The sequence below is a fragment of the Schistocerca americana genome, chromosome 6 (genome assembly GCF_021461395.2).
Source record: "Schistocerca americana isolate TAMUIC-IGC-003095 chromosome 6, iqSchAmer2.1, whole genome shotgun sequence".
NCBI classification, from domain to species: Eukaryota; Metazoa; Arthropoda; class Insecta; order Orthoptera; family Acrididae; genus Schistocerca; species Schistocerca americana.
The window spans coordinates 335,872,660-335,944,748 of record NC_060124.1 but is presented as its reverse complement, the minus strand read 5'-3'; the positions used below and the strand labels follow the sequence as shown (position 1 = coordinate 335,944,748).

General features: G+C 41.2%; 1 protein-coding gene across 1 annotated transcript; it reads left to right on the top strand.

The window, feature by feature from the left end:
* Window positions 1-35,460: 35,460 nt before the first annotated feature.
* On the top strand, window positions 35,461-70,089 carry LOC124619200 (odorant receptor Or2-like). Its single transcript, XM_047145418.1, has 6 exons — window positions 35,461-35,516; window positions 38,239-38,717; window positions 49,770-49,869; window positions 52,192-52,296; window positions 53,824-53,985; window positions 69,960-70,089. Exons 1-6 carry the CDS (start codon window positions 35,511-35,513, stop codon window positions 70,014-70,016), a joined length of 909 nt encoding a protein of 302 aa, XP_047001374.1. The 5' UTR covers window positions 35,461-35,510; the 3' UTR covers window positions 70,017-70,089.
* The last annotated feature ends 2,000 nt before the right edge of the window (window positions 70,090-72,089 follow it).

Below are 72,089 nucleotides of genomic sequence, written 5' to 3'. Positions count from 1 at the left end.
TTCTATAGCCAGTAATGATTTTCCTCTTGAAATATGGGCCACGTACAATGGCAAATGCATGACAAAATGATACACTACAAACGTCTGCAATACTTGTAATTTTCTTTTTAAATGGGCCATGCGTGTCGATGCATAAAAATACCCCATATTAACGACCACTAGTAGATATCACCATACTTTTTCTCGGAGAGTTATGCACAATGGAAGTCATAGCGCAGCATCAGAGTCTAAAATAAAACAGAAGGAAGTCCGCACGTATGCACTAGCCAAGTATCAGGAGGCATACACTCTGTCTGCACATGGATCGAATAAACGTTATGAGCACATTACATGAAAATTACTCTACAATATAACAGAGAGATGCCACTAAATATCTAAACTTTTATAGAGGAATAACGAAACATTCTAGCAATGTTACAATATATTAAGCGGTTGCAAAAAAATACCGACAAGGTTTAGGGGCAGGTTCCTCATACCAGACCAAGAAAAGAAATGTCTAGTGCACATGAGTTGTAGGAGGTACAACCATTTGTTCATCTTTTACACTACGAAACAAATCTCTTCTTCTGCGAGGACTTTGCTTTCCATTTTTACGAGGAGATAGTATGGATTCAACCAAGAAAGAAAGTTCAGCAAACATGAGGTCTAAAATTCTAACTTCAAGTTCTATGAGTACTTTTTCATCTCCACTAGTATGAAACACATCTCTTCTATTGAGCAAGTGCTCATACGTCTTAAGGTAAGCATTTTGGAGCCCATGTTTACTTGACACGTTTTTCTTGTCATGGTATATGGAACCCATTCCCGAAGCTTATCTGTGTTTCTTGGAACATCCAGTACATTGCGGAGATCGGTTATAGATCAAGAAGGTATGTGGTCATTGTCGCTCTTATGTTGCTGCTATGCAGGGAATTCTTCCTTATTTTGCGATGATGAAAATGTGTGGCGGTTTAGACAGCAGAACCATGTTAAGGATAGTAAGTCAGCGTCACGGAATACTAATAACTCATTCATGAAATTATCCCCGATTACTAAGAGATCGCAGCTGTCCAATTCTGAATGAGAGCATTTTTAAGTGTAAAATGGCGAAGTCTTTGTAGCACATGTGAAAGCTCTATCTCAGATCCCTGGTGGGGTCAGGGTCTGTTGACAACAGGATGGGGTCCATGGGGTCAGAGCACTGCAGCACAGTGCAGAGCTGTGTCTTGGCTACCAGCTGCACAGCGTCTGTCAACGATGACCCTGTAACTGCTACCAGGCTCAGCACAAGAGGTGCATGTGTCCACATAATTGGAAATAGGATGCAAGGGTGGGAGCCATTATGAGCAACTTGTTGGATTAATGATCAGCTGCCAACATCTGTGCTACTAGAATCACTTCACTTCAGACCTCCGAGTCAGGCGGAAGCGGTGAATGGCCCATGTTTCCTCTAATTGCACAGCGCACTTGAAGTGTTGTTGAGTAGCTAAGCTTATACTGATGGTATTGAAAGCTACACAAAGTGGTCTGTAGGCGCTTGGCAAGTAAAGTGATATTGATTAAGAGTAGTATTCGATTAAATAAATAAACTTTTCTGTCCCATTCTATCCTACAATACAGTAGTAAATGGACTGAAATTTATGATAATCTGCATGTGTCTTTGGATGACAGTTTTCAAAAATTAGTCTTCGTAATGTTGTTTGATGCTAGGGCACAAGCTCGAAACGCCTGCTGTATGTATATAGGAAAACTGCTGTTTCATTATTAACAGCAGTAAAATGTTATAATGCACTAAAACATGTCAGTAATTATTTTAACAATCAAGTCACCTAGAAGTTTCTGTGTTATGTCCAATCTGACGTCATAGTTTTGGAAATATATTGGGCACTCATGTTTGACTATGACAGCCATATCGAGTTGTTCCTTCACTGTGGCACAATAGTGGTAGATTTATATTGGACACACATATTTGACTGTAGCAGCCGTATAGAGGCATGAACTACATTAATATAGAGCTTCACCCAAAGACAGCCATAATTGGGTAATACATTATTGCAAAAGGATTAGCACGTTTGTTAATAAATGCAGTTATGAAGGATGAATTCAGGCACAGGTGAGCATAGGACGATGCATCAATTCTGGTGATATGAAAACACTGTAAGTAATAAGCTGCAGCATAACAAGAAGAGGATGGGTACCTTCTTCTCACTGGTAAAATGGGGGGTTATCAGGTTACATATCTCGTATTTAGTTACAAACATGGTCTAATTATTTTGAAGGCCACACCTACCCCATAGCTCCATCCCCACCCCCAGAGAACCACTCATAACTGATCAAGGTCACACGGGAGAAATGTATGTGGCGACATAGGCAATTATGTAATTTATATTCAAGTCACTAGTCTTTATGTGATGTAAAGGACATGGGTAACACCTCCTATTTCTCTACCCCTCTCAGCCATTGTGATCACAATAAAATGACAAAAGCACAGTGGGCCTATAAGATTCCAGATCCATCTCCCTTTTATCATCATTTATAACTTCTCAGCTGTAAAGGTTTCTGCAGGTTAATGTATCACACGGAGAAGTGCAGGTTTGTTGCAAACATTAATTCTATAATGATGGGTTTGCAATAATTAACGTTATGGTTCATTGTTAACAATTTCTTTTTTGATATAAAGTTTTTATCCTTTAAAACTTCTATCTCTCTAACGTTTTACAATCTTTGCATCTATTTATGTAATTTTTAAGACACAATGTGTGCAGTCACATACATGATATACCGGTAAAGTAATTGTATACGTAATGTGCAATCAGGCTTCATCACAACAAGCAGTTCACCCACCTGATCCACACACAATTGCTCAGCTGTTTACAAGTAAATACTCAGCCACACCCTCAATCGCTCCACTGAATAGTGTGAGTATATTACGGTGTCGATCTCATCCCCACAGATGAAACATTTGTTCTGATGATGTAACAGTCCTACTTTCAGCTGCAATGCAGTATGTACCGCATGGTCTCTCGATCGAAAGCTTACCATACACACCACTTCTGGAACAGCTCCAACGATCTCGAGCAGGCAACTGTTGCCGTGTTTCATCGTAAGAGTCTCTGAGGCAGCATGATCCACACCTTTAGCCCGCCTCTGGGGGGCTCCTGCACCTATTAAGCATGAGTACATTTTCAAACTGATTCCCATAAACTCCACAATCCATAATCCATTTGTCTCGCCTTCCATCACAGTGTTAAACTTTCTGTTTTGAGGTGTTATTCCAATAAGATTATTGGTCACATATCGAGAGATGTTGAATGTCTCAGAATTGTACCTAATTTCTTTCTATAGATCACAGCCTTTCACACAGTAGATGAAGTCCACATAAAGTAATGTGTGATTAGTGAAATTTACTTTCCAAACTGATAGTGAAACTTGTGCACACTATGTTTGGAAAGGTCTTGAACACGTATGCCGGTATAGACAGGCTTTTATAAACTGCACTTAAACATCAGCCACTCCACAGAAAATAATTTTTCATTGAAGATAGTAACCTTGAAACTCCGTCGGGCAATATAATCTCTTGCGCCAAAACGCCCATCCTGCCGATAAACTACGCGAATTTTGAGGAACTCTGTTATGTTTTCCATAGTTTTTCCGAATACTCAACTGTACATTAATTTGTAAATATCTTTTTCAGTGTCACACGTCTCGAGAACCGTGTGGTCATTGTTTACCTTAATCTACTCTTTTAAGCAGCGTTGCCGCTAATACTAATATGTTACACCGTAAAGTAAGATATTGCTGGAGATTTCTGGTTTGCAGAATATATCGGTGCCCGTTACCAAGCACTGTCAATAGCTTGGGGTGCAACCTTTTCACGTGACTGGGCGCTCTGGCAAAGTGATAAGTCGCAGTGCTCGTCACGTGAATGGGTGAGATATGCCAGTTCTATATCCAGAAAAAATACCTTTCTAGAATCCGTAGCCACATCTCAGACTGTTTGTTTCTCAGTCTAGCTATTTCCTCTTTGGACACCAATTGGAGCCATGCAAATGGTGAACTTCGTTGTGTGGCATACCTGTGGAGATAGTTTATAGCCAAGTAAAGGATGTAGCTTAAATAGTCAGATGGCCTGTACTCGTCACTCAGTTGTGGATTACTCGCCTTGGTGTACTTGTGCATGCACTGGGAAGTCCGCGAAAAATCCCATGTTTCATGAAGTGCCACGTGTCAACGTCCATCAGAATTCTGATGCTGACTCCCTATTCTCTGAGGGTACCGAGCAACACTACTTGTTGAACCAAAGTATGCCCCTGCGTACTTTCTGTCCAACTGAACACAAAATGTGCAACGTATCTTTACAGCAGATACCTGAGCTCTTTGAGCATGTGTGAGTTTCTAGACAGGCACCTGTTTGACTGCTTGAGCCAGGTACCTGTATGCCTGGAAGTACTTACCGAGGATAAAACGTCCTTGAAGTGTAAGAAAGCCCACCACCAGCACCGATGTTAATTTCTCATTTACGTTGACTTTGAGTGCCTTATAGTTCCTGGGAACGCTGCGAAGATGAGCTCTCTCCCTCGCACACTACCTTCACAGAATGGATTTACCATATATAGTATTATATCAAGTTTGATACCCATGTGACTCCATTCGAATAAATTCCATTTTTGTATCAACGATAAAATGAAATTGGCGTTTGGCATTGTTGGCCAGGAGGCCCCATCCGAGGAAGTTCGGCCTCCGAGTGCAAGTCTTATTTCAGTCGACGCCACATTTGGCAACTCGCACGCCGGTGATGAGGATGAAATGATGATGAGGACAACACAACACCCATACCACGAGAAGGTGAAAATTTACAACACGGCCGGGACTCGAAAACGGGCCTGCTTCGTAGGAAGCATGCACGTAACTACTCAGCTAAGCAGGCGCGCTATATTAACGATAATCCGCTGAGATGGTAGTTCAGTGATCCCAAAAAACTAGCGTAGAAAATTTCTGTAATTTACAGTAACAATGTTGCAATATCCGATTCGGAGGAGAATGACGCCATATACGAGCAGATAATGGTCATTTGTGGCTTGCCGTTGGATAGGGAAGTGAAAACTCCAAGATGACCGTTGTCATTTAAGAGGTAAGTTCCGCGGTGCAGCTCACAACGCATGCAGCTTGAAATATGAACTGTCATAGCATACACACATCTTCTTTCACTATTTTAGTGTGTGTGATGCTCATTTTTAATTCAAGACTTACATGATTTCGGTTTGAAAGAGTGTCGAGGTCTCATGGCAGACAAGTACATTTCTTTTTCCAAGATAACAACAGAAAGGCTAATGTTGCAATTCCTGCAGTCCCTTCGGAAACTTACTGAAATGATCCATCAGCACGACAGGCTGCAATGTATCGTGCAAAATAAGTGAAATTTTGAATGTTAGCAGTCTGAGAGGTGGGACACACCACTTTGCTGGCAGCAGGTACGGTACAAGAACAACTCAGAGTATTAACTTCATCTTAATTATTAAAATAAACTTCCAGCCACGTTGAGTACAAATGATTAACGGAATTCTCCTATTTGCTGAAAGTCAGGTGCTGAAGTCTTCATTAGAGAGTAGAGCAGCTTAGTGATATAGAATCATGATTACAGTAAATTGCCATGAAGTAATTGATTTTCATGGCAAAAGCAATAATAATGCAAACTAATAATAAATCTAACCTCGTCAGCGGAAAATTAGCCAGCAGGTTCAACCGTTGGAACGTCCAAGTGTACATTTAACAGTGCGCTGGTGTTGAGCGATTGTCAGTTCATCAAACAATCCACTGCCTAAGGTTTTATTAGCTGAACCATTCTAATGCAATTTTCAAATATTATTAGAAAAATGCATGAAAGATTTTTCCAAAATGAAAAAATGTTGGAGTTCATATGCTTACTATTAAGACTCGATTTCAAAAGACAAACTCATACAACACTCTTCACTCTGACGGCCAGGAACCGAAATATCCAGAAGTGCCTCAAGCTGGCGATGAAGAGAGTGGTATCTCATTCGATCAACATTGTTGGTCGAAGGAGTACACTGATATAAACACTGAACTGAGAACTCTCGCCAAGTGTGATTAAAAAAAAAAATTTTTACAGAATAAATGAACAGTTCAGTTTTCGTAAAACACAAACATTTTAGAGATTACCAAAAAATTAAGTTTACTGGTGAGCGGTCCGTTATGGTAAGATGGCTAAGGTGTCAGAGCAGTTCTGTCTTTTTGTATCGATATGTATGTTCTGGACCCCACCAAACTGCACATGTGCTGCTTCCACTATGATTTTGTGAAGCTGAACGTCGTCAACCCTATGTTTCTTTAAATACATACATATAGTCTCATCTTGTAAGTGACAGGTTGTGATCTGTATGAGCGGATTACGTACAATCCCGAAACATTCGACACGAGTGGACATGCGGTCGATAATCCTTTTGATTAACAATCAAAACAAAGTCATCAGCCTGATGAATGATGAGGCGAACGAGTCGCAGATTGTGGAGTTTGTAAGGATCAGACAGATAAAGCAGATGTACTGGAAGGATACAGGTGTCATCCAGAGGCGTGCTAATTATGTGTATAGTGCTGTAACAAAGTCTCTCGCAATTTAAAATTACTGGAGGTGCCTACTGGAGGGTGTTAGCACTGTCCACATGTGATGCGGCATGTAATCTTTTGATCGAGAGGGCACAATTTGCATACTACACCTTAGGTGACCCCCCCATGAACCATGGACCTTGCCGTCGGTGCGGAGCCTTGCGTGCCTCAACGACACAGATAGCCGTACCGTAGGTGCAACCACAACGGAGGGGTATCTGTTGAGAGGCCAGACAAACGTGTGGTTCCTGAAGGGGGCAGCTGCCTTTTCAGGAGTTGCAGGGGCAACAGTCCGGATGATTGACTGATCTGGCCCTGTAACACTAACCAAAACGGCCTTAATGTTGTGGTACAGCGAACGGCTGAAAGCGAGGGGAAACTACAGCCGTAATTTTTCCCGAGGGCATGCAGCTTTACTGTATGATGATGGCGTCCTCTTGGGTAAAATTTTCCGGAGGCAAAATAGTCCCCCATTCGGATCTCCGGACGGGGACTACTCAGGAGGACGTCGTTATCAGGAGAAAGAAAACTGGCGTTATACGGATCGGAGCGTGGAATGTCAGATCGCTTAATCGGGCAGGTAGGTTAGAAAATTTAAAAAGGGAAATGGATAGGTTCAAGTTAGATATAGTGGGAATTAGGGAAGTTCGGTTGCAGGAGGAACAAGACTTTTGGTTAGGTGAATACAGGGTTATAAATACAAATTGAAATAGGGGTAATGCAGGAGGAAGTTTAATAATGAATAAAAAAAAATAGGAGTGCGGGTAAGCTACTACAAACAGCATAGTGAACGCATTATTGTGGCCAAGATAGACACAAAGCCAACGCCTACTACATTAGTAGAAGTTTATATGCCAACTCTCTCTGCAGATGATGAAGAAATTGATGAAATGTATGATGACATAAAAGAAATTATTCAGGTAGTGAAGGGAGACGAAAATTTAATAGTCATGGGTGACTGGAATTCGACAGTAGGAAAAGGAAAAGAAGGAAACGTAGTAGGTGAATATGGATTGGGGCTAAGAAATGAAAGAGGAAGATACCTGGTAGAATTTTTCACAGAGCATAAATTAATCATAGTTAAAACTTGGTTCAAGAATCATGAGAGAAGATTGTATACATGGAAGAAGCCTGGAGATACTGACAGGTTTCAGATAGATTATATAATGGTAAGACAGAGATTTAGGAACCAGGTTTTAAATTGTAAGACATTTCCAGGTGCAGATGTGGACTCTGACCACAATCTATTGGTTATCAACTGTAGATTAAAACTGAAGAAACAGCAAAACGGTGGGAATTTAAGGAGATGGGACCTGGATAAAATGAGAGAAACAGAGGTTTTACAGAGTTTCAGGGAGAGCATTAGGGAACAATTGACAGGAATTGGGGAAAGAAATACAGTACAAGAAGATTGGGTAGCTTTGAGGAATGAAATAGTGAAGGCAGCAGAGGATCAAGTAAGTACAAAGACGAGGGCTAGTAGAAATCCTTGGGTAATGGAAGAGATACTGAATTTAATTGATGAAAGGAGAAAATACAAAAATGCAGTAAATGAAGCAGGCAAAAAGGAATACAAACGTCTCAGAAGATCGGCAGGAAGTGCAAAATGGCTAAGCAGGGATGGCTAGAGGACAAATGTAAGGATGTAGAGGCTTATCTCACGAGGAGTAAGATAGATACTGCCTACAGGAAAATTAATGATACCTTTGGAGAAAAGAGAACGACTTGCATGAATATCAAGAGCTCAGATGGAAACCCAGATCTAAGCAAACAAGAGAAAGCAGAAATTTTGAAGGAGTAAATAGAGGGTCTATAGAGGGGCGATGTTCTTGAGGACATTATTATGGAAATGGAAGAGGATGTGGATGAAGATGAATTGGGAGAATTGATACTGCGTGAAGAGTTTGACAGAGCAATGAAAGATCTAAGTCGAAACAAGGTCCCGGGAGTAGACAACATTCCATTAGAACTACTGACAGCCTTGGGAGAGCCAGTCCTGACAAAGCTCCACCATCTGGTGACCAAGATGTATGAGACAGGCGAAATTCCCTCACACTTCAAGAAGAATATAATGATTACAACCCCAAAGAAATCAGTTGTTAACAGATGTGAAAATAACCGAACTATCAGTTTAATAAGTCACAGCTGCAAAATAGTAACGCGAAATCTTTACAGACGAATGGAAAAACTGGTGGAAGCCGACCTTGGGGAAGATCAGTTTCGATTCCGTAGAAATGTTGGAACACGTGAGGCAATACTGACCCTACCACTTATCTTAGAAGAAAGGTTAAGGAAAGGCAAACCTACGTTTCTAGCATCTGTAGACTTAGAGAGAGCTTTTGACAATGTTGACTGGAATACTCTCTTTCAAATTCTGAAGATGGCAGGCATAAAATACTTGGCACGAGACGCTATTTACAATTTGTACAGAAACCAGATGGCAGTTATAAGAGTCGAGGGACATGAAAAGGAAGCACTGGTTGTGCAGGGAGCGAGACGAGGTTTTAGCCTCTCCCCGATGCTATTCAATCTGTATATTGAGCAAGCAGTAAAGTGAACGAAAGAAAAGTTCGGAGTAGGTATTAAAATCCATGGAGAAGAAATAAATACTTTGAGGTTCGCCGATGACATTGTAATTCTGTCAGAGACAGCAAAGGACTTGAACGGAATGGACAGTGTCTTGAAGGGAGGACGTAAGATGAACATCAACAAAAGCAAAACGAGGATAATGGAATGTAGTCCAATTAAGTCGGGTGATGCTGAGGGGAATGGATTAGGAAATGAGACACTTAATGTAGTAAAGGAGTTTTGCTAATTGGGAAGCAAAATAACTGTTGATGGTCGAAGTAGACGCGATAAAAATGTAGACTGTCAATAGCAAGGAAAGCGTTTCTGAAGAAGAGAAATTTGTGAACATCGGGTATTGATTTAAGTGTCAGGAAGTCGTTTCTCAAAGTATTTGTATGGAGTGTAGGCATGTATGCAAGTGAAACATGGACGACAACAAGAGAATAGAAGCTTTTGAAATGTGGTGCTACAGAAGGATGCTGAAGATTAGATGGGTAGATAGCATAACTAATGAGGAAGTATAGAATAGGATTTGGGAGAAGAGAAGTTCGTGGCACAACTTGACCAGAAGAAGGGACGGTTAGTAGGACATGTTCTGAGGCATCAAAGGATCACCAATTTAGTAGTGGAGGGCAACGTGGAGTGTAAAAATCGTAGAGGGAGATCAAGAGATGAATACACTAAGCAGATTCAGAAGGATGTAGGCTGCAGTAGGTACTGGGAGATGAAGAAGCTTGCACAGGATAAAGTAACATGGAGAGCTGCATCAAACCAGTCTCAGGACTGAAGACCACAACAACAACAACCACCTTAGGTGAAAGTTGTCGCATCCTGATGACAAACAGTGAATCAATGGGGAAGGGATTCGCACCCTCCCTTTCAAACACTATTAATTGGAATGATGAAGTGTGTGGCGGTATATTTATTTGGAGTAACAACAAAATGAGGAATAGGAGAGAATGCTGCTCACTACAAAGATGACTCACTGAGTTTCAGACAAGCACAATGAAAAGACACTTGCAGCTATCGGCCATCCTCATTAAAGAAAACGTACACTGAAAACCTGTGTTTTCTGTTTGGTAATTTTACTTAAGTTGTTATTAAGGAAAGCCTGGCAGTTTTCTATGTGGCAATATTACTTAACTGAAGTTGTTATTACAGAAGGCCTGCTAGTGTTCGATTTTGGTAATTTTACTTAAATGAAGCTTGTATGAAAGAAGGCCTATTTTCCATTTTGCTGACTTTACTTAAGTGAAACTGTTGTTGAAGAAGAACTACCAATGTTCTGTTTTGGTAATTGTACTTAATCTGAATAAAAATTGCCTGAGCACTATGGTACTTAACTTCTGAGGTCATCAATCCCCTAGAACTTAGAACTCCTAAATCCCAACATCACACACATCCATGATCGAGACAGGATTCGAACCTACGACCGCAGCGGTCGCGTGGTTCCAGACTCTAGCGCCTAGAACCGCTCGGCCGCAATGGCCGGCTTACTTATGTGAACCTGTTTTCATTAAAGGTCTGCTTTTTTTCTGTTTGGTAATCTTACTTAACTGAATGTGTTATTATTGAAGGCCTGCCAATTTTCTGTTTGGTAATTTTTCGTAACTAAAGCTGCTATTAAAGAGGACCTGCGTGTTTTCTATTTTCGTAATTTTACTTAATTGAAGCTGTTATTACTGAAGGCTTTCCTGTTATATGTTTTGTAATCTTACTTAACTGAAGCAGTTGTCATTGAAGGTCTGCCTTTTTGTCTATTTGATAATTTTACTTAACTGAAGCTGTTTAGTATTGAAGGTCTGCCTGTTCCCTGATATCTCACTCAATCTTAAATTATGATAGCCAGAGGCCTGCCTATTTGTTTCCGAAGTATTTATCTCAATAATGTAGTAACAGGAAATGACTGATGGACGGAACATGGGCCCCTAACCCCTCGCCTTTCGTCACTTTATCCATAATTGTAGGTTTTATGTCGAATATTCAATGGCTCTACTACTTATACAAACATCAAAAAATTCAGAATATACAAACCTTACATAAATGATAATCACTAAATGACAAATAGTTACTGGTTGTCGGCTTTGAGCTACGACCCCCAGCACGCCTGCAAACCACGATAACCACTACGACATACTGCACCATTACTTACGGTGAATTCTCTATCAGTAACTTCTGATAGTGAACGTCTTTGATCTTATCTTGGCGCTAGTGTTTGTGATGTGCCTTGAAATTAACAGGCTGTGCATGTGACAATATATCAGCGGTTGGTAAGGACGTTACCAAGTTGCATTCTCGTATGTTATTTGAATATTTTAACAGCGGACAGAAACTCAAGTTTCACATGCCTAGCTGCGGTTTTAGGTAAGTTTTAAGAGCAATACGAAATATTTTCTGACGAATGATATGTTTAACTCGAGTCTCACTTTTGTAGCTGCGGTTTCCAGTAAGTTGTAAGGAGCAATGCAGAGTATTTCCTAACGTATATTGCGTGTACTTCTGCCGAGTTACGTATCTTCTTAAGAGGGGACAGCAGTTTCCGGCGCTGTTATTTCGTTGCTAATTGATCTAGCTCTGAGTGTTTTGTATCGTTAAACACCTCTCCAACAGCTTTTTCTACTGATACAGGAAAAGATATATAGTATCATTAAAAAAGTACTGATTTAATAACTGATAGTTATAAGCTTTAAAGTTAGCAGCTGGTTGTTGTGCGGCAGTGTGTACAGTGGTGGCAGAGGATGAACTGCAGTCTCAATTCTGTGCTGCTCGTGCGTCCCTATTAACCAAAAGGAAATACACCTTCATTACATACTGTTTAAATGAAATGTAACACACGCAAAGAAAGTTGAACATAAAGAATCACAGCCGAAGTTGATGTATCGTAACCTCTAAAAGGGTTTATAGAAGAAAACGTGGTCCGCTCTAGGCTGTACTATAAGGCTCTTTATTTAAATCATACGATTAGCTAATTTCAACGATAAGTCATTCTGAAGCACAGATGTGGTGTTACATATTGTAATTATTAGACCCTTTTCTTTACAGATACAAAGCCTACGTCATAGTCCATAATTTCTTTATGACTGAATCCACATTAAGAACGTTACATATCACATATTGCTAACTGTACTTTAAGAGCACAAGTATACGACATATGATATTAGGCCGTTTTTGGTGTGGCTTGAGTCCTAATGTAATTATGGATTATGACGTCCGGCTTTGTAATACGTAAAGTAGGTGAATCTGATAGTTGCAATATGTAATATGTAACATCATGCATGTGCTTGATAGTGATTTATGGTCGAAAGTAGGTGATCATCTGATTTAAATAACAAGCATTTACACTACAGCCTACTAGGGGTCACCTGTTATTTTATAAAGAATGCAGAGGCCACGTATCATCACGGAAACTAAACTGTAAAAGGGTTATTAGAATTAATAAATAATATAGGCACACAATATAAATTACATTTTACTCCTACATAATTTCAGTGGAAGATACAGAATGGACAAAAATGCTCATGAGGACGGTTGACCACCTCCTTCTGCCTGATATTTCAATTGCAATGGCCACGAGCCAGCCATCCATGAGATCTGGGTTATGTGTGTACAAGCTGTGGCAGGACCTCACAGCGGTAATTTTTGCGCCACAGAGCACGTGGCTGGCGGTTTCTACGTAGCCGTGGCGAGCGGTTAGCGTTTACGCGGCCTTGGAAAAACCCGAGCGGACGCTTGGCAGGGTCACATACAGCCGTGTTTGCGCGCTTGGAGAAATTTATATGCCAGAGAAAAATTGATAAAAACAGAACTAAGAGTGACACGGAGGTGCGAGTTGGCACTCATGGACAGAAAAATATGTAAAGCTAAATTATCTAGACGCACAACATAAATATAAAATAGTTTGAAAGTTATTGTCGTCTTGAAAATTCTAAATTTATGAACAAAAGCTAAAATCTCAGCAATGCTTTGGTCGAATAATATAAACAAAGTGTCTACGGTTGCGGCTAGTAGAGCTGCATCGAGAAATCATAGCTGATTTAGCAGAATGTGTAGCATTTTCGAATGAGAGGTCGGAATATGGGATACGACTGAGAGAAATTTTGTTTTTGGTGATAAATAAATTAAAGAAACGAAACTAGCGGCAGGTTCTAAAGTTTAAAAAGGTAGATTAGTAATTAAGTATGTATCTTTATTTATTTACTTTTAGTAACAAAAATTCTGGAAAAGCAATATCACACCACAAGAACATCATTTGTGAAAGAACGGCTTCTGAGACAGATAATTGGAGCTTAAATTGTTATTGCTCCGTCAAACGTTGTTCTGAGTTAGGCCGTTGTTTCGAGGGTGGATAGGGCGGCCATCTTTGATGCCAGGAAGTTAGGTTTGAGCTACGCTCAGAGCCGGACGTACCGCACATCTGGGAGTAGTTGAGGGTTGGTAGCCACATATGGGAAGAAGTATGTACGTAGCGACGTTAGAAAACGACCAAGCTGAGCGCACCATAGTGGTTTAGGACAGCAGAGAAGAATGTCTTTTGTGAAATGTGAACAGACTGTCGAGTGCCGTGATGGTGACAAATTAATTTTATAGTGAACTGTTATTGCATCAGTTATTAACGGCCGCCATTACGTAAAAGCGCCTCAGACTGCATTTTAGGTGTTAATATATTGAAGACTTTCGTGGAAAAATAGGACTAAACTACTTGTTCAAATAATAAATCATCCTCAGTGACTCAATATTACTTAAATTTCACCGCAATACCTGCCTGCATTGTGTTTTATATTTCAACTTGAAAACTGAGTTTACGACAGGTGTGAGCTGGGACCCTATGACGAAGAACGTAGCTATACATTGAGACCAGCCACATCCCTGGGCCGCTTAATTACGCTGAGTGCTGAGTATAACAAATATATTTATTTTCGTGCCGTACTACATGGGGGCTCGAGCCAAACTATTCAGTTACAGTAGGTAGTGCCCAAAACCGTCGTAGGATGAAAGAAAAAGTACCTTTCCCAGTCGTTCGCAATTTGTTGGCTAGTCGGAAACACTGTGCTCTACCATTCGGTTTTACATTACTCTTCTTGCTACATCTCGCTCGATGAAGGATATGGACACACAGCAGTGCCACCTCAAATTCTGCATCATAGTCGTAAAATCGCCCAGTGTCATGGTAGCATCGATATCTCCTCCTACAGCTATGCAACAAGCCACCAAACTTTCGCCTCATGCGACGAAATCACCTGCTACACAGCCGGCGCGCTGGAAAGGACTGAGGGAATACTTCCCCGAAGACTTCTTATGTCCCTACTGTCCTGAACTCTGTAGATCGACAGAGGTAGAATGCTGACACCCCTGTAGATCTCATGAATCAGGAGCCTCTGCGTCTTGTACTGTGAGTCTTCCAAGGTTTGCACTTGGTAGCCACTGGGGCGACACACTTCCATTTTTCCCTACTCCTCTTTCTTTGCCATGACTCTTATCCAATGAAACATTCGCTATCCGGAGGAGGAATTACACCTGCTCTTCTAATCAGAGCATCCACATATTCTTTGCCTTCAGTAAACAAAATAGCATCCTGATGACCGCTTTGAGCTCTCACATTTCTTTCCAGTCTGCTTTGACCTTGCCCCTGAGGATGGAGGTCCATCTCATGGGGGAATCATGCTGCTCATCTGGAATGACATCCTTGGTCAAATCATCTCCCTGACGACCCAGCTTCAAGCTGTTGCGGTCTGCGTTTTCTTCCTCACTTTACCAATTCCTTTTGTACCGTTTAGGACCCTCCGTCATTCGGTATCACCAGGGCAGGCTGCTGCCAAGTTATTTCTGCTGCTCCGTGGCTTTAATGCGCGCCATCCCCTTTGGGGCTCTCCCAGAACGTGCCAGAGAGGTGCACACAACACCGCATTGTGTTACCGTGGTTGACGCAGTAATGTATTGTAAAAGAAACTTCGCTTGAAATTAAATTTACTAATTGAAGCACAACAATAATAGCATAGCATGGAATGAATTGAAGATTGTTAAAAATACGAAAAATAATAGAATGTTTGAGGTGTGCTGCTAGGGAAGGATGTTGAAAACTATGTGAACTGATAAGAAATTAGGAGGTCGGGCACAGAGTAGTTGAGGAATGGAATATTTGGAAGATATTCGCGAGGAGAATGGGCAGGATGATATCGGGGAGTAACTTCTACCGCACCCACGGGTGTAGTACCCGGTAAAAACTGTAGCTGGAGACATGGACGGTAATAAATCTAACAAATAATTGGGGACTCTCGCAAGAAGGAGTTGGGACAGGAGAGGAACTCTACGCTGCCCGAATGAAACCAATCGGAAAACGTATATTTAAAAAAAATTAAAATGATGAGTGATGATGAGTTCACCCAAAAGAAATTAAATGTTATTGCACAAATTGCACAAATGTTTAAAGCAACTGTAAAGTATTTTGAGTATAATTTACAAATTGTATCCAGCTAAAGTATTCGCACATACCTGCATGTAACTAAAAGCAATTTCGAATTGCAAAATTAAGAGGGAATACGCTAAAAAGGGGAAAAATAGTTTCAAAGACAATGCATGTCTCTATGAACTTAAAAGTAAACAAATTTACTTCGCTTTTACAAGCATCAGTTCACATTTACAGCCTCTCGTTCACGATGGAAGAAAACTCATATGATTCATAGTGTATGAAGTAAACGCCAACAGAATTCTCAGATTTCTGAATTATAGTATCGTCGAAATGGAAAGTACACCCACTGCCTTTTTAAGAGTAATAAGGGACATTTCATGCTGCGTTAAGAATATATGTCACCTATCGGTTTACAGCAGTTTCGTAATTGTTAATTTAAATATATTGTGCATATCCATAAGCACTTTAAGACGGGTTGCAGTTCTTCACTTCATAGAAAGAAATGCAAAAACTGAATACAGACTGATCTTTTATAAGAAATAAAATTGGATTTTTCACTTTTTCACCTTTCTAATACACTTTATCGAGTGTGGGGAATTCCTTTTGCCTTCCTATGCTGGGGATACCTTTTATTGGCTATACGCAAACAACATGACATTTATTGTGCAAGTAGGAAGGAAACACCCTCCTCTTTTTCCTGGTTTCAGTCTCGTACCCCTCAAAAGGTCGGCATGTTACTTTTAGGATAGGGCAGTGCTGTAGTGTTAATGATAGAGGGCGGCCAGGTGTCCTACGCTCTTTATAACGCAAGGCCGTCCGCCTCTCCCCTTCGACTCTTTCACGCGCCAGCTCCTCTCCCAGAAGAATTTTGTCCAGCCCAGCTGTCTGCGTACCCCACGTGAGAGTGTGGGAACTGCGTTCTAAATGTTTGCCTAGCGCGTAACTGCCTAGGTACCAACCCTGTATTCAAATACTGGGATGTGGGAAAGCGCCTGAAAACCACATCCTGGCTGGCCGTGGGTGGCACACCAGCTGTCGTCGTTAATCGGACGGGCGGATTTGATCCGGGGCCGAGGAGCCTCCCCGCATCCCGAAAGCGGCGTTCCAGCGGGTGACTCTATCCGTTCTGGTCACAAGTAGGAAGAACGAGTGGCAAAAAACATGTTGGCGGACTGCAGCAGTAAGCACACCAACAAAATTATTACTCTGTGGTAGAAACTTTACACCTAACATGCAAAAGTGCGTGTCAGTGAGGATACTCTTTTGAAGCACTCTTTTCTCCGACGTCTGAGAAGATAAGGCTAAATCAAAGTAATGGACAGCTAGGAAAAAGTTTTGCGGGAAATAACTTCATTGACTGCTGCTGGAGCCACCGAATGAAATATTTACTGAACAGATCCTTCCCTCATTAACGGTTGCAAGAGAAAAAGCGACAACTCTGAAATTATTACGGAGAGGCTAATTGCAAGTCATACAATGCCGAAGTAGTCACTATAAATTAGAGTCGGAGAAGCACTCCTCATTATTCAGACACTATCATAAAAACGCCCTCTAAAAGTAAGAATAACGCTTCACTTGATGATCAGCTGATTAAAATGTAATTTAGCTTTAAGAACGGAAATTCAGTCTGTCGCTGGATCTCTTAAATAGTGGAACGTCACAGGGAGAGGCGCTGTGCAACGACTGTCTCCTCAGGGAACTGCTCGTGTGTCTGTGTAGCAGCGGTTGCAGCAGCTGCGCTCAGGTAAATCTGTTTAGTAATTTAGACGTGTTTGGCAGCTGCAGCTGTAAATATCATAGTAGGGTAAAGGCTGTATTCAGGCAGCGAATGGCAATGTAGCAATCTTGCAACAAAATACTTTTGTTTTTTTACAAAGTGATAATTTCTAGTTTAGGGTGGCAGCAAAAAAAAAAAAAAAAAAAAAAAAAAAAAAAAAAAAAAAAAAAAAAAAACGCAGAAATAGTTACAGGAGTCGAGGAGACGGTAGCGAAAGATTTTCATGGAAATTCCTGCTAATGAAAATAGAGTATCAGCTGTTAAAAGTTGGATATTTCGCTGCGAAGGGATATTTGGCACTTAAACATGACTTTGTGGCACAGTGATTATCGTGTTGCAGATGTGTTCGACAAAGATCTGGATTTAAAAGTAATAGAACAATACACCACCTCCATCAAATTTTACTCTCACGACATCACACACAGTAACATCGTTTCCCGGACGTTTGCCTGGTCCACGTACTCCTGTCTCCATTCCACGCAGAGTATTATGACTGAAAAATTTTGCGGTTTTCACTATCGTCCGTGTATTGTTATGGTCATGAATTCCGAAAAGCAGCGTGACTGTCAAAAACGGTCACTAATGCGTCCACACGGATGGTAATAGTGTTCGGAATTAGTTCTAGCGACGTAGGCCATCCTATCAAGCTCTTTCGTTTCCTTTTTTGGCCGTAACGATGCAGCCATACCTGGCGCCTTCGTAGTGTCACTACTAACGCTCACGTCCTCCTACACATTAAATCACATTAGCAGAATTATAGAAGCATGGAGAAAAAAACTGGTGTATTCATGAAAACCGTAGTGACAGTGACCTAAGGAAACTGAAGAGACCATAAACCTGGATTAAGAGATATGGTTTTCAACTGCTATCCTTAGTTTTGCACACACACCAAGAGTGTGTACAACACAGTTCAGTTATTTCAGTCTCAGATATGACTCTGTTTAATGCTGCCCTAATATTTGCATTCCATTACGACGAAAGGACGTAGCCACAAATCATATACGTTAAATGTTCTTCAAGAGTTACCAGAGCCTGTCACGCCATCACCGTTTCTTCTGGTCGGAACACATCTGTCACATTGACATATTGTGTAAACATTTACGTTATCCGTTTGATAATGATTTACCCTTCAGCTTGTTGCTTCTGTTTCGGTCCCAACGCATGAGAAAGACTGGTGTGTTGTACCTCACTGGAATTGTGAAAAAGTATACATTTATTTTATACATGACTAATTCCTTTTAGTTAAAAAGGGGACAACATACTTGGTAATATTGAAGAGAAAGCATGCTCTTTCGGTTATTTATTTGCCTGTGTGTACACCGAAGAGTCACAAATTATGATAACACTTTCCTTTACACACTTTAAAGATACAAGCACTTCCACTTGTAGCCCGATGTCCGCTGTTGTAAAAATGGCGGATGTAGATTGCTGCAGTTCATCTACTGGCATTACACGCGAACAAGACGAAAACTCCGAATGCCAGGTCTGCTTTTTACCTTTAAGAGCTGCTATGTGGTTATACACATAAAACTACAAAGTGCGGTAAAGTCAAGTGTTTATTTGCGTTGTTGTGCTACGAGTTCTATGTTGTCGTGCTTTTGAACAGTATTTGAATTTCGTTGTTCTTTGTTGCACTGTTTACGTCGGAGCTTCCCGCCAGACAGGAAACTGTCCTGCTGCCTTTTGTTGTGTATTTGTATCAGACAGTTCTCGTCACGTGGTTAGCTGTCTTGTGTGCAACAATGCATTATTTACGTAGTGGTAAAAAATCCGTAGCGATCAACGCATGTGCTAACTTTGAGGGCGAAACATAACAGTACAGGAGCAGTTCCGTATCACAGCCAGGAAAGATTCTCCTGGTATTAGTGAAAGTACAGTGAATCGTCTTTCGAGAGAATATAGAGAGCGGCGGCAAGGTGGTAGTTATCGGCTCTCATTTGTGTTCTGCAGCTCTGCAGCGAGGCAAGTGATGATTTTAGCGTTGGCTGAGCGCGGTGTTTTGCGTTGCACAAGCAGCCATTTGGGACCGTAGGGATTCGTATATTTAATATGGAACAACAAACGTATCAGTCCAAAGTGCCGATGAACATTCAGTCGGAGTGCGGTTCAGAATCGAAGCAGACAAAATTGACGATAGGTTCAGGGTTCTCCGTCTCTTCTACCTCCCGTGCTGTTTGACCACCTGTTCCTTTACACCTCTACTGAATCCTAATCTCACAGACTCCCAGACTTCTCGTCCTCTCAACGTAATCATTGGCTGGCCAAACCTGCAACGACCCCAGTGACTGATGACTGTTTCGTGACCACGCCTCCCAGTGCACGGTGGAAATTTCACATTGTGTATGGGCTGGCTGTGACTCAGGAACCAGTGTTTTTCTCAGATGCTTTCCGGCAAACCCGTTTCCAGCGCTGTTGGCAATCAGTCCAGTACGTTTTCCCTTCGCATTCCTTAGTCAGCGTGAAAGCTCCCACACAACACTTTTTATAACCGATGTTGCTGCATGAAATCTGCACAACCTTACACGGGCGCTTTGTCTAGCATCTGCTCGTGATTCATTAGCATCCTTCTCACTGTCTAGCAAACCTTATTATCAGGGCGTTCTCCTTCAAAAATTCCAAAGTTTCACCCATATTTCTGTGTGCATTCTCGGAGCTTTTCTGTCTGCACTTGGTCTCTGTGCCAGCAGGGATATACAAACTATCAGCATGTTCCTCATTGTCTAAGGCAATCCGAATTGTTCTGCAGGAAACCAAGTTTCACATCACGTATCTGCGTTATGGGCAGAGGTTTATGACAGCGGTGTTTTCCTCCATACTTGGGTCCAGGGCATGCGAAGCCTCCCTTGCAGAGAGTGCATAACGCCTCCATGTCCGCGTCTCCTAGCACTCGACGCTGATAGCGATCCAAGACACTCTCATCGTCCTGAGCTGCTAGTGCTGGGAGGTGGCGAAAGTGGCCAGCCCGAAGGGACTTCATACGAACTAAACACTACTGGACTCATTTGAGCGTTTGTCGAGAACACAGAAGCAGAGAAGAACAAGAATTTCAAGATAAATTATATTTTACAGGTGTATAACTCCACTCTAGAAAATGTTCCCCATTGTATCTGGACGAATTCAGTATGTCATTAGCATAAACGTCAAAACATATATGGACTAATAGCTGTCGGCATTGACATAGGAAAATAACCATTGCTGATCAAGTAAACCGCTGCAACGGCAGTTACGAAAACACATCCTGGAATGAAAGTGATAAGATAAATTTTATTTCATTTTTCATTCTCTTATACAAAATTTATACAAGGCAATCAATATTTTTATTTTACTGTAAAAATTTACAGTACGCTTGGTTGGTCATTTATTGAAAACTGTCTGTATATAGATTGATCAGTTGTAATTTCATAATTTTTTGCACTTTAATTGCCACAGAAACTTAATGCAGCATTGCTTCATTGGAATATGAGGAACAGATTTCCGATATTCAATGGTGAACAGGTGATTGTCGTGCATAGTTACAGTGGCAGTGTGCCTGCATGACAAATATACTCCACCACAGCCTTGCATAGACTGCTGCTACTAAGGGAACTGCTTTACAAATTCTTAACTCCCAAGCACTGGTAGTAAAAAAGAAATTCAACCTTTATACCAACGCTATCTCCGCGGAAATAGCTACAGTGGTAAACAAAGTTGATAATTCTTGGCAAAAGTTTAACAATTTACCACCCAGAATAAATTTATTATATCTCTCAGTTGATTCTGAAAACCGACTGAGCATATTTGACTTTTATCGTTAGTCACCACATCAAAGCTAGCTTTATTTCCACTACTGTCTAGCTGTAGCGGTTCCATCTTGGGAATGATCATCAATCCTACGTAACTATCTCCTTTCACAAATTGTTCACCTAGACATTCATCAAATCTTTGTCACACTATACTTCACCCCAGTTTTGCCTTGCCGAACCTATTCTCCCAGTTTATAGTCATCCGGTATTGACTCAGGAAATCCAGATGCAGAAACACATCGACAGTCAGAATGAGATTTTCACTCTGCAGCAGAGTGTGCGCTGATATGAAACTTCCTGGCAGATTAAAACTTCGTGCCGGACTGAAACTCGAACTCGGGACCTTTGCCTTTCGCTGGCAAGGGCCCTACCAACTGAGCTACCCAAGCACGACTCACGACCCGTCCTCACAGATTTAATTCCGCCAGTACCTCATCTCCCACAGTCCAAATTGCGCAGAAGCTCTTCTACATACCTTGCAGAAATAGCACTCCTGGATGAAAGGATATTGCAGAGACATGGCTTAGCCACAGCCTAGGGGACGTGGGGGACGAGGTACTGGCAGAATTAAAGCTGTGAGGACGGGTCGTGAATCGTGCTTGGGTAACTCAGTTGGTAGAGCACTTGCCCGCGAAAGGCAAAGGTCCCGAGTTCGAGTGTCGGTCCGGCATACAGTTTTAACCTGCCAGGAAGTTTCATATCAGCGCACACTCCGCTGCAAAGTAAAAATCTCATTCTGGAAACATGCTCTAGGCTGTGGCTAAGACACAATCTTAATCTGGCAGGAAGTTTCTCATCGGCAGTCAGTTTGTACTTCTTTATTAAACTCCATACTCCTTCAGCCTACAGCATATACAACCTTTGTCTTCTGCAGAATTAACGCGGGTTATACATTTTCTTGCACACATGCATAAAAATTTCTCCACTCATCACTACTCCCATTGTCTAGAATATTTAGTAAAGCCTTACCGCTAGGATTCATATTCAGAACTGAGTAGTCACCAACATTGTAGCTTTCCATGTCATCCAAGAGTTCCTCCCTTATCTCCATAATTTCAATATGCAATGACACAGGTTCCACTTCACCTGGTCCCAAAACAAATACTCAGTTAAAATTTTGTCAGTTAACCCTTCATTTGACATATTGTATCAGAATTCCTCTACAAATATTGCCAAATTCTCGTAATTTCACTCCAGTTCTGGTCCCTAAGAGCCTCGTCCATTATTAATGTATTTCACAGAGACCAATGGCCTCTCCACATGTTCCAATTCCATCAGGAAGCACTCTGTCACTTGTCATACCATGGTTGCCATGTCTCTGATCAGAAAGTGACATTTGGGTATCGACTAGTTCCACTTCTGTTGCATGGAAGTGCGAAGTTTTTTGTTTTCATTATAACCTAATTCTTGCATAAAGACTAAAAGGGCCTTACGTCGTTCATTTTCCTAAACACAAAGATTATTTCAGTCTGTACGCGGTGTGGGTCAAACAAATTATAATCAGAGAATGGAATTTCGATGACATAAATACTATGTGCTTCCATCAGCAGAATACCAAGCTTAGTTTCGTCCTGTACACTTTTGGATCATAATTCTGCTAGGAATGCGTTACTAAAGTCGTAATAAGTGTTACAGTACTACATTAAAATATACATACTGCCACTTCTGTCCACTTCAGTTCTTAAGTAGCCACACGCTAAATTCGTTTTGAGTTACAGGATCCCTGACAATGGTAACGCATCATGAAACTGATACGTCCACATATGTGAATGGAGATCAAAGGCGGAAGAGACGATTCTTGTGTACTGCAAAAAAAGTTTACTGTTTTCTTCATCCTCAAACTCACTCATTAATTCAAGCTCATTTGCCTTGTTGTACAGGAGACCATAACGAATTTGACGTAGTCTCTTCTCCAATTCTCATAATTCCTCTGAATCCGCTCACATAGTTTATGCTCAATATTGTTCCCATAGCTCATAGCTAACACCTTCTATAGCTTTACTTTGACGCGTATTGCCATCTGATGGTGTTAGTTTAGTGCTCATTGACTCCTATATTTACTTCAATTGAAGTCTGCTTAAACAGCAGACCTCGTTTTCGGCTCAGGTCGCCATTTCAGACAGGTTCGCTTTGAGACCATCTCATTCATAGTGACGACTGTTCCATGGTGACATCAAGACCTCAAGTCTGTTCGTGAGTGTACTCACTCTTAATCTCGCTATTTCAGAATCTGATCATGCCACAACACATTATGGCTTAAACTGTGTAGTCATTTCCAAGAGGACTTACTTTGCGTGATCTACTAAACTACTTCAGTGCAGTTCACTATTTCATTTTTCAGTGTGATTGGGCTCTTTAGTTACTTAAATACTGTTTCCCTGTAACCTCCGTCACCTTCTTGTTGGTATCCCTTATCTCCACTGACTGGTTCTAGGCCTGTCATAACCTCAGTTACTTCACTTCTGATGTTTTCCATAGTACCCACGTGCTACACTATAAACGCATCCAGGTTAGTCTTTAGATCTAGGGTAGTTTGCTACACATCTACCTTTTTCTCACAATTCATAGTGGTCAAGTTTTGCATATCTGTACTCGCTGTCAGGGATCCCAAAATCTGACCAACACACCTATTATTCACCTTTTTCTCTCTAACTTTTCGCGTTATCAACATTTGAAAACACTAAAGATACAAACTCGCAACACTACTTCAGCTCTGTAAAGCATGGCAATGGCGGCCAAAGACGCCTGGTGAAAGACACCTGGTGCAAGACACAGGGTGGAGGAGCGGACAAAGGCTCGTTGTACTATCTTGACCTTGGTGTGGGAAGCTACCCGTAAAAGGCGGATGAAAGACAATGATCAACATTATGAAGATGCAGTATGCAATGGAAAGTACCGCATTAATGACACGTCAGGTGTTTCCACAAGTCATGTGGTCTCTAATCGAGAAAGTATCACTATGATCTCTCGAGTGGCAAACGAGTCCTCATTAATCCCCCTTTAAGGGGACCGAACCCTGCCTATCTAACCCATGTTAAATTAGGCACTCATTTATGGAAAAAACTATTTGATTCAGGACCTTAATATATTTACTGTATGTGACATGATGCTAATAGAGTCAGCTGTGCTAAAATCTACTTTATCCATTTTATAGTTTTTAAGAAATACTTTTTTAAATTTACTAACAAAAAATATTTGGCTTTTTCTGCAGAAAATATTTTTTGTGAACTTTCTAATGGGGGAATATTAATTAATGTAGTACCAGATGTGGCTTTGTATGTTATGCAGAGTCTCTGAAAATTTCATTCATTTATCTGTGATAGTTTCTCTTATAATGGGGTATATGTACAGAAAATTTTAGTTTGCAGGAAATTGGCTTTAAAGAAAAAACTTTTGCAATTTGTTACTTACACTAGTGGCAGTCACTACTCCATTCAGACAAGTATGTCCTCTTTTCTGGCAACTTCCAACAACTCCAACTGCAATATCCGAACATCGATCATTTTCTTCCACTGCTTCCCTAGCAGCCGGTTCCATGCTCTCCTCACTGACCTCACAGACAGCTTTCTCTAATATTGCAGTCAGTTTTTCAAATTTATTGTGTGGTTGATGTAAGTTTATGAGGGAAAGTTAACCTAACAGCAATACATTATTTTTAAACCTTGTCATGGAACAAGAGTGGCAGGACGTTTATAGTGGCAATACCATAGACGAAAAATATAGTGCTTTCCTTGATACATCCATTATGCACTTTGAGAGTTGCTTTCCATTAAAACGCTCACACGGGATACTAGCAGTAAAAGGCAGCCTGGGTGGCTGACTAGTGAGATTAGGATATCAAGCAGAAAAAAGTGGGAATTGTATCAGAATGTTAGAAGTAGTCACAACCAAGCTACAGTAGCCCTTTACAAACAGTACTGTAAGGTGCTTAAAAATGTTATTAGGAAGGCAAAGAGCATGTGGTATGCAAACAGAATAGCTAAGTCACAGGATAAAATGAAAATTATATGGTCAATTGTGAAGAAAGTGTCTGGTCAGCAGCACAAGGTCGACGATATAAAGTCAGTTCGTAGTAAATTATTTCTGTTACTGATAAATCAGATATATTTACAGTATTTAATAATCATTTTCTGAGCATCGCTGGTGAATTGAATAAAAATTCAGTTTCTACAGGAAACCGTGTAACTCTCTTGGCAAATGTCTACGCGAGATTGAGTAAGTTTGTAATTATATGCGACATTTCTTTAAGTACGAAAGCCTTTTAGTGTCAAAATTTATGCATCATGATCTGAAAGGTCATTCACCCTTTCACTAATAGAGTGCCCATCAAGTAATGAAGAATGAATAAAAATATTGTCTATGGCTGTGCTACTGTTCCCCTGCATCCTACAGTCTGCATCAGATCATATGAATTTAGGAGATCTACCAACATCCTTTTTCTTGCACCATCATATAAAAAAATTCTTATATTGAAGTCACCACATGTAATCGATTTCTGCTACTTCCTACAAAGCGAATTAAGAATCCTCTCTAGCTTGAGCAGAAATGCTCTGAAGTCAGAGTTAGGGGTCTATAAAGAACAACAATTAGAAGTTTAGTTTCATTAAATTCAACTGCCCCTGCACAACATTCAAATATCTGTGCAGTGCAGTGCCATGATACGTCTGTGGACTCAAAGGGAATACTGTTTTTTATGTACATTGCCACTCCCCCACCGCGCAAGGAACTCCATGAAAAACAGCCATGTAATCTGTATCCCGGTAAAGGAAGCCTATGAATAGTCAGGTAACTTAACTCATGCTCTGATACACCAAAAATCAATGTAGACATCCTGTGTAGTACTAATGTAAAACGATTTGTAACTAAAAGTGGAATTATCTTGCAGGTCAATCAGTTGCATCTGAACATGAACAGGGGCGCTTTCAACTAAAACGGCAAACATTTCGAAAATAGCTCGAAAACAGATGCAAGATTGGCATTGTCCTCAAAATATTTATAAACCAATTGTTGTAATTCTTGCAAGCCTACAATGAATTCTTCAGACCTCACGCTTTCTTTAATTTCAATGGTCATAGGGATCTGTTTTGTGTTTGTCAGAAGTGCGATTTTAGTTTTAAATACATCCCCGTCAAATCTGAAAGAACTCATCTTGTAATGTCTTCCAGTGGGCAGTGTGCAGTCAAGTCCACTAAAAATGTCAAGTCTACAATCCATTCTGGGTGTTGTAATTTTCATTCCGGCGCCCCTTTTTCCTTCATAAATTCAACAACAGCGAGATGTTAATCTAAAAATCGGTCCTGGCAAGCCCTTTGAATGAACGAACGTACTTTGCAGTAATATATGAAATATCCATACTCTTCGTTCATTGCTATCGAAAACTGCTGCAACTGATAATGGAATAAGGGGCTACACTTCAAAAATTTTGCTACTCGTATCATCAACATCTTCAAGTGCTCCAAACCTACAAATTTAGCATAAGGTGCTTCTTGATGAGCAGTGCAGTGAATCCCATCTGTCGATCATTTCTGCTCTTTCGTTGTCATCTAAAGGTCTAAATTCCTTCTGCGTGCAATCCCGCGTCCGGTCATCCTGATTTAGGTTTACCGTGATTTCCCTAATTCATTCCAGGCAAATGCCGGGATGGTTCCTTTGAAATGGCACGGCCGACTTTCTTCCCTGTCCTTCCCTAATCCGACGAGACCATGACCTCGCAGCTTGGTCTCTACCCCCAAACAACCCTACCTTCTGTATGGCACTGTAGGGTCGTTTCGTTGCAACTAAGCGGTACCCATCGCTAATACGAATTGAGAATTCTTATTCCTCTCATCTGTCGTTCCCATTCATTTTAAACAATTATGACGATAGGTCGCTAGACTGTCTCTTTTTGCGCAAATAGACACTGGACCTGTAAACATCCTTCATACCACGAACAAAAGGAACAGGGTAAAAGTCGCTGACAGCACAATTCTGCTAAACTGAGTAGAGCCGATAGCAAAATGCGGCAATGTAGTGTTAAATGAAATGCCGCGGTGTTCCGGGTACCACCGAGTATCACCGAGCAAAGCCGAGCGTGAGGACCTTCCTTGCCCTACACGCGACTCGCACACGCTGAACGCGTGAAGTTTGGTACTTCGTTGCAAGAGTCGGTGAAGTGAAATCAAAAGCAGAGAAGGATTTCTGATTCGAAAAATATATGCTAATATCAACAGCAGTAGAAAATGGCATTCGTTATAGCACACTGAACCGCTAAACAAACTAATATAGGCACGCATATTGAAATACAGATATATGTAAAGAAAAGCAGAACACCGCGCTGTGGTCGGCAACGCCTGCACAAGACAACAAGTGTCTGGCGCAGTTGTTACTATTGCTACAATGGCGGGTTAGCAAGATTTCAGGGAGTATGCACGTGTTGTTATAGTCGGCCCACGAACCACGGATCACAGCATCGCCGAGGTAGCGATGTAATCGGGATCTTCCTGTAAGATCATTTCACGAGTCTAGCTTGAAAATCAGGATCCCGGTAAAACATCAAATCTCCGACATTTCTGCGGCTGGAAACTGATTCTGCAAGAACGGAACCAACGAAGAGAATCTTTCAGTGTGCCAGAAGTGCAACCCTTCCACAAACTGCTGCATACTTCAATGCTGGGCCATCAACAAGTCTCAGAGTGCGAACCATTCAATGAAACATCATTGATAAGGTCTTTCCGAGCCAAAGTCCCACTTGTGTACCCTTGATGACTGCATGACATAAAGCTTTAGGCCTCGTCTAGGCCCACCAACACTGACATTGGGTTGTTGATGACTAGAAACATGGTGTCTGGCAGGACGAGTCTCGTTTCAAATTGTATCGAGCGAAAGGACGTGTACGGGTATGGAGACAACCTCATGAGTCCATGGACCCTGCATGTCAGCAGGGACTGTTCAAGCTGTGAAGGCTCTGTAATGGTGTAGGGCGTGTGCAGTTGGAGTGGTATGGGAACCTTGATACGTTTATATACGACTCTGATAGGTGACACGTACGTAGGCATCCTTTCTGATGACCTGAATCCAGTCATGTCAAATGTTCATTCCCATGGACTTGGGCAATGTCAGCAGGATAATGCGACACCTCACACTCAATAATTGCCACACAGTGTCTCCAGAAACAGTCTTCTTACTTTAAATACTTCCGCTGGCCACCGGATTGAACAGACATGAACCTTATTGTGCGTATCTGGGATGCCTTGTAACGTGCTGTTCAGAAGAGATCTCCACCCCCTCCTACTCTTCAGGATGTATGGACAGCCTTGCAGGATTCATGGTGTCAATTCACTCCAGCACTACTTCAGACATTAGCCGAGTCTATGCCACATCGTGTTGCGGCACTTCTGCGTTCTTGAGAGGGTCCTACACTATATTACGCAGGTCTACCAGTTTGTTTGGCTCTTATGACTGTTACGATGTTAGGTCAGAAAGTGAATAATTTTAAAGAGTTTAGCGATGAATTTCTGCCATCATATTCGATTGCAAACCAACGTCGACAGCAACAGTCCAGATATACGTACCGATGTAGCAAGCATAAATCGAAGAGATGAACATAAGATGGTAACGAAAGTGTAATTTAGTAGGTAAGGAGAGATGATAGTCTCGTAATCAAAGAAAATAAGAATAAAGTTGTAGGGGAAGGAGCGGAAAGAAGGTTTACTTTAGAGTGAGGTATTGGTAATAGGAACGACAGGAGAAAGACTAATTGAGTTCTGTAATAAATTTCAGCTAGAAATTTTGTTCAAGAATCACAAGAGGAGGAGGTATAGGTGCAACAGACGTGAAGGTATTCACAGTTGCGAGTATGGGAAACTATCAGCTGCAGAATAGAATGACGACAACTAAAATTTGTGCCGGATCAGGACTCGAAACCAGATTTCTCGCATGTCTCGAGCGATTGCCTTACCATTAGGCTAACTGTGCACGTTTCATTGTCAGATCCAAACCTCCATATGTCGTCAGTCAGGTATTTACAGTTTATACTATTATATCCATTATGAAGAGGGGAGAAAGTCTTAATTGAAACTCGCTTGTACAGTATCAGCTGATACATACCCGTGTTGTAACGAAGTACGATGCAATATACCTTCGGAGGTGCACGTATGTTCAAAGGAACATTACATTCTACTTGTGAACAACACGGACACAGCGATATCGTACTCAAGATGACAGCATGAATAACCGAGACTAGTTAACAAATTTTAAGGTTGTGCAGACAATTTTATATCTTTTTCAATTTATAGATGATCCGATAGATGACGTCGGAAGCCCCATGAGCCTGTTCGTCGATGATGCTGTTGTTTATAGGGAAGAAGAAACTCGGAGAATTGAAAGTAAATGCTGGAAGGTTTGCCGATATTTGGTGCAGCGATTGGTTGTTGATTGTAAGCTCAAATGTAATATGCTGCGCATAGATAAGTAGATAGACCCGTTATTGTATGATTACACGATTTGCTAACGGTCGCTGAAACCAATCAAATGCATGAAATACCTGGGGAGTGGGGTATGGACCGACGTAAAGCTGAGAAACCATATGAAACCAATTATTGGCAAAACAGATGACAACAGTGAATTATTGGAACAATAATAAGAATATGTAGTCCGACTAAGAAGCAATTGTCTTGCGAAATATTCGTTAAATTGACAACTGAGCATGTCTCGTCTGATTGGGACCCTTACTAGACAGGACTGAGAGAGAAGATCCAAAAAAGAGCAGTGCGTTTAGCTACAGATTCGTTTAGTAAGTGCGAAAGAGATGCTCTCCCAGTTCCAGTAGCACACGCTAGAAGTGAGGTATTGTGCTTCACTATGAGGTTTACTGTTAAAATTCCAAATGCGCACATTCGTTGAAGAGTCAAGCAGTACATTGTTTCCTCCCACGTACAATTCGTGGAAAGTCCAGGTTCGACCTCACACAGGAGACTTACCAACAATCGTTCCTCCACGAGACGTTTCCCTACTCAAAGAGGAGGGGAAATACACCTTAATGTGGCTTGCGTTGACCTGATGTAGACGAGACGTGCTTCTGTCCGTCTCGTTTAAACACGCGCCCTAGTTACGCCTTGGCTTCCCGCCGGCGCTTTTCCGTATGGCGGCGTCGTCTGTTCTCCTCGTCTCAAGCCCCGCCCTCTGGGTCGGTGGAGTGGAGTGACTGAGTCGTGAAGCGTGGCAGTACGCCATCGACTCCGGTAGTGCTTTTTTGTATTATTTGCGGTGGTTTGTGTGGTGTCGGCCGGCTCATTCCACCGTGAAGATCTATGGCATAGCGTGCCTGACTTGGAGATGCCTTTAGCTCCGATTATTCATGTTCTTGTCGGAAGAGAATTGAAATAAGGAGCTGTGATGTTGCTGTTCCGGAGAATAGTGGGAGTCGCCGAGGACGATTGCTTCGGGAATGTTTTGAGCACTGAGGGCGGCAGGTTTTCCTCCGGGACTGAAGTTGAGTATATGCCGCTATTGCCGTTGTGCTTTTGACTTGCTATTGCCTTGTATTATGGTGGGGTTTGCGACTTCCTTTATGTTGCTGCCGCCGACATTGTGTGTTTTCCGTCCACCGGTTTAGCCCGCCGGTTCTGAACCTATGAAGGAAAAAGTTGAATTTTAGTTCTTCACTGCGTTTTCGGAGTTTGACTTTCAGCGTGTAGGTTGTTCTTGTACTGCTGGGGTGGTTCCTCTGTTAGACGTCGACGTGAGCGTGAATTGTTTGGTTAAAATTTGCAGTCGGCACTCCGGGCATGGTCGATGCTGTACAACCAGGATAGTAGAACATGTTGAGTCAAAGGGTGTGAATGTGAACTGTTGCTCTGTCATGTCACACTAGGAGACTGTCTAATTAGGTAATGATGCATCGGTGGCTATCTATAGATTCTTGTGACCAATATGGTTGTCAGTTCCAAGCCTACGTGTTCTATTTATGTGAGAGAAAGAAAAGAAATTTGTCAAGTACGTGGCTGTGCACACATTAAAAGTTGTTGGTGCATGTATTTATCTTAAAGATTGTTTTAATACCGTATCTTATTATCAGCCCCCTTTCAGACCGAAAATTTTACAGGATTAGAGAATTTAATTTGTATGTTTGCCTATATGAACCATGTCGATTGAGCTGGTGGCTTTTACGCCAGTTTGTGAAATGTGGCAGCTTTATGCTCCGGTCTAATGATTTGTAATTGAAGGACATCATTTAATTCCTCTTTGGGGCTCGCCTTGTATTTTTCCTGTTTCGTACCACCTCAAGATTGTAAATTATGATATTGGGGCACGATGACTGATTGGTAGCCTTGCAGCTGCTTGTATTTCATACTCAGCAACTGTGGTTAAACTTTTGTAATTTGATGGCCATGTTGGTGTGCGATTGTTTGCATTTTTAAGTTTAGATTTTACGCAAGTTTACATTTCAGAAGTATATGCATGTATTATTATTCCTAGGATTTAAGCTGGACAGTATCAATTGATTTATTTAAGATTCCTAAGTTTTAGGGAATTGGTTCGCTGTATGATAGTTCTTAATGCTTAATGTGGATTCTAAATGTACTGTGGCCCTTAAGGCTCAACTACTGATAAATTTGTTGATTTGTCTTCTATTTTTGAGAAATTGCCTAACCGTAACCATCGGCCAGCCCTCCAGGCTGAGCTGTTTATTAAGTACCTTGATGAATTGGCCCTTCAGGCCCCCCTTATGGAAGCTCTACAGCCCTTAAGGCCTTGAAATCCGGTTTTAATACTTAACCTCCCTTGTTATTGTACTGGGGCACTTAAGGCCGGCTTACTGATAAATTCCTGGCCATTACTTACTTATTGCAGAATTTGACTAATTTCATTTATTACCTTGCCCTTAAGGTCGAGTTGTTAATAAGCACTTATTTTCCAGTTGATATTTTTCAGATTTTATTTTCTTGTTAATTCTGCCCTTCAGGCCCCTTACTTGGACGTTGCACAGCCCTTCAGGCTGAACACGTTATATGTACTCTTGCTAAATTGGCCCTTCAGGCCTTCTTTGCGATTGCAGCCCTTAAGGCATACGCAGTACTATGTTGCGTGGTACAATGCTATATTGTTGATGAACTAGTTTCTTAAGGTTTGATTCTCCCTATATTCATTATCTTGGCAGATTGTATATTGTATTTCAGCTAGTTTTAATAAATGCATTAGAAGTAAGGTGTTGTTACTTCTACCAGCACTTGGCCCTGCTTCCTCGCCCGATCCTGGTGGCTTCTTACTTCCTTAATTGTTAGAATTTTCACCCGTTGGCCACTATTATCAGTTTCAGTAGATATAGATTAAATTCACAACTGATGTAAGACGCTGCTTATGAAATTTAAGGATGGCACTTTCGGGATATGGTTCAAATGGTTCAAATGGCTCTGAGCACTGTGGGACTTAACATCTGTGGTCATCAGTCCCCTAGAACTTAGAACTACTTAAACCTAACTAACCTAAGGACATCACACACACACACACACCCATGCCCGAGGCAGGATTCGAAACTGCGACCGTAGCAGTCGCACGGTTCCGGACTGTGCGCCTAGAACCGCTACACTAGCGCGGCCGGCTTTTGGATTATGATTTATAATTGTCTCCAAATCATGTAGACCATGTAAGGAAACCAAAACCTTTTTCTGCAGTGCCATTGTTGTAAACAACGTCACCTGATTCACACTGGGGGATTAGAAAAAATTAAAACTTCGAACACTAGGAAACATACGATATATTATTGTTATCAGAGCGTTGAACTATTATAATGTTCTCGAGTTTCCAGATGGATGAGTTCGTCAAAACATCGCTGCATTTCGAAGAACTCAGCCAACTGGAGCCATTTGAAATTCATATACAGTAGAACCCCTCTAATCCGACCTTGGGTGGTCCGTCACTCCGGTTAGTCCGACCATGCTGAGGCTCACGAGCCTGTGCCGACTTGTCACTGACTGGACGCCTGTCGGGCCATTGTTGAGGTGTCTATCACCGTGCATATTGTTATACTGTACGTTATTGTGCAGTTTTATCCTTTGTTGGGATTAAAAAACGTCGTTGTTTGCTTTATTCCGTGTTCTCTACAGTACTTATTACTGTAGATTCATTGTGTGTACAGTTGTCTGTTTTTCAACATGTCTGGACTCAAACGTAAACACGTAACTCTTTCACTAAATGAAAGTTAGCAGTGCTACAAAGACTGGACGAAGGAGAATCGCTCCAAAAAATTTGCAAAGGAATTGAATGTAGAAGTTGCGACAATGAAGGATTGGAAGAAGAATCGGAAAGACATTGAATCCTATACAGTTACAATTGGTGGTGAAAACACTCTGAAGAGTTGCAAAACATTAAAAAAGCCTAAACTTGATAACCCATTGTGGATGTGGTTTTGTCAGGAAAGAAGGAAAGGAACTCCAATATCTGGGCCAATTCTCAAAGAAATAGCGGAAGTTTTGCACAAAAAACTGGAAGCCGAAAGTAAATTTGCTGCCAGGGAAGACTCGATTGATCGTTGGAAAACTCCTCATGGTGTCCGATTTGTTTCTATTTCCGGTGAAAAACTATCTGCCGATGCCGCAGCCGCTAGGGGTTTTCTGTTAAGTTTCAAGAAATTGTAGAAGAAAATGAACTGTTACTCTGCCAAGTGTATAACATCGACGAGACAGGGCTGAACTTTAAAATGTTCCAACAAAAACGCTCGCAGCTTCAAATGAATCCGTGGTAGGAACGAAACTTATAAAAGATAGAATAACAGTCATTCCTTGCAGCAAGCACTCCTTGTTCGTCACTGGCAAATCTAAGAAGCCAACGGCATTCAAAAATATAAACTTGTCTTCCTTACCGGTTTCTTACCGCAATCAAAAATCTGCTTGGATGGACTGCAACATTTTTAAATCCCGGTTTTTCGACGAGTTTGTGCCATCGGTCGAAAAAAGAGTTGAAGCAAAAAAATCTGCCTGTTCGTGCTCTTCTGCTGTTGGATAACGCACCATCACATCCATCTGAGGAAGATTTGGTGAAAAGGGACATAAAAGCCATAACCTGCTTGAGGCAATGAAATCCCTTATCATCAATGATGCTATCTATACAATCACTGCAGCATGGGATTACCTGAAACCTGACACACAGCGGTAATCGTGGCGTAAGCTTTGGCCACAAGTTATGGCTGCAAATGAGCATACCGAAGATGAGCAAAACAACGACGCACTTGAAATCGTTAAAGATCTACAAACTCTGGAGCCGAACGTCCCTTCCAATGAAGTTGAAGAGTGGATCAACGAATGGGACAAAGACTGTGACACTTTTGAAGAGCTCAACGACGACCAGATTGTTCCCGCTGTTGGCCAGAAATCTGTGAATTCGAGGAATCGGACGGCGAAGACGACCCCTCCATCCGGTTTTCACACAACAAGTCAAAAAACGCTTTTGACATCGCCCTTCAATACATCGAGCAGAATCCAACTTCAACTCCAATGGACGTTTTGTGAATGAAAAATGGAGGAACACTGTAGCTAAATCCAGAATAACATCTGCTAAACAAAAATGTATCACTGACTTCTTTTCAAGTAATTTCTTTTCGTTTTTACTGTAAAGACAATGCATACAGTATAATCATTTCTTAGTTTATACATAAAGTAGTTTATTTCTTTGTAAAAAATTTATTTTTTATATACAGTACTGTAAATGTTTTTTAGTTTACAGTATACATCGCTTATACGTTGTACAGTTCACTACTGTAATTTGTTTGTCGTTTTTCCTTTTAAAACCAATACATATTATAGTGTGTGTAGAAGTTTTTTAGTTGATATATTGTGTAACACTGCCTATTACTGTAGACATCGTTTAGTTCTTAAATCGTTTAATTTTTAGTACTAAATGTCTTTTTATATTTTTTGCAAAAAATATTAGGTATTTCGGATAATCCGACCTTTTTCTCGTTCCGACCATGGTCCCAGTCCCGAAGGTGACGGATTAGAGGTTTTCTACTGTACCTTGGAACACCTAAATCACTACGTCTGATGCACAGAGTGAAAACACTGACGTCGTGATGCTGCTGACTTCATCGTGGAAGCCGTTAGCAGCAGCTGCAGACGAGGTCAGCAACCTGGACTACCTGCTGAAGATTCTGCACTGGTCGGGCACGATGCGCCACCCGCACGCTGGTCCCTGGGCCCGCCGCGTCCACTACACGATCAACGCGTTCTCGACGGTGGCACTGCTGCTCTTCATTTGCTCGCAGGCTGTTCTCCTTTGGCGCGACGGAGCGACAGACATCGAGCGGTTCACCCTCTCACTGAGCGTCCTGAATACGGCTAGCGTCGTAATGATCCGCCTCAGGCACATAGCAGCACGGGAGGCAGATTTCCACAGGCTTGCCATGCAGGTAAGTAGCTTCGGTAGGGCGTATTTGTCAACTGCTCTTCAGTCGTCTCGATACATAGAAATACATCCAGAAAGACTGCGGTTTACAATATTCCTACGCAGTTTTTCGCCGTGAAATTCTTGAATCAGCGTTTCACTGAACGCTTGCCATTTCAGATTTGTATGCAGTCTCAACAATTCAACGACTTCCTCCAACGTCGTTGTCAGGAATTATCTGCTGGTCATGGGGTATCTTATTCAGTTGGCTGAAGTAGACAATGGAAACCTCAAGAAGGCACCTAATTTCCATATGCTACAAAAGTCGATATAGATCTCTGTAATGGAAGAACAAAGTTATCGAAGTTAACTTTAAACGTTAACATTTTAGGTTAGGCTTTACCGTGACTGTTATTGACATTTTGTTTACAAAATATGACGGTAGACATGTGATGTGTTACGACAGTGAAAGGAACCTGTGACCACTGGAGACAGTGCCACAAGTTCCTGCAAAACATCGTAACAAAACACACACACAAATGTCATATTAACAAATGTAAATCTACCTGATGATGTCGGTTTAAACCCTTGAAACGCGTCGTGGAGATAAATAAACAGTGACTGATAACCGTGAAATTGTTGTTTCATTCAATTAGCGACGTTGCTTTCGACAGAAGGCGGGTGATTCACTTTACGCTTCTGTTGCCTTTCAGAACTAAGCTTTCGTTGGGCTTCTGTGATAACACAATCTTAGAAGGTATATACTTGGCCAATGAGCCAAAACATTATAGCCAAGTGCTTAATAGTATATTTGCCCGTCTTTGGAATGAAATACATCACTGGTTCTGCGTATCAGGTTCAAATTCAAACGGCTCTAAGCACTGTGGGACTTAACATCTGAGGTCACAATCCCCTGACTTAGAACTGTTTAACCCTAACTAACTTAAGGACATCACACAAATCCATGACCGAAAGAGGTTTCGAACCTGTGACTGTGGCAGCAGTGCGAATCCGGACTGAAGCGCCTAGAATTGCTCGGTCACAGCGGCCGGCTGTGTATCAGGGATCCCACAGTTTCTTGGTGAGTTTGTGGAGGTATGGGGCATTAGATATCTTTCCACATGTCATGTAATTCGCGTAAATAGCCGGCCGCTGATCAGGGTACGCGCTGATGGTACTAAATATGGGTTCCATAGGATTTACATAAGAAGAGTTTGGCCGCCGAAACATCAACGTGAGTTCAATAAAATGATCCTCAAACTCAATGGCGCGTTTCTGCCTATGAGACACAGACAGCTATACTACTGAAAGATGACATCGCTGTTGGGGATGACATTTAGTATGATGGGATGCAGTTGGTTCGCGGGTATCAGCGTGCTGCAGCTTTCTAGCGCCGTTCAACTCACTGACGGCGGTTGTGGAGACGACCAGCGACCTAGTGTAGCGCTAAATTGATTCAGCCGAAGAGCCGACACGTTTCCATTGACTGACGGTCCAATCCTCATGATCCCCTACCCACAGCTATCGTAACTGACGATGTCGTTGGTATACTGTGGAGCTCCATGTTCAACATTGTACGATGAACGGTGTGCTCCAAAACACTTGTGCGTGCACCAGCGTTGTGCTCTTTCTGCAGATATGAACACATCACTATTCATCCTACTTTATAGAGCAGAGCAGCACAGATGCGGCAGGGAATCGAACTTGGAGGCCATTACATGGCAGTCAGATATGCTGAACACTCCTACGGAGGCCGAGATGGAAGGCGTTGAAAGCTAGATATTGCATCTGAATCAGATGCAGCCAGAACAGCGAGAAGCATTTATTCAACATTGCTACATTCTTAAACTAAGTAATGAAAAGTTCTTTCCCCACTCTAGAGGGATTAGTGTAATTGATACTAATGAAAGTGAGTCACTGAAGTATGATGAAACTGTTAGCCGACCGATGTCAGAAATGAAAGAAATGATAATGACACAATATACTAAAAATAAATAAGCTTCGTAACACATCATACCACTAATGATACCAGGGTTTCAAATGAGCCTCCATCTGTCAAAAAGTTAAATTAACTCCTCATTGCCACATCTCAAGACTTTTGACGCTGAGGTCATTGGTCCCAAGGCTTACATACTACTTAATATGGCTTATACTAAAGCTTATACCAACTTACGCTAAGGACAACATACACCACCCATGCCAAGGCGCCCAAGACCGCCCATCTTCCCAGCGCGGCTCAAGGCTACATTGTTTTGCATATTTCATGAAGTAAGCACCATGATATCCTATGTTAGCTTTATAGCTAGCAAAACTGTGGAAGAAAATCGGATCACTATCCATTTCCCCCATAGTAGACATAGTACACCTACGGCAGGAAGAATACAGTTCCAGATCCGATATGGTTTTTGAGCACAGCCGAACTTCTTGCGATTCCAAGCGCAGCCTATCGCTGTCTACCATCAACAGGCTAGGCGCGGCCATAGACTGAGGTGAAGGACACACAACAGGGTTTTATTCACAGTAATGTATCTATCATTGTTGGCTGAACGTAGAAACGGTGCTCTGCTGTATTAGCGTAAACACTCAGCTGTAACTAAGACGACATGGTGCAGTGAACAAACTGAAATAAATTGTGACTGTTATTGTAAGCTGTAGTTTCAATTGACACTGAGCAGGTTTCATTAACCAGTACTGGAGCACCTCGCCCATAGCGTGTACGTGTGCAGAGGGTATGTGATTGGTTGCAGGAGCGCCGCGACTTCGGTGAGTTCCTCAGCCCCGACGACTTGCGGCTGCTTCACCTCAGACGCCGCTCCATACGGCGGGTCGTTTCCGCCTACCTGTTGTCGGGCGTCTTCATAGCCATCGTGTACACCGCTACACCCATCAGCGCTGAAGGGCTGCCGTATATCCTGGCGCTGCCGTACGATGCGACGCAGCCGCTCGCCTTCGCGGCCACGTGGCTCTACTGCGCCTACATTGTCTTCATCAAGTGTATCGCGACCATGGCTGCCGACTCCTTCAACATCAGCCTGATGGTTCAGCTGCGCAACCAACTCGATTTGCTGAGCAGAAACCTTCGGAGCCTAAGCGACAGTGTCTCACACACGAAATCTTCTTCGTTCGAAACACACTCTATCCAAAATATACACAGTTCAGAAGATTTAAGCCACGACATACACTATCGGTTGCGAAAGAGCGTCCTTCATCATCAAGCAATCATAAGGTATATATATATAAATATTTAACACAGCAAACCACAAGGTGTGTTGAGAACACATACAGATTATGGGTTTAGTTTTTGACAAATAGTTTTTATTCTGCAATTTCGGCGTATCGTCATTACTACCATGACTGTTCGATGTTTTGTTACGGCATACAGGGTGAATCACCTAAATCTTGCATCGCAAATATTGTAGAAATTGAAAGTGATATTGATGTGCGGTTTTCACAGAATGGATTGGTAGCTAATCAACAGATTGTAAGCCGGCCGCGGTGGCCGAGCGGTTCTAGGAGCTACAGTCTGGAACCGCCAGACAGCTACGGTCGCAGGTTAGAATCCTGCCTCGGGCATGGATGTTTGTGATGTCCTTAGGTTAGTTAGGCTTATGTAGTTCTATGTTCTGGAGGACTGATGACCTCAGAAGTTATGTCCCATAGTGCTCAGAGCCATTTCAACCATTTTTGAACAGATTGTAACAAACGTAGAAAGATTTCTGCGCAAACATACACAGTTTTAAGTGTAACAACGCTTATTGGCATTAACAAACTAACAGTAGGATAAATTAGAATCCGGTGGTGCTTGTTGAAGGATTCTGGTGCTAGTCTTTTACGAACATTTGCTACACCTACACTTGTACAGTACCTGTGGTAGCACACAATACGGAACAACACAGGTGCATACAGTAGTTATATGGATTCTGCCCAGTAACGAGACAACTGACCATCACAGGGTGTGTTCAAAATGACCACCGGCAGCGGCAGTCCACGCATCCAGCCTGGTATGGAACGACTGCCGCACAGGTGTTAGCATTTCAGCGGAGATTTCGGGACAGGCTGCTGTAATACGCCATTGCATACCATAAAGTGTAGTTGGTATGTCCTTGTAGACAGTGGCTTCCAGCTTTCCCTGCGGAAAAAAAGCCTACAGGCGTCAAATCTGGGGAACATCCTGGCCAAGGTTCACGACCTCTGCGCCCAATCCAGAGATTTGGAAACAATTCGTGAAGACATGCCTTACAGCCACCATGATGGTACCACAGGTTCCTCCAAGTCTGCAGAGGAACGTCTTCTAGCACCTGTAGAAGAGGATCTGTTAGAAGGCTGTGATACTTGGGCACATACAGTGTTCCGTCTATTAAAACCGGGAATATGAGCCGATAAATCACTATCTCATACCACGAGTTTGCACTCCATGGACGCTGACATTCCACTTGCCGATGGCAAGGGGCATTGTCAGCAGACCAATAGTGCATGTTTTGGCGGTTTACCTGCCCATGACTGGTGAATGAGGCCTCATCACTGAACAACATACCTCATATATCTCGAGTATTCTGTCTTAATGGCCACGTATATAAGTTAACACGAGTCTCATAATAGTTTCCATGCAGCTCTTAAAAGAGATGTATAGGGAGGTACCCTATGTCAATGAAGAATGCTTAGGACCCTTGCTTGATTCATACCACTTCCTCGTACGATTGCTCGGGATTTAACGTGTGGATCAACTGTGCCAGGAGCAAGAACATTATTAGAATTATTGTAGGCTGTGGCTAAGCCATGTCTCCGCAATATCCTTTCTTCGAGGAGTGCTAGTTCTGCAACGTTCGCAGGAGAGCTTCTGTGAAGTTTGGAAGGTAGGAGACGAAGTACTGGCGGAATTAAAGCTGTGAGGACGGGGCGTGAGTAGTGCTTGGGTAGCTCAGTTTGTAGAGCACTTCCCCGCGAAAGGCAAAGTTCCCGAGTTTGAGTCTCGGTCAGGCACACAGTTTTAATCTACCAGGAAGTTTCAAGAATATTATTATTTCTCCCTGTCCCCTTGTCACTTCTTTTTTCTGTTACGTTGTCTAGGTGCTACACTACCACTTTCACTTCACTGGACGAGGAGGCTGATAAATAAGTGCAGACAATGTTGATGTCTATTGGGATACCTTGCTGCATATACCGTACAAGAACGCACTGCATTTTTTCTACATTCGCCATACACAATCAGCATGTCGGTTTTCTCAACACTGGAAAATAAATAGCATCATCCACTCACGACCTACTGCTTGGACTGTCACACACACTAACTAATTAGCAGTCGCAGTGCAATCTGTGAGCAAGCATAACAATATAGTACCTAGGAACTACACAGGATGAGTGGCACAATAAAGTGTTGGTGTCGAAGCTTTTCAAATTGCGATATCTCGTAAACGACTCGCACTAGAATCCTGCAGCAAACAACAATGACATTCTAATTTACCCTACATTTAGTTTGTCAGAGTCAGCAGACATTGAGGCACATAAATTTGGATGTTTCCACAAAAAATACGCGTAATTTTTATTATTACAATCTCTTTATTGGAGGGAGTAGGAGCCTCTAATTACTAATTCATTCAGTGAAAACCACATATGAAGAGCACTTTCCATTTCCGTAAGAGGACAAGAATCGAGACTGAAGAAGCTGTTCTGACTACGACACATTTCAATCCACACGGTAGCATGAGAAGTACTGCCAAGGAATGTGTGATCACACAGATAAGTGTCTTGCGCATCTTGCGTCGACATAAATTCCAAATTTACATCTGCCCCACCACTCGGATGACGTGATTCTCAACGTCAAATAGTGTTCCGTCTGTTTGTCACTTAGCGCCTGGGAGACCGAACAGTTTTTTGAACGTCTGTTCTTAACGTACGAAGCACCGTTGACGAACTACGGTAATGTAAATTTATGTAACGGGCAGTACTGTGCTGAAAATCCACGATGGCTTCGTCAAGTAATACACCGACGGCGGTGGTGCGTAGACATATGGCGCGGACCATAGGAATTTTCATTGTGAGTCCCTAATTCATCGCCGGCCAGAGTGGCCGAGTGGTTCTAAACGCTACAGTCTGGAACCGCGCGACCGCTGTGGTCGCAGGTTCGAATCCTGCCTCGGTCATGGGTGTGTGTGATGTCCTTAGGTTAGTTAGGTTTAAGTAGTTCTAAGGGACTGATGACCTCAGAAGTTAAGTCCCATAGTGCTCAGACCCATTTTGAGCCTACTTCACCCCAGGAGTGTTCAATGGGAATATAGTCCTGTTCTTCTAGAAGAGGTACAAATGGATAATCGGCAGTGTATGTGATTCCCGAATGACGGCTGTCCGGCTCACTCTTTGCATGTTGCAGCGCAAATATTGAACGAAAAGTTTACTCATCGTTGGATAGATTGCAATGCTGCAGTATAATTGGCAGACAGATCCGCTGATTTAACTCGTCTTGGTTTCTTTCTATGGGGAATTCTAAAATACGAAATCTATCACGAAGCCCACATTTACGGCAAACGATATGCGCCGTCGAATGCCACAGCATGCAACGGAATACCACCAAATATACTTTCATCTGTTCTTCTATCTCTCCAGCGGCGACTGCAAATGTGTCTTGCAGTCGATGATAAACAATTTGAGAACATTCTACAATAATATGTAAAACTACTTTGTTTTAACAAAGTACTTACTTTGTATGCGCCAAGTCGTCAGTATATCCGAGTTAAGGGTTTAGTATATTTAAAATGTATTGCGTCTAAAAATTTCGACTAGCACCCATTGATACATTTGTTCGACAGCAGGTTCTTTACCTTTAAGAAGCATTCAGGTGCTGTTGTTATTGTGGTCTTCACTCCAGAGAATGGTTTGATGCAGCCCTCCATGCTACCCTATCATGCGCAAGCTTCTTCATCTCCAAGTAACTACTACAACCTACATCCTTCTGAATCTGCTTAGTTTATTCATCTCTTCCGTCTCCCTCTACGATTTTTACCCTCCACGCTGCACTCCCCCCCCCCCCCCCATCTAACACAAAATTGGTGATCCCTTGATACCTCAGAACATGTCCTACCAACCGATCCCTTCTTCTAGTCAAGTTGTACCAGAAATTCGTCTTCTCCCCAGTTCTATTCAGTACCTCCTCATTAGTTACGTGATCCTCCCATCTAATCTTCAACATTGTTCTGTAGAACCACATTTTAAAATCTTCTATTCTCTTCTTGTCTAAACTAGTTATCGTCCATATTTCACTTCCGTACATGGCTTCACTCCATACAGAAACTTTCAAAAACGACTTTCTGACACTTAAATATATACTTGATGTTTCTCTTCTTCAGAAAAGCTTTCCTCTCCGTTGGCAGTGTACATTTTATATCCCTTCTACTTCGGCCATCACAAGTTATTTTGCTCCCCAAATAGCATAACTCGTCTACTTCTTTAAGTGTCTCATTTCCTAATTTAATTCCCTCCTTCACGTATCTGAAGACAAAAACAGGTTGGATACTATTTCGTTTTTCAAATCTACTCGAAGTCTGTACGAGCTTGTTGAAGGGATACCTCATGAGTATTTTAGTACAAGCGACCCACTGTCTAATAGCAGTGTAGTAATGTAATTTTTTTTTACCTCAGTCGCCTTGGTTTCTTTGAAAATGAGATCACATAAGTGAAAAAGCGTGTAATATGCAGTAACCAATATGTATACCACACACCGCATAACACAGAGTAACGCAGCAACCTTCAGACGAAACTTTGCACTGCGATGATGTTGCCGTCGCTGCGTGGACAGATAAGAATAGCGTTTTTATGTCGCTCTTCCACTGCATTCACACACCAAAATACTCTGAAGGTTTCCCTGAACAACCCCTGAAAATTTGTCTGTGGATACGGGGTCCGTCCTTTATGTTACGTCTTGAACAATATCGCTATTGGTTGTTGTCCCAATTTATAACAATAGAAGCAGCAACTGTGGTCGCAGGCACAATTTCAGGCATTTCGTTAGTGATCACATTCGCTGCTTTCACTGAATAATATTACCATGATGAAACACTAAGCTACACGAGCAAAAAACAATAAACTTCCTCTCTGTTTACGTGATTTCGGAGTTTGACGTATAACAGCTGAAAAGAGGGAATCCACAGGCAGGGGTCGACTTTTTTGCGACCTCTTTTGCGAGTAATCGACGAATAAGCATTGCGCATGGTGCTCTAGACCGAAAATGTCAAATTCACAGCTCGCGGGCCGCATGCGGCTCTTAAAGGTCACCTCTGTGGCTCGCCCCGGGAATATAACGATATATATATATATATATATATATATATATATATATATATATATATATATACATATATATATATATATATATATATATATATATATATATATATAACGTGTCACCTTACGTGCACGTGCTTAATACACTACTAGCCGTGAATATTTTGGCAGACGATTGTTACGTGGCATAGTACGAGTGTAAAATGAGACACCATTCAACTATTTTACTGACTTCTTGTGATATCGTTACACAAGGCGTACGAAATGTACCCCTCGCATACTAAATTGTGGGTTTCTGAACATAACACCTTCCATCAAAAATGCATTGCCCTGTGCAAAATAACAGTAGAGTTATTTGCCAAAACAAAGTCGCCATACTCTACATACAGACGATAATTCAACGAAATAAATTTCCATCTTCACTGCAAATTAAATCATTAATACTGCTTTCGTAATACAAACATCTGCTTGGGTGGTGACCTTATTACCAATTCTGTTATTAATAGAACTCGTAAGGCCATGTCCGCTATGGCAATAACTCACAAAACATAGTTATACGAGCTGTTCGGAAAATCCCGTTGCAAACTTCTACGACTTGTAAGAGGGTTGTGAGTGCATAATATTTTGAATAGGAACCCATGCCCGGAAACATACTGTATCCGTTCTACGAGGGTTTAAATCATGATGTGTAACGCATTCGCATGTACTGAAGGAAAGAGTTGTTTGTCCTGGAGTGCCATAACGTACACAAGATGACGTTTTTAACAACGTTGGTGGTCGCTATGACCAATGCGCTGGTTTGTTTTGTTTGTTTTGAAATAAGTAAACACATAATGGATATTTCGATACATTTCCCTTCGAATTGTTACCTAATAACTGCACTGTGTCACACCTGATTCAATTCCTCAAGCAGAAGTGGATCAGTTCAAGATCTGATTTTAAACCGTCATCGGATGGGAACAGTACTTCTCTCGACATGGTTTCTTACTGAAAATAATATTTAATCACTCCCCTCTACAAGTCGCAGATGTTTGTTTGGGAATTTACACACACACTCTAAATCATAAAATTGCAAGGTGGCTTCAGTTAACACTGCGATAAAAATTTTTTCTCTAACAAGAATGTAAGCACAACTTACTTTTCATTTTTATTTTTTGGTCATCAGTCTTCTGACTGATTTGGTACGACCCGCCACGAATTCGTCTCCTGTGCTAACATCTCAGAGTAGCACTTGCAACCTACGTCCTCAATTATTTGCTGAATGGAGTCTCTGTCTTGCTCTACAGTTTTTGCCCTTTACAGCTCCCTCTAGTACCACGGAAATCATTCCCTCATGTCTTAACAGATGTCCTATAATCCTGTTCCTTCTCCTTATTAGTGTTTTCCACATGTTCCTGTCTTCTCCGATTCCGCGCAGAACCTCCCCATTCCTTACTTTATCAGTCCACCTAATTTTCATTATCCGTCTGTAGCACCACATATCAAATGCTTCAGTTCTCTTCTGTTCCGGTTTTCCCACAGCTCATGTTTCACTACCATACAATGCTGTACTCCAAACGTACATTCTCTGAATTTTCTTCCTCAAATTATTTTTTTATATTAGTAAATTTCTCTTGGCCAGGAATGCCCTTCTTGCCATTGCTAGTCTGCTTTTGATGTCCTCCTTGCTTCGTCCGTCATTGGTTATTTTGCTGCCTAGATAGTAGAATTCCTCAAATTCATCTACTTTGTGACCATCAATCCTGATGTTAAGTTTATCGCTATTCTCATTTCTACTACTTCTCATTACCTTCGTCTTTCTTCGATTTACTCTCAGTCCATACTCTGTACTCATTAGACTATTAATTCCGGTCAGCAGATCATGTAATTCTCCTTCTCGTTCACTCAAGATAGCAATCAATGATACCCTTTCACCTTGAATTTTATTTCAATTCCTGAACCTTTCTTTTGTTTCCATCATTACGTCCTCGATGTACAGATTGAAGAGTAAGGGCGAAAGGCTATATCCTTGTCTTACACCCATTTTAATACGAGCACTTCGTTCTTGGGCGTCCGCTCTTATTATTCCCTCTTGGCTGTAGTCCATATTATATATGACCCGTCTCTCCCTATAGCTTACCCCTACTTTTTTTCAGAATTTCAAACATCTTGCACCATTTTACATTTCTGAAAGCTTTTTCAAGATCGACAAATCCTATGAACATGTCTTCATTTATCATTAGTCTTGCTTGCATTATTAACCACGACGTCAGAATTGTCTCTCTCGTGCCTTTACCTTTCCTAAAGCTACACTGATCATCATCTAGCGCAGCCTCATTTTTCTTTTACATTGTTGTGTATATTATTCTTGTGAGCAACTTGGATGCATGAGATGTTAAGCTAATTGTACGATAATTCTCGCACTTGTTAGCTCTTGCAGTCTTCGGAATTGTGTGGACGATGCTTTTCCGAAAGTCAGATGGTATGTCGCCAGACTTATACATCTTACACAGCAACTTGAACAGTCGTTTCGTTGCCACTTTTCCCAATATTTTTAGACATACTGATGGAATGTTATCTATCCCTTCTGCCTCATTTGATCTTAATCACAAAAAATTCCTCCCCCCGTGTTTTCACGAATGTGTAGAGACGTGCTCTGACTCGTTTTACGGGCGGGATCCCTTTACAGCTGTGGATTGAGTGCCATCTCCGGCTGCAGCACATGAAGTCTCGCACACGGCCGCCCTCACGCCGCCGCCGTGTTGGAGCCGCTCCCGCCGATCTACTGTAGATCTACCGACCAGACAACTTCCACGTGCCGCTAATCCGTCGCTGCACGTGTAGGGACCCGTAAGTTGTACGATGCAGAAGCCGCCCCCACACGTCACGCTTCACGGCACATGCCATCACTAGATCGACAGCTTGGCAACTTGATTCAGCTCATGGTTCATAAAGTCTCTCAATCTTCCATTGATATGGTGCGAGCACATATACTTTCTACAGACATAACACTTTGTTTCTTCAAATATTTTCTTTGAATTGTTTCCTTACTAACCGTCGCTCCAATATCAAAAAATTATCTCAACCTTTCCTTCGTAAATATGGCTTATAATCATTTTCATGAAATCGGTTTGAGAACTACTGTTCAAATGTAATTTTCCCTCATAATATTCGCTGTTAGTTGCAAATAACAATAACAGTAGTCGCGTCGGAATCTTTATAATCAGTATCAATATACAGCAGTGCACAACAAAATACAAAATTCACAGATATATCCAATCATGCATTGTTCGATTTAGTCTAACACAATAAATCGATTTAAATGGCTCAGAGACCTGTAAAAGATTCCTCCCACCTTAAATAATCACTGTCTAATAACTATCTTTCAGAATTTACCGGTAATTTCCCTTACGCAATGTTCATTTCCAGAACATTTCCTGCTATACTGATTACACACAGATTACTGGCAGTTTCCCCAATTAGGGGCGCAAAATGTAATGTCCTTATCCAAGGGATGCGAAAAGTAAACCTCGTGTAATACACAGTGGTTTTCTAAATGTAAAACTATCCACCAAAAAGAGATTTCATATTCAAAATACACACTGTATTCTCAATGTAATATGCATGCCTAGTTCTGGCATGCCTGGACGAAATTTGACTACCTGTTGTAAAGATGACGCGTTGTCTTTGTTCCGAATGGTTCCTTCCGCTCTTTCTCCGCAGACTCTAACGTTCATCTAATAAACAGTGCACAACGAAATGGCTAATGGGGAAGTCTCATGGTTACTGAAATCAGAATCGCAGAATAATAGTAAGTCGCCTGATTTTCTTGGATTCATATAATCCCAAACGAGCAAATCGATATCTAGAGCCAGTCTAACAATGTTCATAGCAAAGTTCTCGACTATTAACGAACAGTTTTCTATTACCCTTAAAAGTCACAGAAAATGCTTCACACGATCTTAAAATTAACGTATGATCGCACTTGTACGTTTTACAAGGCTACTTTCAATAATGTGTTTCCTTCTTATGCGAAATTCACATCACACACGGATTCACGCTTTATCGCTTCGGAAACCAATGGTAGACGCCTAGTGAGTTCTCTTAACTGATTGCCGCCTTCCCGCTCACGTCTTACTTCTCATTGGTTGATTCTGTCCACCAGTGATATCAATATCAACTGAAATTTGCCATTGCTTTCTGATTCTGAATTTACCATTCTCGAAATTATTGTTAAACTTGTCAGTGCAGCAACGTTAGCTGGATATTTGCGGACGCTTATTATTGTTTACACAGCAAACCTAAATAACGAAAGATACGCCTCTGAGCGCCAACCTTTGTAACTGAGTCACCAATGTCTTTGTAGGTTTCAGCACGACACGGCTTCCACTACCCCATCGTCCGCATGCTCTGAGACCACTTTTGGCGTCGTGGGATGGGCAGTTCTTGTCAGAAGCATATGACTGTGAAGTACACTGTATCTCCCTACAAAATTTCAGATATTTTATCAGATACTCTTGTTTGTCGCTAATTATCAGCTGATCTAACTAAAAGAATATAATATCATTTTAAGCAAGCCAAGGAATGTAGTAAACGAAAAAGTTTCATCTGAACTGCTAATGTGCTCTACAGGTGTACCTCAGGGGTGAATTTGCTTCCTCTCTTGTTCTTAGCATATAGATAGATAATCGACCATCGCAGAGCCAAGAGGAAAATGGAAGTGTTGAATTCAAGCTCACTTCATCTTGAAACTGGTTTATGTAAATGATGTTTCCTTGAAAATTATTAAAAGTTTTTGCAAGTGAACAAACTCACACAGTCTATGCATATCTTTACGGCACAAAGTCTGAGCAAACGATTAGAAATAACGCAGGAGGGAACTAGAATGAATGAAACAAAATATAAATTCTTTCTCGTTGGCTTCAATAAGGAACTGAAATGCATGTTAAACGTTATACGTGGTCTTACACTTTCTAGTTCAGTAACTGTTGTATTACGGAAAATATCAGAATTTGGAGATTAAAACATGAAGAAGTTGCACTTAAACAGCGCACAATTCAGCCTTAACGCAATGCAATAAATCATAAAAGCCGTTGACTCAGAGATGTGAGGAATCTAATGGACGATGAAGTTCAAATAGAAACCAAAACTATACCTACTTGGTAATCCCTTCTGCTGCATTGAGCAATTTCTGAATATATGGTCCTATAATTACCATGTATGTACGAGAGAGCGAGAATGCGTGATACAGAGTGAAGTAGAAGGAGAGAGGGAGATGGAGAGAGAAAGAGAGTGTGTAGAGAAACATGAAACGCATGTTAAAAAAATAGTTTGGTTTTTATTTAAAAAGTACTCACGAAAGCTAACTGATTTGTTCCGCATCGTATCAAGAGAAAGCAATTAACTATCTAGCAGACACACACACACACACACACACACACACACACACACTGTTTTACAGAACTTATGTACTACTGCAACACTTGCTGATGCCGTAGTAGGTGTTTGACTTTCCCCTGGTTATCAATATCTGGTCCTTTGTTTGAGATACTTATTACTAGATGCCTGTCGCCGTATATTGCATTCGTCTGCAAGCAGCGATTTTCATACACTGGAGACACGCTACGACGCAGGAAAAAAATTTTGAACTTTCATCGGCCTGACGTTCTATGTGAGGTCCATCAGTTTAATAGTCTTGTAACAAGTAGTCCCATCTGTCTTTTTAGTGTAAAAGCATAAGGCGGAGACAGGCGTCTTTATTCGCAAGGTTTTTGAACAATTTATTTATTTTCGGTGTTCTCGTGTGGTGATTTCGAGCTATGATTTTGTACTCTCAATGGAAGAAATGTATTTTATTCTGAATATCAGTTTCTTTAGAACATGTTTATTCACTGTCAATGCCTACACGACGTATGGTTTCTTAGTCATTTTCTGTTAAAGATTAAGTTTGTGTTGATGTCTTGTACAGTCTTTATTAATAAGAATATGCCTGTAGGATGAATCGTTGTTCTTCACATGTTGGCAGGAACTTTGAGCTGCTGGAGCAGTGTTTAGGCGGGATGTTACTGGGACAATGCCTCTCCGTCGGGGTGTGCTTCTGCTTTCAGCTTTTTCAGACTGCCAAGGTAAATTATGAACCTAACAGTTCAGTTGATAGAGAATTCCATCGTCTGGAGTCATCCATTTTCCGTTAACGCCTTTTATGTACTTTGACAATATCGTTATCGAGGGATCAGCGAGCCTAAGCTTCCTTTTCGCAACCGAGAACTGCTGTCTTTTATCAAATGTTGTATTCACCTGGTCGAATGGGGCCGAAGAAACAGAGTTTCTTCTTGGATTGAATCGGGGCTGTATGCAGGTGTATTTGCATCACATACTGTGACTTCACATGCCATCATCTTTGGCGAACTAGATCCTCATATGATATTTGTAGACTTTGTGGCTGCTTTTGTATACAATGATACTTAACCGCTCATAACAACCCAACCACCTGGATAAAGAGAAATGTTGTGACATATCCAGACTATCAATGTTGAGAGTATAGAAGCGTCCCTGCAATTACTGAATAAGCATTGTCGGGAAGGAGTTTCAAATTTAAATACACTATCTTCCACATTTTTACAAGGTTAGCGGGCATATTATATAGAAACTACTAGATTTTTAAGGAAATTAAGAGTTTGAATGTAGAGTGATATAGAAAAAATGGATGGAAGGTACCATGTGAGCGTATTCTTTCGCTCTCCTGTACTATGATTTCTTGAGATCCGTATTGAATTCGTGCTGACCTATTCTGTCTTTAACCCTATCTTGTGTATCTAGCCCAGTCTTGGTGTTATCACTGCTACATCTGCATACCAAATATGGGAAGAAAATTCGTGACTGTCTTTGTCAGCAAATTGCGTATAATTTGCTATGTATATTTTTGTAGCCTAATTGTTTGTGTGCTGTATTTTGAATTATATTTTTGTAGGTTAATTATTTGTTTGTTGCATTTCTGAAAACGCAATTGGGCGGTTGATGGCATTTTCAAATATGGCTGTGTGAAATGGTCAGAAAAAAGACTCAGGATAGGTAGAACAAGGCACGAAAGGATCCTACACCCTCCATGTACCTATTCTGCCTCCTTGGAAAAGGGAATGGTAGGCGGGAAACAGAGAAAAACTGATTTATTTATACAACCAGAGTCCGTCTAAGTCCATTTGAACGAAATATTTGATTCGCCATTGTACATTTTGGACCAAAATTATATCACGCAAGGTTCAGTTGATTATCGAAAGCCTTACATTATGATGTCAAAATCATTGAAAAATTGTTTGTAGGAGGTTGTAGCACATTGGTGATTGTAATTTGAGAAATTTGCAGGAGAATATTTGCAAATTTAATTAAAACTTAAAATAAACGTGAGAACTTTTCTACTTTATTTTGTACCGTAATGATGTAAGTACCATATGTTGTTTCCGCTAGTAGGCTATATGAACATACATAGTTTTCAGAGATGGCACTGCTAGTGTCAAGGAAACGGGCGAGGTGGTAGATATACATCTTTAACTGCGTATGTGATATTCCTCTTCCTCTTTTTACTTGGGGAAACCTGTACAACTGAACATAAGCTAACCTGCTTTACTGCTTCCTGCTGCTACCACTGAGCCCGAATTTTACTTTTCTGCATAGACCAGTGTAAATGACATCTGCTGGGGTTTGGGATTTTTCATGGATTCATACATTGCGAACCTCTTCTTTATATATTTACTCCGAGATATGTAGGCTTTTCGCAAGGTTACTCCTGCTTACTGCACAAACACTTTTAGTACGAGCTGTGACTTGTGCCAGACATAAATTGTTGTTTCCCGGCAAAATTTTATATGTCTAAAAGAAATTCACTAATTTTTTTCTCAGAGTGTCCATCATTTCCAATACACCAACTCCAACAGATGCTGTACAGTTTTTTCCAAAATATATATTTTTAATCTCACATACTTATATTTTAAGTAATCACCGTAAAATAACACTGAGGTAAAACAGTGACCGGAAACACAACTCTGTTACATTTAAACTCGTTGAGCTCAACTGTTCATGATTCAATTAATTAAGATAGCACAACCGGCGCTGTAACAGTAAACGATTTTTCATTAATAACAACTCATTAGAAGAGTATTTGTTGACGTTTGCTCTTTACAAGAATAAAAGTGACGAAGCTTTAGGTCTCATTTTCATCTCATGGTACGACATTAATATCTGACATTGTTGTTGATTCCGTACTCAAGAGACGGACATTGGGATATTGCTGCAGAGATCCTACACTAAAAAATGTTCCGAGCTGTACCAAAGTAACAAGTAAGTACGTGTCATACGGTTGACTGATTAATGCCTGTGGAGAGTGGGGTTGTGTTTGTGTTGTTGTAGATGGAGAGAATCGAGCGGTTAGTGATGAGCTTTCTTTCTTTCAGAGGTCTAATGGTGTGCAAGAAGTCGGTAAGAGCAGCAGCTACCTGGTCTTCGAACTCTCAGTACTCTTCGTATACTGCTGGTACGGGGACGATCTCATTTCGGAGGTATGTACAAGTTATGATCAATGATAAAGACGGAAGCGGATTAATGAAGCAGAAATACTTTCTGTTTAGTATTACACATTACTTTTGTTTTTGATCATAATCTGGCATAATTCCTTCAGCCACTTTTTGATGATTGGGCCAGATGTGTGGCGATATAGACTAGTACTTGTCTAGCGAAAAGGGATAAATTGATTCCTTTTATCGTCATATGATCCATTTTCGAGGAACGCCACCAAGTGGGGCAATCTGCTTAATGTTTCTACCGACAAACACATTTCTGTTAAGCACCTTCTCAACAGGAATCAAAGAAAACGATGGTGAGGCATATTAGCTGCCAGGAACTCCTACATTATCCTACATTACACTGGTAACTCGGGATCCTGAAAAATAATTTCAGTGCTGTTCAAAAAAAAAAAAAAACATAGCTGTTTACCGGTGTCATCTAAGTCGCGAAATAGGCTAGTGTGCCAAAAACATGCAGTTTTCTGCAACTTTGTCTCGTGAGAATCTGTTGCCGACTTTCGAAGTCCATATTTTCCAATCCTAGTTGACACATTTAAGACTGTTAGCATTGCTTGTCTGTGAAATTATGATTCCCAATTTGGAAAATTGATCCGAAATTGGATTTTTATTTTCTGGGGCGATACATCAATTGTTTGACAACTATCGATAATGATTCCTTTACCTGTACACAGGTTGAAGAATTATATAACATCATAGGAATTAACATATACAGTGCCAAAAAATACTTAGTACACCTTTTTACGGAATATTAATTGACACAAGATTTATTGACACAGTAGTGCATTTGGAACGTATGAAATGATTACATTTACAGCTCAACAGCACAAGGTACGAGAAGTAATTTAGGAAAGTGTAGACTGTCTGTAAAGCAAACTGCACGCAGGCATCAGCCTAAAGTACTGCACCAAAATTGAAACACTAATGAAGTAGCAAATAGAACAGATTTCGAACGAATAAACAGACCCAATGGTAGGATTCATCGATGACTGTAGTCTATCCTAAAGCATTACACAGACATTAAGGAACTTCAATGGAAATATCTGATAAATGAAAGGCGACTTTGTTCTTGTGATATCCTGTTGAGTAAACCTAGTAAACATGTGTTCCAGGATGACGACGTGGCAACTTTATAAACATTATAGTATGTTGGGTAATAGAAAGTTAGAATTTACGGTTCATACCAAGGGACACATTCCATCTTCGCTTCCTTTGTGAATGTAATAGGACGGAATGCTTATTTTGTTGAGAAGTTGTTTCAGGATTCCACCATGCTAAAACAAGTGCTGTTCTGAAACGGAGCAATATGTTATCTTTTGGTACACGGTTACATTAAACTGTCGTCAGTGAACTTTTCATCGTTCATCTATAATTTCACCTGTCGTTTAATACAGAAGCAGCATCTTGTTTAAAACAGTAATTTCATAGTAGCAGACAAAAAAGTTATAGTGTCAGAAAAAAGGTGTTATCTGTTGATCTACTGGTGTTACTTTTCATTTCTTTCAGAGCGAAAAAGTGGCATTCTCGGCTTACGACGCGGTGACTTCACTGCAGGAATGCCCGACGTCAACCAAACGGTCGCTGTTGCTTCTGATGCTCAGAGCTCAACGGGCGCTACGAATCACTGCTGGTGGCTTCTTCTCTCTCTCCAGAGAGTCCTTCATATCAGTAAGTATTTCCTCAGGGGCAGCCATTGGATCTTACATGAATAAAGATGATATCTGTTCTTTCGGACATGTCCGAAAGGACAGAAATCATCTTCATACAGATAAGGCTTAACGGCCAATCATCTTCTTCAGTGCGGAGGCACTCACATTGGTAAAACTCTTACGGAAATCGGTAGATTGACTACCGCGAGTAAAGAGCGCAGTGGGCAGGGGCACTACAATTGTAGTGTGTAGACAGTAAGTTGGAAGTGTGGGTCTCACGGGGAGCGTGCCAGAGATAAGTCCCTGCAGTCGCAATGTCCTCAGTGTCCTCGATGGCTCAGTCGGACAGAGCGTCTGCAATGTAAACAGGAGATACCAGGTTCGAGTCCCGGTCGGGGAACACATTTTCAACTGCTCGCGTTGATGTATATCAACGCATATAAGCCTCTAATCGTCTGGATTTCATTGTAATTTCATAAGGTCTTATAGTCGTCATTGAAGGTGTTAGCTGAATGGCCAGAAGTGAGCAACGGTCCAACTGTGCACTGATGTTGCAAATGCACGGCTGGCTGGTTCCTCTGCTGACACCGATTCCGTCAATAATAAACATGGTACAGGGAGAAAAGACTTCATGATGGCAATACGTCTTGGGTCCATCCTTTGCTGCTATTGCAGCTATCAAACTTCTGATGTGCTAGGATTCGCTTAGTTTATCCCCTTCACTTTGTCTTGTTTATGTTAAATGGTTGAGGTACCACCACCACGAAAAGCAAAATTATCCCGTAACTGTTTAATGCAGATTTCTTGAAATAAAACTGTCTAGTGACGAACTCTAAATCGATGGATTGAATGGAATTATAATTTAACTAGTAACTGTAGCTTATAATCCTATAAAACATGAGCTTCATATTTCGTCGCACAGATGATGAGAGAAGATGGCTCTGAACGTTCCAATCTATTTCTTGCCTTAGCGTTTCTAATTTATTCATTTTGTACACAAGACATGAAATCAGTGTTCAGAATATTAAGAGACAGGTTAATATATCTGTAGCATCTTGTTGAAGTACACACTTCTTTTGAAACAACTGTTGAGTGTTCATATGAGATTTGAAGCTGTTTTTTGCACTGAAATGCACACCCAGACCCTCAACATGGCCAGTTAATAACGCATTCTCACTATCTTTTGGAGGCCCAAAAACTCGACTGGAGTCGGATTGTCTTTTATTAGTCGGTATTTGACGCGTCACCTAGCACGACTGCGTGATCTGAGAAAGCCGCCGTCTTTCAAGCACTGGATGTAGTGAGATGACAAGTATTGCCTTTAGACTTCGGTGTTCCATAGCCTAAAAATTGTGGACTATGGGTAACTTTCGAAAAGCTACCCTGAGCTATGCGCACAGTTGAATGATCTGTTTCTTTTAAGAAGAAACTGAAACACTACACTTTGTCACCCTCATAACGGTCCCCAAAAACTAACGCGTGAGGCCAGTTTTCCCAGTTTTTATACTGTAGGCGCTATAGCACATGTTCCTGCATTCTCGCAGTTATGCTTAATGCTTTCTTCATTTCCCAACCAGGCACGTCACTTTCTTTTTTTCTTTCTTCTTAATATTTTGTTTTATCCTCTTTCTCTCCCTTCCATCGATTCTCTCACGTCCATTACTGCTGGCCATCTTATTTTAAAACTACCTCCCTGTATCTTGTCTCTGTTGGTTCAGTCAGGTACGACTATAGTAAAGTGTACTTAAATTTCATTTCTCTGCGCTACAGCTACTAGGAAATGTTTTATAATGCTGCATTCTTGACGTAACTTACCCTTATCATCATTAATATAAATCAAAATATGTATAGTGCCTGGATAAATGTGAGGAAGAGCCTGATGGCCCTAATCTTGCGCGATTAAGTATATCAGCAAATTAGTCGAATAAATAAATATTTACTGTGCATCACCTTTACTCGTTGAGAGTGGTCAGCACCTACCTCATGTAAGGTTACCGCTGAAAATTGAGATGGTTAAATGTCCTATGGCAGGGACACGTGCATTAGTCTCAGCCATTAAGGAAATTTCAGGGAAAATGCATCCGAGGAATCCATTACTGTTCTTTAACAACCATACAAGAAATACGTAGAAAGGGCAGAGAAAATGCATAAATTTTCCAGGCTATACTGGAGGTACAGTTGCTATCAGTACAAACAGTGGGGAGACGAGACGCGAGAAGGTAAACTCCTACATCGGAGACATTTTCGAGAAACCATGGGGTTTTATTGGCTAGGATATCTGATGTTCATCTCCTCCAATGATGGTGAGGTCGGTTGGCCACTCCCACGAGACAGACTTGCTGAAGTATCGCTGAAGTACGTAAAGTGTGGTCGTCTCTGTTCCTGTGTCGTCGCGAGCGAGGCTCCTCTGCCTTCTCTGGTGTAAATAACAGTAGCAGTTGTCGCCTTCACGTAGTTGGCTGGGGTTGGGGTGAGCTTTGCTGCTTCTGAATTGCTGGAGCTGGGGTGCCCCTAGGCTCAACGGCCCTCCTTCGGTATAATCATGTATAGGATACATGCTGAGCTAAGAATCTGCACGAGGTTGAATTAGCAACAACGTGGTTAATACAGGCCTGATAGGAATGTTACGATATACCTAAAGGTGACCATCAGAGGTGCCCCAGGTAGGGCAACTGCAGTCTACAGTGGTGCTGGCGGGATGAAAAACCCAGTCAGTTCTAAGGAGGAAATTGTACCCTGTGGCTGCATATACCCAGCGTCAACTACTGCTTCTTATTTCGCCCCTTAGTTTCTCCTGCGTTAACACACGGAGTTCTTGTAGGTCACATTTCCCACTTGGGGAGAAAGAAGTATATATATTTTTGGTTGTTTCATAAAACATTGTTTTATAATAATGTTCATTATCAAAGTTTTTGTGGTGAAAGGATACAACTCGTCATTAATTGTTACAAGAGTGACAAAACTGGCATTCTGTACTTGCCAGCCGGCCGAAGTGGCCGTGCGGTTCTAGGCGCTGCAGTCTGGAACCGCGAGACCCCTACGGTCGCAGGTTCGAATCCTGTCTCGGGCATGGATGTGTGTGATGTTCTTAGGTTAGTTAGGTTTAACTAGTTCTAAGTTCTAGGGGACTAATGACCTGAGAAGTTGAGTCCCATAGTGCTCAGAGCCATTTGAACCATTTTTTTTTGTAGTTGCCAAAAATACATTTACTACTAATACTTTAGGTAAAAGCCTTTTATTGTTCGTTTCACCTATTTTTCTTTGTCTCCTATTCCTCTTCCTCTTTACTTTCATCGATTTCAAGATCACTTTATTAAATGACAATCTTAATGTGTCTGAGTATGTGTAGAGACTATAATAACAGTTAATTAAGCACTCAATTTAAATAGGTACGTATTAATCAAAAATAGACGCACACAAACTCCTAATGCATATATATGTGGAGTCCAGATTACTGTATTTTCTCCTTCTATCTCTTATTATTAAAGGGAGTCCTTCATTATAGGTTTACTTCAAATTTTATTATATTTTTTCTTCTCTCTCTTTTAGTGGCTGACTTTAGTTCCACACCACTTTCTCCTCTACAAGCACGTACAGCATCACTCGTATCTGATTATTTGATTTTGAGGGGAATGGGGTGCCTCCCTCTCATGTGATTTTGTACATGAGATCACCTATACTGAATACATGTCCTCTCGTAGTTTCTGCATTTTTCACTATAGTAGTCTCAATACAAACACTGATGTCCAAAATTAAAGCAACGAACCGCCATTTTACCGTCTTGTGTCTAATTAACCGTATATTCATACAAACTGTCAAAGTATTTCCGTACAATCGTGAGCTCTCCGATCAGCGGGTAACCACATAATGACGACGTCTGGGCATCTATCAAATGGGATAGTTTTTGCCGGGTAGTTTTACATGCACAATCGCAGTGTATTCAGTCATCCAACGCGCAGTATGGAACAAAGAAGACACAGACCAGACTCTCTGAGGTGGAGGGCGATAATAAGAATGGAAGCAGGACAACCGCAATCTGATGAGGCCTCATGGCTTAACGTGAATCGTTCTGTTGTTTCTCGCATGTGGCAACAATTTATAGAGACCGAAGCAATACCCCAAAGACCATGGCATGACCGACCATGTGTGATATCGGAGAGAGAAGACTGTTATTCGGATGTAAGGGCAAGACAGCACCGCCTTAGTACTGCACGGCATTAGGCATCTGATCTCGCAGCATCCACTGGACTTGCTGCATTGTGACAATCGGTGTACAGAAGGCTTCGGAAGAATGACCTGCTGGGTGTGTATTTCTGATGTCTTCGCAGAAGGAACATACCACCTGGGCGGTCGAACAGTGAGCCGACGCTTATTTCTCATATGAATCCCAGTTTCGTCTCAACAGTGATTCTCGACGCATTTGGATCTGGAGGGATTTCGGAACCTAAACTTTATGGAAAGAGACCTGTATCGAGGAGAATCCCTTATGTTGTTGGCAAGGACGATGTTGACCACATGAACTGTTCCTCATGGAACTGTATGGGAGAATCTGCAAGGTTTAACTACTATCAGGTATCGTGACAAGGTCTTGGGACCTCATGTGCGAGATGGTGCGGGCCCAGACTTCGTATGATAATGTTCAACCTCAGAGCGAGAGCGATTGATGTTTTCACGGAAACGGAAGATATTACACGCATGGCGTCGCCTTGTCCCCCCCCCCCCCCCCCCCCCCCGCTTTGAATCCCATAGAGCACGTCTGGGGCGCACTTGGGAGACAGGTTGGATCATGTCAGTATTCACCAAGCACTCTCCAAGACCTGCGAGCAACTCTCCAGCAATAAAGGGCGTTGTTGTCTCAACATGAGACTGGCGATATCATCCACAGTAGGACTCACCACTGTCAGGGCTGAACTGCTGCCACAGGTAGCCACACTCCACACTGAGCACGCTAACCAGTTGTAGGAATGTGTATGCAAATCTGTTAAGAACATTTTTGTCTGCCGTGAAGCATATTGCAGATGTATTCTTTACACTGTTTCTACTTTACTATCACCTGTTTATACCCTTTTATGGCAGAGCAAACACAACATTGCAGAATTTACGTCACTTTTATTTTTTACACCAGTGTGTTTTTGTCACAATAGTTGTCTGCCATGTGCCTCAAAAGAAATCTAAAACAGCCTAAATAGCACAATATTTACATAAACAGAACACAAAAAATGCAAGAAATAAAACTCCAATGCAGACAGCAAAAGAATAGGGTAAGAAGGGAAAGTCTGTAGTGCTATTCCCTCATCAATTTCACTAAGTATATGTCGTGTTACCTTGACATCATCTCTACTGCAATAGGCTCTATTGGAAAAGGCACTTTAAGCTTGCAAATATGTTCTCCTTCTTGTGAATGTCCACATTTAAGTCAGGCATATCTTCACTTGTTTGTTTCAACTTAGTATTTCTTCTGATTGAATGAAAATCTGGGTTACATAGCTGTTGATTTTTTTTATACTTCAGTTAACCTGTACCTTGGATTAATATGCCTCCTCGTTTGCTATCATTGCCTAAAACGCTAAGACCTTTACCAATATGTGCTACAAGTAGCCATTCGATATTACTTCTCAGAGTTTTATCGCTACACCATTTTAAGTTTGATATGCATTTCTTTATCAGCTGAAAATGCTGCCATGAATTGCTCTCATCCGGTACATTACTCCCCTTACCACTACATACTATTTCGTTCTCCAGCTTTGCTCCTATCCCGCCATAGTGATATGGGTAAACATATAATTTTACCAGTAGCATGTCGAGAATACTGCCATTATCTAAACTGCGTCTTCCACAAGACACTCTTTGCTACTGTACTATTCGAGGGTGTCATTGCCTTATACGCCCAGCTGTTGTGCGATGAAAGGCAGCCATGTCGTTTAACAAAGACCTTATTCCGCCACCATTTTCCGACATGCTCAATGATAACCACATCTGGTTGACTGACTCTCTGTAATTCTTCTACGTAAAAGGTACCTGCTGTTTCACTGCCACCACGCTAAAACAATTCATGCTAATGGACTATCTGATTGTGATCCAAAATTAATTGAAATTTGGCAACCCAGAGGCAGGTTTCTACCAAGCAGTGAGGCCTATTAATGCAATATTATGTTCTTTTCATGCAGCGTCCAGTACACTGCTACCCTTATTTCTACGTTCTGTCTCTTAAGATTAAACTAAAATGTGTGATGTGGGACGACATATATGTAAAAGGACATGCTAATATCTAATTAAATTCGTTCCTTAGTAAATTTGTGTTATTATTTCAGAGTTGCTTTCCTAAACAGTTATCTAAATGATCCAGTAAAAAGACAAGTCAGTCACGGATAACTAATTGAATTAAAATCTCATGTAGGAGGAACACGGAAATTTATGTAAGGGCCAAAGTAAGTGAAGACCGGTCATTACTTGCAAACTATAACATATACTGTAGGATTTTAAGTAAAGCCATTATACAGTCCAGAGGTATGCATGGACTAACTGAAATAAATAATGGAGATAATAAGATTAAAACCGTATGACACATTGTCAAATGGGAAATAGGGCAGGAGACTGTACAAGTTTCCACAACAATTAAACTTTATGACCATGTTGTGATTGATAGATCACAAGTTGAAAATGCTTTTAACAACACTTTCCAAATGAAGCAGCATGCACAGGGATAGATGGCTCAGTTGAAGAAGCAAGAAAATATATTATGACCTTATTCCACAAAAACTTGAAGCAAATAGAGGTAGCATCAACATCCTTCACAGAATGCGCTTACAGAAAGTGTAAGAAACAAATGCTCTTGTTGGGGTTGATGCAACTGCAGGCAGAATTTTGAAAAGTATTCCAAGTTAACAACCAATGTCCTTAGTTATATAATCAATGCTTTACTGGCACAGGGAATTTTTCCAGACAAGTTAAAATGTGCAATCCTTAAACCACTTCATAAGGAAGGTGACAATACAGACTTAAACAATTACTGTCCCATTGAATGACTGACATTTTTTCCCAAAATGTTTGAAAAGGTAATGTACTCGACAGTAGTCACACACTTACGTGGAAATAAAGTACTTAGCATATCACAGAAAGAATCCCTGAAATGTTTCTCAACTGAGAGTGCTATTAATCCATTCACCCTTGGAATAGTGCTAGTCTTAAATAATAATCTATCTCCACATGTTAAGCCTTATGATCTGTCTAAGGCCTTCAATTGTATATATTATGACACTCTCTTAGAGAAAGTCAAGTTTCGTCATATTGATGGCTTTTTAAATACACTCCTGGAAATTGAAATCAGAACACCGTGAATTTATTGTCCCAGGAAGGGGAAACTTTATTGACACATTCCTGGGGTCCGATACATCACATGATCACACTGACAGAACCACAGGCACATAGTCACAGGCAACAGAGCATGCACAATGTCGGCACTAGTACAGTGTATATCCACCTTTCGCAGCAATGCAGGCTGCTATTCTCCCATGGAGACGATCGTAGAGATGCTGGATGTAGTCCTGTGGAACGGCTTGCGATGCCATTTCCACCTGGCGCCTCAGTTGGACCAGCGTTCGAGCTGGACGTGCAAACCGCGTGAGACGACGCTTCATCCAGTCCCAAACATGCTCAATGGGGGACAGATCCGGAGATCTTGCTGGCCAGGGTAGTTGACTTACACCTTCTAGAGCACGTTGGGTGGCACGGGATACATGCGGACGTGCATTGTCCTGTTGGAACAGCAAGTTACCTTGCCGGTCTAGGAATGGTAGAACGATGGGTTCTATGACGGTTTGGATGTACCGTGCACTATTCAGTGTCCCCTCGACGATCACCAGTGGTGTACGGCCAGTGTAGGAGATCGCTCCCCACACCATGATGCCGGTTGTTGCCCTGTGTGCCTCGGTCGTATGCAGTCCTGATTGTGGCGCTCACCTGCACGGCGCCAAACACGCATACGACCATCATTGGCACCAAGGCAGAAGCGACTCTCATCGCTGAAGACGACACGTCTCCATTCGTCCCTCCATTCACGCCTGTCGCGACACCACTGGAGGCGGGCTGCACGATGTTGGAGCGTGAGCGGAAGACGGCCTAACGGTGTGCGGGACCGTAGCCCAGCTTCATGGAGACGGTTGCGAATGGTCCTCGCCGATACCCCAGGAGCAACAGTGTCCCTAATTTGCTGGGAAGTGGCGGTGCGGTCCCCTACGGCACTGCGTAGGATCCTACGGTCTTGGCGTGCATCCGTGCGTCGCTGCGGTCCGGTCCCAGGTCGACGGGCACGTGCACCTTCCGCCGACCACTGGCGACAACATCGATGTACTGTGGAGACCTCACGCCCCACGTGTTGAGCAATTCGGCGGTACGTCCACCCGGCCTCCCGCATGCCCACTATACGCCCTCGTTCAAAGTCCGTCAACTGCACATACGGTTCACGTCCACGCTGTCGCGGCATGCTACCAGTGTTAAAGACTGCGATGGAGCTCCGTATGCCACGGCAAACTGGCTGACACTGACGGCGGCGGTGCACAAATGCTGCACAGCTAGCGCCATTCGACGGCCAATACCGCGGTTCCTGGTGTGTCCGCTGTGCCGTGCGTGTGATCATTGCTTGTACAGCCCTCTCGCAGTGTCCGGAGCAAGTATGGTGGGTCTGACACACCGGTGTCAATGTGTTCTTTTTTCCATTTCCAGGAGTGTAGTTGGTTTGAATCATACTTGAGAAAGGGAATGGAAAAGTTTGTCTTGAATGATTTAGACAATATTTTAAAAGAAGAACATTTTAATGGCTGGGGTGAAATCATAAAGGGAGTTCCACAGCGTTCAATTTTGGGGTCCACTGTTACTTCTTATATACATTTTGCAGATGATATTAGTGTTATAATAAATCCCATTAGAGAGGAAGCAAGAGAAGACTTTGTAAATGATATTTTTCTGATAATTATTGAGTGGTTCTCTGAAAATAGATTCTCCCTAAATTTTGATTAGATACACTACATTCAAAGGTATACAAAAAATAGAATAATATGAACAATTGGTCTAGCATGTGAGCAGGTATCAGTTAGTAGGTGGGACTACTTCAACGTCTCAGGTGTACATAGTGACGAAAATTTCAAGTGGAAGAAGTATATTACTGAGCTTCTCAAAGAATGAAGTTCTGCTACTTTTGCTCTTCATATAAACGTTTCAACGTGCTGAAACTTTTTGCATTTTTCTACTTAATAATATCTTACAGAATAACTTTCTTGGGTACCTCACAACTTCGAAACAAAGTACTGAGTGCATAAAAGCGAACACTAAGTATAATATGTGGTGTTCACCCATGGAGGTCATGTAGGTAACTCCTCAAGGAGCCATGCAATCTAACTACACTGTTTTAGATCTGGCTAATAAAGCAAGTTTTAAATCTAATTTAAAATTATTTCTCCTGGACAGTTTCTTGCATTCCACTGGCGAATTTCTCCTTAACAATTGAGGCAGTAAAAGGAAAAAGTGTTCATCAATGTTAACACTAATCATGTATACAACCTTTAAACAGCTTCGTTTCACATCATTTCGATGTAAGAGTCTCTCGAATGATCTATGGAATATGTAACTAAGTAACTACCCTTCATCCTACATGATGTAAATTGTAGAGTTTCTTCATTGTACTTTGAAACTGAATCTCAGGTCATAATCTGACTACAGGCTGATTGCTTCCGAGAGTTAAAAATGGTCTATTGGCCTATCACAGATGCAGTAAACATCCCAACAGCAGAACGACCCCATACCCAGCACAAGTTTTCGCCATTACTTTATTGTGACTGAGTTGCCAGTGCGTCACGCTTAGGCGTTGCAAGTAGTCATCACCATCTCCTGTAGAATTAAGGGTGAAAATTAAGTTTGCTAAGTGCCCTATGGTCGTGACACTTCTATGGACTCGTCCATTGAAAGAATTTTCAGTACTAAGCCAACACAGAATTTACAGGATATGTACAGTGGTCTGATAAGCTTTAGGATCAGAGGAAATTTTGCATATGTCATCACCAAGTTACATAGCTCGATGAAACTTGGACAAATCGTCGAAACATCTGCTACAAAAGGTAACTGAAACAAATACGCAGTGAGACGAACAGAAATGACACTTTTTTCTCAAAAACAGAAATTACCACCATTCATGATGGCACCCTGGACAGCAAAAATTATGGGAGATGGTTTTTAATGGGTTGTGTGATCAAGACGGAAAGCAAAACATGTTGTGCGACAAACTCCTATGCTGAACAGGAGGTTCGAAAGTGTTCTTATGGTAGGGCGTCCCATCTCTTCACTAGCGTTGTTTACAACTGCAGTGTGATAGTTGGTGTAAGTGGACGTTCTGAAATACGTCTCCCCAAAACATCAAACTCGATCCCGATGGTATTTATCTAGGGGCTATAGGCAGGTCAGTGTATTCGCCGAAATTCTCGCTTCAAGATCTCCTCAACCAGCGCTGTTCAATGAGGTCAGATATTTTCATCCATCAAAGAGAATTCAGTGTCATGTACAGCCCTAAGAAACAGACGTGAGGAAGGAGCATTCTGTCACAATAACATTGGCCAATGTGTGTACTTTGTTCTAGCATGTGATCAGTAAAGCCATGGAACGTGATATATCCCCACGCAATGTTACCTGGATCACCAAACTGACCGTATTCAACAATGCTCCTGTGTGCATCAACTCTCGCCGTATGAGGGCTCCCACCACTGTCAAAATCTTAGGTATTATAGTATAACCAGGAGCTGGCACTGCATGTGCAGCTACTAGGTCTAAAATAGTATTCCAACACCAGGAAGGGACACACACTCACGTGTAGATTAGGCATCAGCAAGCCTGAACACGCTGATAAAACATTCTCAGGCGACAACGTTTCTAGAACCTCTAGATTTATTGAAATATGAAATTTCTGTGCGGAAAAGAGATAACTTTATTTTTTAAGTATCATTTTGTGTGGGAAGAGCTCACATGCGTTTTCATATAGTCAGTGATATATGAGAGATTGCAAAAATATTAACTTGGAGGCTGAGTACTACTGCAAGCCACAAATATTCAGAATTGTTAAAATAATGAAATGTTAAATTGTATCACTCCACACGCAAAGACGTCTACAATTATTGACTAAGCTGGTAGGGACTATAAAGGCAAGAGCGATTAATCTTGCTGAATTATTTGTTTCTGAACCATCATAGTCGTCACTTCAACGCTTTCATTTTCTTGCAACACATGGGCATCTCACCACAAAATTTATGTGTAACATGCACCATCATTAAACCCAGAAAGAGCAACAGGATGGTACGTTATTACCGTCTTTTGTAAATATTGTAACTTGGTACTGTATTTTATACTGGAAAATGTTGAAGACCGTATTTATTGTTCACAATGAAGTCTTCCACCAGATCTTTTAACTGTTTTAATTTTTCAGTTACATTTAATCCGAAACTTGAAGTTTAATTAATGTCTAACATTAGATGTAACTTTTTGACAAGGAACGACATTTTCAATACTTTCAGGTTCTCAATCCTACTTAGACATCAGCATCCATCCAAGAAGTATGTTGATAACGAAAGTTAAGAAAACACAACAATATCTGCATTTTTAGTTTATTAGTGATGGCCACACATTCCCTCCCTCCCCCCTCCCTCTCTCCCCATTGGTAGCAGACGTTGTTGAAAATGTGTTGGTTTTGCTAAGGCAATACTAAACGATATTTTAAATCTCTGCCACTACTTACACACCAGTAGTTCTTTAAAAATATGTTGTTAACAAAACTGAAAAACAATTAAATTTGTATCATTTATCATTTTAGTAGTGGGCATGGAACTAGTAGCATAAGTTATTTAAAAGGCGTTGGTGCTGCTGGGGTTAATAGTTTCACATTTTTCACCCACTACGTCGGTTATTTTTGGTCTTTGCCATTCTCCTGTAATATATTACAAAAGCTGGGATGGAATTTGCTGATGATTAGATAGAACAGTATTTGACATAAACGGGGAGACGTGGAATGTACTGATGATGGTGAATGCAAAGAGTTTACTCAACATCAATACTTCTCCAATACTTTGGGGAATGATGCAAGTAAAAAAAAACGTGTGTGTGTGTGTGTGTGTGTGTGTGTGTGTGTGTGTGTGTGTGTATCTGTGTGTGTGTGTGTGTGTGTGTGTGTGTGTGTGTGTGTGTGTGTAAGTGCACGCACGTGCAACATAATTCGCAGAAAAAGTAATTTTGAATTTTGAATTTACTGCACAGTGCCACACGTAGTTTTTAAATTTCCCACTATACACCACTTTAAACTTTATACATTTCTCTAATCCACTATCTTAGAAATGTCCTGAACTCGGGGTGAAGATCAAGATCAGGGTCATTCAACGATGACATGTTGTTGCGCCAGTCTCTGAATGTAGGCAACCAAAAGGTCAGAGATGTAATTTCGGGGAAAATCCTCATTGCATAAATACATTAATGGCTGGTGTGGGTCATTATTCGAAAATCCCGCTTTACATTTGCCTGTAAGGTTAGGGAGTAAAGTTATTGAATTAAATAAAAATGACATACCGATTTTTCAGATTCCTCTTGCCACATTCTCAACCATACTGTGATAGAACACTAACGAAGATGAAAGTCTTTCGCGAGAACAGAATTTGAAAATCCTCTCTCTACACTGATAACCAGATAGCGATAGAGAATGAACAGTATTAAGAACATTTCGATTTTTGACATCTCAGTTCTGGACACTCACTATGGCACGTGCATTTTCCTTTCGATTATAGATTTTTGTGCCTATATTTTGTACACATCATGCATTTTAGTGCTACGCGTCTGGCGTTTCTCGTTGTTTAGATATTTCGTGATGGACCGAGTTCCTTTCCAGGGGAAGAGCACTGGCTGTATCAGGTGTTTCAGTGACAATGATCAACTTTTCAGGAATGACAGAGAAAGCCAAAGGTATCAATTTCAGATAAGGCCCATGCTCCAGAAAGTCATGATTCTAAAACTATGAAGACAAATACGTAGTGCAGTTTGCGTTGTGGGATACAAAAACCTATGAAACGTTGTATGTAACAAGTTAGAAACACCTCTTTTTTGTGAAGAATTGTGTAGAATTCGGAAAATTGATCAAGACGGGGGATGGATACAGGTACTTCACTTAATGATACATCACTGCATGACATCTAGTTTGGTCATGGGCGAATATGTGACACATGTCAAGACTGATGAGCTTTCACAGTCAAAAATCTTCGCTGTCTGTGACACTCTTCGAACAATACCTACCAGTTTTGATCGAAACTGTTACAAATAACTGTTTGCCACGATTTCAGCTGTGCGCATATGCTTCTGGACGCCATTTTAACAGATAATCAATTTTATAAATGCCGTCAACTTGCACTTTCTCTTAGTTGAGCAGATAAATAACATTATTGCAAGATTTTGTTCACCTTCCTTTTATAAACTTCGCCAGCCAAGTATTACATTTGCATTTTAGTTTTAATCGCATGCATTCTTTGATCAACGTGGTGAATTCCACACTAGGGTGGCCAGTGTCAATTTAGTATACCAGTCCTTTTCCATGATGCTTAAACGTGTGTCAGTAGCGCAGAGATATCCGGCAGATTCAGTTGTATACGTTCTCGAATTTCTTCTTAGAAAACTTCATTCCAGTTCACAAATTGTCGCCAAAACACGTTAATATTTATGTTTATTACTCTCAGTGTCCACCTACCCACGTTTCTGGTCGGTATAAGCAAGCATAGGATGTCATAATTTGGGACCATTGTCAGCTCTTCAGCGTAGCGAGTACATATCGTTTTGATGTTTCTGAAATTATTTGTCATTCCTACAAGTTAAATTAATTTCTCCCAGTCTTTTTTAATGTGTACACCAGTCTGAATAATAAAAAAACAATGGCTGATCAGAAGAGATCAGCTGCCATGTTGTCTGTTTTCACTCTAGTTCGATGATTAGACTCCCATCGGAAGTTACAGAAAATACTATTCCATTTTACCGAGCGAGTTTCGGAATTTGCACTCTTTTGTGTAGTGTTATTGATAATCTGAAGATAACTACAGACATAAACACAAAGGAGTCGGAGGAAAAGAGATAGGCTTACCCACGCTCATGACTAAACCAGCAGGGGCAAGTTACTCGGAGGTAATTTTAAGCTGTGAGCAATAGCAGCAATGGATATCAATATGAGAGAATGAGAAAAGGCATGGAAGAGACAGAAAAAGGAAATTGGTAAATCAAAATATTGTGAAGAAAGAGGAAAGGGAAGTGACGTAACTGATTGAGAAACGGAAAGAGCGAGAAGCATGAGTTAAAGGTGATGGGAAAATTTGTTGTAGCGTTTGAGAGCCTGAAATATGGCCGCACACGTTAATGTTGAGTAACTCTTATTGGGAGACAGGGGAAAGTGCTTCTTCATAAAAGCTGCTGGGCACATAATTATGCACAGAACGCTGGTTAGCTTGCTCCAGAGATGGAGTATGCGCAATAAAGTAGGTGACTTCCACCACAAACCCTACGTACCAACGTTCCGAGAGCGGACCAGTCACTCTTTGTTTATTTTATTTCATTTTATTTTATTTTATTTTGTATTCCCTGCTCCAAGGAGGAGAGCTAGTAGTTTGAGATCCAGTTCATTGAAGATTGGTAGGCTTTTCCATTGAAATGTCTCATCATTCTGGGCATGGTGCACACAGAATGCCAGTCTGGGGATATTTTTGCAGTGAACTTCCAGCTACGGTTTTCTCCTCATGACCAAGGGAGACCTCCCGAAAACTTCTTAGAGACCGGTTGACTTGGAATATTTTCAGTTACTTCTTGGACAATGTTATCCAGACAAAAACTGGAATTTAGTGTATGTAATACGTCCCACTTCTGTTTGGACTGTGGCTATGACAAATAAAAATCATGGATTATGATCACCAAATCATTGTATTTCTTCAAAATAGTCTCCCCCTGAATCAATACGCAGCTGAAATAGTTGTAAAAATATTCTGCAACAGTCGCTGTAGTCCTTTTTTGATATTGCACTTAATACTGCAGTACAGTTTTTCTAGTTGTCCTTCACTGCCTCGTAATGGTGTTCTCTAACTGCCAACTTCAATTTGGGGAAAAACCAGAAGTCGGCTGGGCCCAAATACGGAGGGAGATCCAGGACTGTGAGCCATCTGTTGGCGCTAAACTTGAGCATGATATTTGCCTTCTCGGCTAGAGTGTCGTTGAGGGGCTACCAGGAACCTACCTCTCGGCATTATAGTGAAATTCGAGAAATGATTTCTTGAGAACAGTATGACTTTTGGGTGGACGTGCCTGTCCTTTGCCGTCTTGGACCCTGCCGTGTTCTTCATCACCTAAATGTGCGTGCGGTACAATCAGCACAAAGGCGTTTCTTTTGCCCATGTCCTTTGCAATGTAGTTCTCGGTATTCCTGGCAGCTCCTCGACTGTCGTGCAAAAATACGTCTACCTGGTGCAATGCTTTTGCTACATGCTGACTTAAGTATGTAGCTACTAACATGGTCTTTTCTTCTAATGGACTGATGACCATAGCCGTTAAGTTCCATAGTTCTCAGAGCCATTTTTCTTCTAATGTATATTATTTACTGATGTGATAAGCACTTGATTCTAGGGTTCTTAAATTTTACGTATGGACATACAGACCGTTGCCGATAAATGTAATGTGGAAGCAGTTTTCACTGAGTGAATAGTTAATGTGAAGTTTTCTGTCCTTCTGGAGAAGACGAGATTAGATCCGTCGAAATCGCAGTCAAGCTTATTTGAAATCCACCACTTTGTGCAACTTGCTGGCTGTCCGGTATTCCTGCTTTTACACCCAACAGTGTTTAATTGCGTAACATTTGACGTCTACATACACAGTTAAGTAGATAAGCTTTTTGTAATTAATTTACATTACAAAATACATTGTTTCTAACACGTTCTTGTTTTCTTACAGGTTTTGAATGTGTCGTATTCATTCTTCACTGTTCTTCGTAATTTCCGTGATGAATAGAAATACCTGACTTCAGTTTGCTTCGCTAATTCCGACCTTCTTTGCCTACAATGATCAATAAAGTGGTACTGGAAATGCTTCATAATATTAGATTAAGTTAATCATTCCCTGTAGATTAACAGGCGTTCACCCAAACAAGCGCACACACACACACACACACACACACACACACACACACACACATCACATCACATCGAAATAAACGAAATACTTTCTTAAAAATAAACACGTAAGTCCAAAATATAATCTCTAATATTATAAGGCCCAGGTGGAAAGGATATCTAATAAATATTTGAAAATGTACAAACGGTAGCATTCTATCCCGAAGTATGTATTTGAATCAGAGGTAGAGGAACAGTGCTTTACGACACAGGTGTAGCATTTGTCAAATGGATTACAAAAATAGCGTTTACAGCACCAAAATTACTGATCAGCCCCGACGGCACTCGGTAGCAGTTCTAGGAAACTGTTCAAGGAGGAGGCTTTCGTAGGAATGAATCTCGATAGGTTCCTTCACATAGTTCGTATGATGAAGCTCAAACGGTAGGCGATCTATCCTAGGAGAAGTCATCAAGAAAGCTAAGCACAGTCGGGCATTGGCCAGAGATTACCGAAGTACTGAAATACAATTTGCGAATGGTATTTGTTGCAGTGTCTTACTAAACATCCGAATATTCTGTGGAATGTTGTAGTCTAAGAAACGCACGTGCAGAATCTATCAATGACTGAGGGCGTACCTAAACACTCCAGATATGAGTTATTACCTGTAGCACAGACTGTTTCCCGCGGGGAACAAGTTTCTGTGCTGTCTTTTTGACTAACTCACACCTTCACCTTATAGACTTACACTAGATTGATGCGATATTAGTCCACATTTCGGAGGAAGGAAGAATGAAACTTTGGTGTTTAACGTCTCGTGGAGTACAAATTATTCTGAGACAGGGCACAATCTAAGCTTATGCAGTGGTGAATACAGAACTCAGCCTTGTCATTATCAGTGCAATCAACCAGCTACAGGACTTAGGGAAACATTAAATCTAGATGTGGGTGCTCGAAAGTGGATTTGAAACCAGTGCTCTAGAACTTGAATCCCGTGCCGTAACTGGAGTTCTACATGTACCTGTGACGAAGCGTTACTCAAGAGGAATGAAAGAAATCACGAGACAACGAGCATAGCGTAGCATCACTATGAACACTGCAATATTGTTTTATAGGAGCCAATAATCAGGACAGAGGTTTCACTAAATACAACACTTGTTACGTCTTTGAAGCTAAACTGAGTTATTCAGGTAGGAAAACTTTGTTTGGTGAATGTTTTTTACTAAGAAAGTAGACTGATGCAAAAAAACGGTGTCTGAACTTTTTATACTAGTGATAAACACATCAAGGTAGCACATTTTGTCACTGGACACGTCTCCAGATTTCTTAGCGAAGTTGATAAACCTGCACATATGTTGGCTGGCGTTTTCAGTTTGCTTGTCATTGCAACTGTAGTGGGAAATTTAAAAGCAAGATATTCAAGTGCGATGAGTAATTTAACCTCAAGAAAGGTTAGCATCTACACTCTGAATCATACTAACTACGTAGATACAGGTACGTTAATCATTTTCCGTATTTAGGCAGTTGCTATATGTTAAGTATCTCCTGACATCTGAAATATGCGAAGCACTCTACGAGTTTTCTGAATTGCTTATAAGGGAGAGAAAATGTCAATAAAGTAATGTAATTGTAAGCTTAATTACGTGTAAGACCTAGCACATGAGGTACATCATACAATCTTGTATCCAGTTAGTTGGGGGAGAGAGAGCAAGATCCCGGCAAGAACGACTTTTATTTATTCCGCTGTTGCGTCAAAACCTTGAGTGCTATTCACGATAATCAACAGGTCATTTGTGTATTTTAAATTTATTGTAATTAATGAAACATATTCACATTTATCATTATACATATGCCAGCTTCGTGTCCCTCAAATGATACGTTATCGTTTCTGACTTGTCACTAAATTCTCATGAAATGATTTGCTTGAATAGTAAAACGCCAGGAAACTACGTTAAAAACCAAAATAACTTAAAT

Coding starts and splice junctions, on each gene's coding strand:
- LOC124619200 (XM_047145418.1), top strand. Junction 38,718..49,769: donor CATCATCAAGCAATCATAAG/GTATATATATAT, acceptor ACATGTTGGCAG/GAACTTTGAGCTGCTGGAGC. Junction 52,297..53,823: donor GGGACGATCTCATTTCGGAG/GTATGTACAAGT, acceptor CATTTCTTTCAG/AGCGAAAAAGTGGCATTCTC.